Here is a 72,089-nt window from a genome sequence, read left to right as displayed (position 1 = left end):
TCTCGGCCATCAGGCAAGACTCAAGCAAGGGTACAGAACTCAGGAAATAGGAGGTAGTGGAGGCTGAGTGACAGAGAGACAAGGGTTCCTAGAGCCCAGAGGAGATAGAACACTGTGCCTGTCCCTGAGGGGGAGGGAGACACTGCTCCTGTTGAGGGTGGTGACTACCATCTTGGGTCAGAGGGACCCCAACCTATCTTGTTGGGGTCTATGACTTTGCTGCATCGAGATGTACCAGCTTGTTTGGGCTCTTTGAGCCTGAGGTCTACTGTTAGCCTCACATTTCTGTCCCCAAACTATATAATTGCCTGTCTTACCCAAGAACTAAAAAAAATAAATAATAAGTAAAGGAGTTGAAAATCAGGAATTTAAATCTACACAGTTATTCATTTGCATGAAGATGAGGGCTTTCCCAGGGCCAGCCCACTGCTGCGTACTGACCTCTGTCTTAGGCCTGTCTGCAGAGCATGTGAGAAATACTGTGTCCAGAAGGCTATCTCTTAGTATTCTGAAACCAGCAGGTGTCGGTTGGAGGCTGAATTTCCGCTTGTTTGATAAATCCCTAGGTTGTTACAACGTGCAGCCAGGTTTGGGAATTCTTGATAGAAAATGGTATAGCCTTTAAGTTGCTTAAAATCAACCATGAAAGATAAGCTGAAGTCAGACCTACATCCTCTCCCAAACGGAGCAACTTAATCCCCATTTGTAGTCTAATCTGGATGTTCTGACTGTGCCTGGATGGTGTGTGGTGCTGACCTTTTATTCTGATTTAGGGGAAAATTTCTAATAATTGTGGAGATGAAGGGAAAGAAAGGGCAGGATTTGCCTCTTGATGTCAGACCTTAAACAATATTAGAATAGCCAGATGGCTCCACTTTGTTTAACCACACCTTAACCACACAGGGAACTCTGGGCTGTACAAAGGGTTCTAACCTTGGGCATGCCTTTTACATCCTGGTCTCAGGTCCCAGGACTCAGGTTGTGATTCATTTGCTCTGGTTCTGTGGGCACAAAGACCAGCAGCCAGTTGTAGTGAAATCAGTACACACACCTGACGTAGCCACGCCTAATTGTAAATAACTTTAACGATGGTTATAGTTAAATAGCTATTTATTTATTTACTAATCATACAAAAATTTCTATTTATTTATTTATTTATTTACTTAATTATTAAGGATTTTATTTATTTGTCAGAGAGAGAGAGCACAAGCAGGCTGAGCAGGGAGCCTGACATGGGGATCGATCCCAGGACCCCAGGACCATGACCTGAGCCAAAGGCAGACGCTTAACCAACTGAGTCACCCAGGCATTCCTCAAATTTCTATTTAGACAATATTCTAAAAATAACTGGTCCCTGGTTCTTTGTCTAGAAGAGACAGTTTTAGAAGCGTTTCCAACATATACTGAACTGTTCATAATTCCTAGTCTTTATGATAGTTTCTGGTTAACTGAAGAATAATTGTATCTGTTAATGATTATCAGATCACACTCTGCTCCAAAAGGTGTGAAAATATCAGGTTGAGAAATGTACTCAATTGGAAAAAAAGAAACAGTGCTAAGTTTTACCTACGTCATAGACTGGGCAGTTCCATCTGCTCTTTCCCTCACCTTCTTTCTTAAGAAGAGAATTTCACAGAGAAAGGCAAGCAGGAATTCCTTCCTCGGCCCCTTAAAGGGCAGGCAGTATCCAAAGGCACTTCTTAAACTGGTGAGAAAGCCAACAACTGCGGGCTGTCGCAAGATGACTTCCATTCCCGGCAGTGCAAGAGTTGAGGGCGGCTCACTGGATTAAGTTTGGATTTTATTTTTTTTAATTATTTTTAAAAATTTTATTATTTTTTTGTTTTAAAGATTTTATTTATTTATTTGACAGAGAGAGAGAGAGAGATGAGAAGTAGGCAGAGAGGCAGGCAGAAAGAGAGCAAGCAGGCTCCCTGCTGAGCAGAGAGCCTGATACGGGGCTTGATCCCAGGACCTTGAGACCATGACCTGAGCTGAAGGCAGAGGCTTAACCCACTGAGCCACCCAGATGCCCCTCAAGTTTGGATTTTAATCTGATGTAAAGCCTTGGAAGGATCCCAGCCAAAGCTGTAGGATGATTCGAAGGACCAGCTTTCTCCTCTTTAAGGTTAAAGTAAGAATTCTGATGAAGTTATTGACAGCAGTTTATATGTTTTATTTAAACAGACGTACACTTTGGCCTTTCTGCTCTACCCTTTGATGAATGTCTATAAGCTGTTCTTTGAAGTCGTCTCAGAAGGAATTGCGGGTGGGTGGGAAAGAACGCTGATGTCTCTCCTGGCTCCTGCCGCAGAATGGGATGATAAACCAGTACCGATTAACCCGTCCTCGGTGAGGGTGAACCCCTCCAAAGGGAAGGCCAGCCTGTCGACGGCTGGACTTGCTGTCCCGTTCCTGTAAGTCCTCACAATAGAACGCTGGTCACACTGACAGCATGGGGAACAGGGGAGACAAAACCTCTTTTCACAAGGGGCTCCTCCTGGCTCCCAGTATAGACGCCATGGTGCTTTTTCATTTTCATCTTCTGAAACTCTTCCAGTGTATTTAGAGTCAGACTAACGCTTACTCCAGCGTCTGGTTTCACTTTCTGAGCAGAAGTGAGGTTGCCTTCTGCCTCTCTGCCACTCCTGCAGGGACCCCTCCCCTGCAACCACCTCTACTCACCTCCTACCCTCCCAGATCTTATTGAGATGCTGGTGTCATGGAGGAATGGTTAAAATCTCTCATGCCCAAGATGTGTGAAGACATCATTGCCCGCCGTACCTATGATAGTACACTTGCCCAAACCACTAGACTTCTTCGCTGTAATTATTCTTACTCAGTCTCTCCAGATTCATCTCAGAGGTCGCCATCATTCAGTGAACAAATATTTATTGAGTGCCTACTATATGGCAGGTGTTATATCAGGCTTGAAGAATGCAGCAATGAATATATCCGACAGACAAAACCCCCAGCCTCATGGGATGCAGCTTCAGTGAGGGGAGGAGTCACATCTTCTGGGACCTCCCTGTTTGAGTCAGACACTCCAACTCTGGTTTGCCCTAGCACTCCCTAGGCCTCCACTGGCCATTCTCACTTTATTGGGGGATATCTATGTCTGCAGCTCCATAAGTTGTGCAGCTTTTAGGAGGTGGAACTCGCCTTGTTTTTTTCTGCCTCTCTAATGTGTGGAATGCAGTAAATGTTCACCAAATGCTCATTGAATGTATGAATGCTAAAGAAAATGGTGTGGAATGCTACTGGCTGTCTCCCCAATACCCATTCTTTTTATTCTTCCTCCTTTCTAATGAAATAATGCAAAATTCCTATTGTTCGAGGGAAATCTGTCCTCTTTCATATAGTCATGAATCACTCCAAATCATCCAAATGATACAGAATTTGTACCAGGAGCTATGAGAAACAGACCCTATAGTCAGGTTGGCTAGAGGAAGGAAAGACAGAAAGTAGGGAGGACCCCAGCCCTCCTGGTGGGGAAGGTGGTGACTCTTGTTCAAGGATGGTAGATAGCCCGTCAAACTGTCACTGCCCAAGTCAGGACACCAACCATGTGCTTGTAGAGACTGCAGTATTTGGGGAAATGCTTGGGGGGAAGACAGAATATTGGCATCTCTTCTTTTTTTCTGCAGCCTTCAGTCAGGTTCTACATGAATGAGATCAGCTCAGACTAAAGGTGACCTATCTTAAAACAGAGAGAGGGGAAGAAAAGACAGCTTTGCTAAGAGACATGCTTTCTGTCTGTCTGCACTCTGAGATCTAAACTGATTGACTAGGAGTCCAATAACTTGAAGCCTTTCAGGGATGAAAAAGCAGAATTTTCTACTCTTAGATCAAGTCAGTGGGAGCAGAGGCAAAGAGGCAGGAGATGGAGCAAGAGATAAGATTGAACCAAACTACAATCCGGATCCCCAGCCTTCCCAGAACCTCCTGTTAAGCATTCTCCATCAGACAAAGAAGACACTCAGGCTTATTGTGGAGGTGCTGGCTGGGAAAAATCAGATTATGGGTGGTATCTCCCCACCAAGCTATTGTTTCAAATTGCCTCAAGGCAGAGGCCATTGAAGTGGGGGCCAGGGTGATGGACGGGTCCCAAAGGCAAGACCGGTTGGGGGAAAGGGGGTAGGAATTCTCAGACTCAAGGACCATGACTAGACAAAAATCTTTGCCCTATGGAATTGACTGGGCACTAACAGATTACAAATCAACTTAGTTTTTTGTTTTGTTTTGTTTTGTTTTGTTTTTTAAAGAAATATATTATTAGCTCTTTAACACATAAGGCAATACCCAGGCCCCAAACTCATGCCAACATGAAGTGGGTTGCTAAGTTTCTGTGCCCCCTCAAAAGGGTTTTCTCCCCCATGCCCTCCTCTGATTGGCTTCGAAGGATAATGGTGGTGATTGTGAGTCTCCAAAAAGCAGGACGAAGGGCTGCGTGACACCACCAGGTTTCTTCCTCAGCCGGAGCAGAATGGTCATGATCTCTGCTCCGTGGCCTGGTGACCGCTCGATGTTGACCGCTCAGTGTTGCTTACCAGTCTTCCGGGGTCTGAATGGGGAAGCAGACTATGGCTGGGAAGCAAGGTTGTCGCCATACTACACACACTGGGTGGCCCACAAGCTTGGCAGGAGAGGGGATCGGAAGGGGCTGGCAATCTGGCTTCTCCAAATAGCAAGCATCCAAAATTGAGATCTGAAGGATCGAATACAAATTAGTCCGAGTCAGGAGTGGGCTGGGACCCGGGAGGGTATGGCCAGAGCACACTCCTAGAAAGCCCTCTCTGGCCAAGGAGTATGGATTGGAGGAAGGCAAGAGGGGAGGCGAGCTAGAGGACAGTTGGGAGGCAGCTGACAAAATCCAGTCTTCAATGCCAGACTTTGGATGTTAGGCTTATCTGCCTTTGTTGGTGTATCCTGGTGTCCTTGCTAAGCCTTTCAGGGCAGCATTTTTTGGTCTGTACCAGGAACTAGAGCCTCAGGGAAAGTGAAAGCAGGTCTTCAGCAGATCCCCAGTCCCCTTCTGTGCCACTTGTCCTTGAGCCTTCCTGCCCCTCCAGGGAAGCTCTCCAGCCAGAAGGTCAGTGCCTCCTGCTTGCGGAAGATTCATTCTGATAAGGACTTGAGGCCCGATAAGCCTTTGTCCTCGCACCTCTGATGAACTAGCCCAGAGAAACTCCATCCGCGTGTGCTGTCTGGACCCAGCTACCTCCCAGGTTAATGTTGCTGTTAGCCAAAAACTATAAGAAAACAGTTTCCCTGGGGCCATTTTGTTCCTTGAATCTTTTCCATTATTAAAACAGAGAGTAATTTAATTTGGGTTCCTGGGTCAACCACACTGTTTAGAAGGTACTTTGGAGGCTGAGGCACTTCTCTGAGACTGTGATTTCAACTAAAAGGAAGTATATCCTTGAAAAACTGGCTATCCAGCTAGGAGCAGAAGTTTCTAAAAGATGGAATCTAATAGAAAATCCTGCTTGAAATATTTATAAAATCTGTTTTAAGGGCACTTACTAGTCCACTAAGGAGTCCCTTTGCACAAATTCGTAATGTACGATTGCAAAGAGGCCTCTTTACTGGGACCCCAAGGTCTCACAAGAGGAGTTTGCTTCAGACAGGAAAGAAAAGCCTGAGATAGGAGGACCGCACATCCGCTCAAGTATTTGCGTTTGGTGGTTTCCATTAAAAAGAGAATCTTTTTCTACTGTCCTGATTGGAGATTTTCAATTAAAAAGTGAGTTTTAATTTGGCTCTTTGGAATGAAGGACAGGATGAATCGGGGGTGGCCCTGAGCCCAAGAGGCTTCCAGTGGCCGAGATGACCACCGGAAGGGAAGGGGAGATGCCTGTTTCCTGGAGCTTGCAGGCTTGGCTTGTAAGGAAAGGCAGTGGGCAGCTCTTGGAGAGGGGCTGTGCCAGGGGGAGACAAGGGGTTCCCCCTCACACTCTCTCTTGCTCTTTGGATTATGTCCACCAACAGATGGGGGAGGGAGTAAAGCAGTCAGGGGGGAGTTGGTGAGATAAGAAAGCAGGCAGCTGTGGGGAGAGCCTTGGACATTCACACAAGTGGAAAGCCTTTCCTGTGTTCCTTCAATGACTGATAATTTTGGAGTGTCCACACTGCACAAGTCACTGGGTAAAGTGTCTTAATTGTGTGATTTCATGTATCTATTTACTCCTGGCTCCTACCCCCACCAACAAACTGTGATGCACACACTCTATTCTTATCCCCATTTTCCAGCTAAGAAAACTGAGAATTGTGGAGATTGAGAAGTTGACCAAAAGACAGCCGGCAACATGTAGAGCCAAAATTGGTATTGACATCTGCCTGACTTCAAAGCCCAGGCTCTAAGCCACTAGTGCGTACAGTCTACCCTTCAAAAGTGACTAAGATCGCTTTGTCTTATAGCTCAATCCACCCTACTTCCAGTGCTAGGAGATCAATGTGGAAATCCTTTGACTGGCCAATCAATAAACTTGGTGGCCATACACCTGGGAGAATTTCCCTAGACAAGTGTCTAGTGACTGACTGATGAGATGGGACATTCTCGAGGGAACTGGGAAGACATGAAGCATCTGGTTCTCTGCTCGTTCCCTCCCTCCCTTCCTTCCAGACGATCTACTCATTTACCCGCCATCAGGAAAATGGCGTCTTTGAGGTAAAAGTGGGGGTCATTAGCTAGCAGACTGACAAATAGAAAATATCTTCTCTGAGCACTGCACTGAAAACTGAGGGAAGGAACAAAAGGGAAGAAATAGAATCTTGCTGCATGGTTGGAGAGACAAGTTAATATACAGGGTGAACTACCAAAGGGACTTTTAAAGCAACAGACAAAAAATGTGCCACTCCAACCAGCACAAAAGAAACACAGGAAGAACATAGCACAAGAGAAAGTGGGTGTGTGCGTGTGCGTGTGTGTGTGGTGGTGGGAAAAAAAGTGAAAGGCCAGAGGGCATGCCTGGAGAAGATCCCCTGCAGGATAGCCGCTTAGAAATGATAACCTAGAGCAGAGGAAGGAGAACTTCAGGAAAGTCTAAAGGTAACTGCGCTCCATGAGACTGTTCTCCTATCCCTGGACCACACAACCACAAGGGGTGGGACTTAAAAGGCTCCAATTTAGAAACCTGAGGAGACTGCCTGCCGCCAGACTCAGCAAGCCCTCAGTCCTTGGCTGGCTTGACCCTTTGTTCTACATGTCGCTCGACATCACGGTCTTACAGACCGAAACCTGTGGCTCCCCTGAGTCCTGCACATTTTGCACAGAATAGGTATTGTCCATGTTCTCACTCCCCACCCCAGCCCCTCAAAAACGCATCTTTGGGCTTCTATCAGACTTGTTCAGCTACTGTTGGTTAATAACATATTCCAGGAGAAATGGAATTGGAACCTGAGGATTCTTGAAGCACTCAAAACTCAAGAGGTTTAATTTATAAACATATTTGAGGGAAGAGACTGGCTGTTATCGGCACACAGAACTTGTCACATGCTGGCGGCCACCTACTCTTTCTGTGCATGAAGTTCGTCCTCCACAAAACCCTAACCCCCTTTTCCTGTAGGGCTAATTCATAGTCAGGCTTCTGCCTTCTAGGGGGTTCTGCCCTGGTGGTCCTAAGAGGGGCTCCTGTAGGTTGATTAGTAGACACTGTGCTCGGAGACCACTTCACCCAGTGTTCCTCACAACACACTCTCCAGAAAATCTACACGCAAATGAGGTTTGTTTAGAGGACAAACTCCTGGATCCTGCGACCGAAATATGGCAGTAGCATGCCTGGGATCTGAGATGTGCAGCCGCTTTGGAAAAAGTCTCCAGCAATTCTCATATGCAGAGGAATTTGGGGACCTCCAATCTCATCTACAATTTGCAAGCGAGGAAACCAAAGCTCTGAGAAGTTGGGTTTTTGCCTTCCACAGCCCAGCCAATAAACGCAATCCCGACCTTCATAGGATGGAATTGCACTGAACCATGGAATCATGGCAGCCCGCTGTGAGAACCGAGACCTTCAAAGACCCTACAGGGAGGAGACCTAAAAGGCAGAAAACCACTTCATGGTAGCCCTGGGTATATGGTTGGAGCCTGCCCTTGCAGCCAGCAGGCAGGTCCTGTGAAAGCACCACCAGACTGAGTCCTGGGGCTGAGGGCACTGAGGAAGCACGGAACATGAAAGGGAGGCAGAAAAAAGGAAGGGACCTTGGGGGTACCCAGAGATTGATCATTCCTCCATTCTAACCTAGCTCCTAGCCACCCATGCAGGAGTGGGTTGACCCATCTCCACCTCTAAAATCCAGACAGAGGGAGGAAAGGAGCTTCAAGTTAGCAGGGGAGCCCTCGCCTGACTATTGCCAGGAGCCTAGAAGAGGAAGATGAACATTCAGTGAAGAGTCTTCAAGACACGGTGCTGCGTTTCTGTGAAATATCACTTAGATTCCACTGCAGGAGGTTGAAGCCCACTGTCATCCCTTTCTCTCCAGCATTTCTATTCTCTCTCTCTTCCCCCCAAAATGAAAAAAACCAACCAACCAAACAAACAAACCAAAAAACCAAACCAAAACAAAACAAAACCTCATACCCACCAAGGAACATTAGTTAGAGGGAAAATAAACCCCTAGTGTTAGAAAAATTCCCAGTTTTCTGAAAGTGTGTTTTCTCTAACAGGCTGGGGAGGCTCGCTACGGAGAAGGTGGTGATTGTGATGTGGCACCTGGATCACTGTGTGCGTGAAATGGGGAGGCAAGGGGCCGCCGAGACAACCCTACTCCCTTTGCAGCGATGCTGGGGCTGGATCCCGAATTGACACGTCATACACATATACCTTTGAAAAAGAGAGACAGGGACAGACACATGGTTTGGGGAATTCAGTCGAAGGAGTAGTTGAGATAGTTCTCTGAGAAGAAGGGTCACAACACAGTGAATCAATCATCACTCATCGGGTCTGGCAACTTCCCCATTTTCCAGAAAGTTTTGGGAACACAAGCAGCTAAGTGACTCCTTCCTGCTTGCTCCTTATCTGAGAGGGGTAAAAGCGAATCGCTTTACCTCTGGGCACGTTAGAAGTGCAACGCCAGAGGTTCCCAGCTGTGGGGACTGAAGGATCAGAGAGTCAGAGATAGTGCCAGGAGGGTGGGGACTGAGGAAGGAGAAGTTCAGTGAGGCCAATAAAATGAAAGAAGCGATATGAGTGATATTTATGACACCTGGGAGTTTGAGGACGGTCTCAGGTAGGATAGAGCCAAGACCACTGGACGTGCCTTTGAACGGAGATTGGGAGGGGGAAGTAGGAGGGAGCTGGGCAATCAGACTTAGGCGGAGGGAGGACTACTTCCTCTCGGACTGTGTCCTCCATAGTCCATGGGGTGTCTTCCAAAAGGGTGGGAACTGGCGAACTATTTCTTAGAAGCCATGAGAGCTTGCTTTTCCTGGGAGAAGCTGAAGAAGAAAGGCGGAAGCTAATTAAATGAAAATTGAGGAAGCTTAGGGCCTCATCTGGGCTGAGAGCAATCTGGGAGTGGTCATCAACCACCATGAATTAGCACTTACTCAGCATCTTCCCCTCAAGGGCCCGCTTTCCAGGAACTGGACGCAACCAAAGCCACTGCTTCCCAGAGACTCCCTGGGAGCCTGAGCAGAAGGAGCGAACCGGGGGGTCAGAACCCCAAAATGCAAACAACGATATTAGAGTGTGACCCAGCGCAGGACCCCTGTGTCTCTGTGACAATGAACACTTAATGAGTTAACCATTCACTTGTCAATTGTCCTGGCTATAGTAGGAACTTTCTTTTGAGGAATTTGAGTTTTTCAGGGCACCTGGGTGGCTCAGTCGGTTAAGTATCCGCCTTCGGTTCAGGTCACAATCTCAGGGTCCTGGGATGGAGTCCTGTGTCGGGCTACCTGCTCTGTGGGTTGCCTTCTCCGTCTTCCTTTGCCGCTCCTCCTGCTTATGCTTGCTCTCTCTCTCTGTCTCTGTCAAATAAACAAATAAAAGCTTTAAAAAATAAATAAAGTTTAGTTTTTCATAATGCTTTGTCTCTCATGCTAATTGTCAAGTCCTTGAGGCTAGAGACCCTCTAGTACCTTTCTCTCTATCCCCTTATGGCTCCATTCACCTGCCACCTACCACCGCGTGGCATGTTTCCCTGTGGTTCTCAACTGCAAGAAAAGCAAAGGATGGTAGCGTTCAGTCCCTAACCTCAGTGAGCTTATGGGATTATATAATCAACATGTACATATACAAGGTATCATAGATGTTGACATATGTGAACATATATTGGATCATACATGATTCAATCAAGTGCCAGGTGTTTAGAAAAAGGCACAGGCACCACAGATTCTCAGAAGAGATTGGGGAAGAGAGGGGCGGTAGCCAAGAAGAACTCAGACCCTACAATGAAATAAACTCGGGCTTAAGACCCAGCTTTACCACTTACTAGCAAGGAGAGCTTCTGTGAGTTATTTAAACCTCTCCCTAATAAGGGAATCATGGAAATTCTCTCAGAGAGGTAAGTTGAGAATTAAATGATACAGCACATGTTGTGTGCTCATTATGGGGTCTATCAGAGATAAGTGCTCAAAATTAGTAGCAAAAGAAGAAGAAGAAAAAAAAACAAGGAAGTTCATGACATGATGCGAAGTTCAGACATTCACTTCTGATTCTCCACACAAAATGATTTCACAAACAACTATTTCCTCAGGCATTTTCAAATTCTCTGGGTGAAGTTAACCTGGGTGAGTGGTCAGGAATCTAAAAAGGTCAAGTTTGCCAGGAGCTTGCTTTTGAACTACACTGACCTCAGTTTCCAACCCAAGAGTTCTCTCTCAGCTGGAACCAGCAAGGAGCTAAAGCTACTAGACAGTCTCTCAAATGAGTGTGCAAAAGCTTTGTGACCTCCAAAGAAGTCTGCAAAAAAGGGTGTTGAAACCTAGGGATGTCTTCCAGAGGGCTGTTTCCTAAGCTGATCTGCACTTTTTCTTGATGGAGAGAGCTGACAAATAGTTGAAACTCAGGGACTGGGCTGAGCCTCCACAGACTAAGATGGCAGACAAACCCTAGTCTCTCCTCCCCTCCAACATGGGCTCCTACTCCGACATGTGCTTGAGCCAGCCTTGTGTGTGGTCCCCATGCAAACGGAAGATGAACAAATGAAGAGATGCCTTCTTACCTCCCCCCAGGCGACACCCTCTCTCACCTGGTGACAGGTGCCCCCCACTGAGGACCTCTAGTGACAGATTTGCAAAAAAAAATTTAAAAATCACTGGAGCCTCCAAATGTTCTGTTCCCAATTTGCCATCCACCTGCTCATAAATCAAAGAATCTAAGCAGTGGATGGCAACACACAAAAGCTGTGTTCCGTCATTATTTTTATTTATTTTTTAATTCACCAGATGTTTTACGCTGTTTATCACATGCCAGACACTGTTCTGCAGCATTTAATTTTTTAAAAAGTTTGAGAAGAGGGGACCTGGGTAGCTCTGTGGGTTAAAGCCTCTGCCTTCGGCTCAGGTCATGATCTCAGGGTCCTGGGATCGAGCCCCGCATTGGGCTTTCTGCTCGGCGGGGAGCCTGCTCCCTTTTCTCTCTTTCTGCCTACTTGTGATCTCTATCAAATAAATAAAAAAAATCTTAAAAAAAAAAAAACTTTGAGAAGGACTTTTATACACATTACCTCATTTGATACTCATTATAAGCCTGAAAGGAGGGATGTTTGTTATTGTTGTTTTAACTCTTACAGATTTTTTTTTTAAAAAGTTCTAAGAAAATGAAGTTATCCATACAAGACCATTCAGCTTGTAGTAAAGGCAGGACTCACACCGGGTTTTCTGATTCTGAAGCCTGCGCTCTTTCCATTGCATGAGTAAAAGAGAGTTTCCTATCCTCCAACTACTTGCAATAAAGTGGAAGAAAGACTTAAACATATAATATAGACAACATTTTAACCCAGAGTAACAGATAAGCAGGGGGATGTAGAAACAAGAAATAAATGGAGGATTTCCCAAGAGGGTGGGTAAATTAGTCAAGGCCATTTTTTAATAGAGGCGAGAGAAACCCAACTAAAACCAGTTTCCAGCAACCAGCTCCAACCGGCTCCAGGCACACCAGAACCCAGCGACTCCAGCAATGTCTTCAGGCCTGGGCTCCCTCGGTCCCTGCCTTGCCTTGCATCCCTCTGGGTCGCCTTGATTCTCAGGCAAACATCTCCCAGCGGTGGCCCCACAACTCCAGGCTTCCATTCCACAGATTCAGAAATTTCGGCAGGAAGCGTCTTTTCTCAGACGACTCCAGCAGAGGACCTGGGACGGCATTTCACTGCGCTGCCGTTGGTCACATGCTCTTCTCTGAACCAGTTTCTGTGGTCAGGGGGACGCTCTGCTTGGATTGGCCAGTTCTGATCACGGTTCACCGACAGACCCAAGGGCTGAAGTCCCTTCCATCAAAATCACATGATCTGAGAGGGCTTGGGTATGCTAACTCAGGTGAAAGTTACCCCAGAGGCTGTGTTGGGGGCAGCTCTTGGAGGAGGCACCCCTAGGTAGGTGTTTTAGTGGTGAAAGGGACAGAGCATGGGACAGTGAAGAAGCCCCAGGAAGAGGGAGTCAGGAAGTCCTTGTTAATCCCAGCTCTTGATGTAACTGCTAATGTGACTTGAAACAAGTCATCGAGCCTCTCTGGGCTCAAATAGAACAAAGTTATATTTGTTCCTCAAATATAACAGAGAAAAATAATTCAAATAATAGTAATAACAAAACCCTCTGGGTTGCTGTGAGGATCATGATATGATCCTACTGGACGAGATCACAGACCTGGAAGCCTTTTGAAATGCTAAGTGTTTGAGGCAAGGGACTGTCATCCTCAGAGACAGGAGATAGGAAAAAGCAGGGTGTGTACAGAGAATGGTAACTCAATTGGACGGCCAGGTCCGAAAAGCCAGCGTGATGAATGCGGTCTTACAAAGAACGAGCCCGCACACATGAAGGCTGAAACTTAGTCTCCATAAGTGGATGTTTTCTTTGAATGGTATCGGGAAGAGGACTCTTTTTTATGGCTGTTAGTTAGTGCCTGGAAAGGAGCTCCAGGTAATTCCAGGTAGGGGAAGACTTGCCCACACAGGGCTAGCTTTCCCAGGTAGGGAAGGGAAGCTGGCTCTGCCCCTGGCCAGTGTTTAGTTTCTGGGAGGCCCTTTCCCCTGCCCACCCCCAAAGAAATCACAGCAACAGGTGGGGAACGGAGAGTTGGGGAGGGCAGGGCCAAGGTCCCTAAGAGGGTGGGAAGGAGGGGGGGCGGGGGGCGGAGGATTAGAAAGTAGCAGGTGGAACTCAGTACAGCTCCAGCTTTCGTGTGTGACCAGCCCTGATTAAGGTAAATCACTTTTGTTTACTCACCAGGTCTCTGGACCCTTCCAGGCAGGGCTCAATTGCCAGCTTATAACTGCAGAGTTTTTCTCAGGCGGGGAGGACCTGGTGAGGGTGCTGGGTGAGGTGGGAAGGATAGCACATTTTTCTCCTTGTGTCTATGGTGGAGGAAGCCCTAACCTAGGCCCCTCGAGATAGGGCTTTCTCAGCGCAGTTGGGGTTCTTCTGTTCCAACATCCAACATCCTTAGGATAAAGAAAGAGCAACAGAGAGCAGTGCTCGTCCAGGAAACATGGACGGTGGATGGGGGGCAAGGGACAGGAGACTGTGTCCCTGGCCTGGCTTGGAGACAAGCGGGAGAGACTCCTGACCCCAGGGATCCCAGACTGACTCAAATAAGATTCCAGAGAGAAATAAGAACCAAGATAAATGACTACCTACTTGCTTGGGACACTTAACAATTCGCAGAGGAATTTCAAAGAATTTACCTTATTCAATTTTCCCTCTGATGCAGGCAGACAGGTTTTATTACAGAAGCTGTTAGGAAAGGTTATGTCATTTGTTCCAGATCCCAACTGCTGGTCCCCGGGAGAGTCAGAGACAGCTTCTTCTAAGGACCAAGTTCAGTGTTCCCGTTGCTATCGGGTCTGTCACCTTATGGGGTTGGCGCTCTTCTCCAGCCCTGCTGTCCTTGCGGTTGGGGTCTTCGACTCTACCTACAGGACCCTTGGAATGGTGGCCAGGTAATGGGTAAGAAGTCTGAAGGTGTGTGTTTAAATCTCGGACCTGCCCAATCTGGAGTGGCTCAGGGGATGTGCTCCTGGTTTCAGCTTTGTCACCTGCACGGGGAGGGTGCCTTATGCCCCCAGCCCACCCCTGCAGAGGCTGCGATGCTCCCGTGGTGGGGGGTTGCTGCGAGAGCTTTGAAGAGCTCCCTGTGCTGTCCACAGGTGAGCAAGGCTTCCCAGTTTCTGTTATTCTGACTCTTCGGCCCTTAACTACGTTTGCTCCCAGAGCCCCAAGCCGAGGGAGGGGTCTGTGTCAATCTGTGATCTAGGCTGCGGCTAGCTCGTTCTTCACTCAGAAGCCCTCTTGGGCAGCCTGCTCTCACTGACTCTGTCCTGGGCAAGTTGCCCAGGGGCCCGTTTTGCTGGAAGGATGAGCTGTGGGGGGAAGAGCAGCTCCACAGGTGAGCCAGAGAGACAGCCAGCCCCGAGCCTTTAAAATGTAAAATGTTCTCTTGGGAGTGTGCAAAGACCTGATTTGTGAGAGATCAAAGTCAGAAGCACCGGCTCCTCCAGAATCAAAGCCTCCTTGCTCTCAGAAACAGACAGCAAAGATTCCCCTTGCTAGAAGAGCCAAGCATAACAATGGAGAATGAGCGGCTTCCCCCCTCCCCCAGGTTGGGATGGGGGCCTGGCTGTGTTTGCAAACATCTGCACCTGGGCTGCACCTGCCAGGCGAGGGCTGACCTGGAAGCAGTGGAGTGCACCTGCTCTTCTGATTTCCCCCTCTCGTTTGCGGTGGGGAGGGTCCCACTGAATCAGGCACATCCCTTCGTCCCTCCTGCTTGTCGGTTGGCTGAGGGACAGGGCAGGGACTGTGGCTTCCAGTCCCTGCACTTGCATTTTCTCCCTCTGTGACCTTGCGCAGGTCCCTAGCTTAGCCAGGTCTACTCAACAGGATCGTGGATTCTAACCTACTATTTGCTCTTGGGAAGCTACGGGGCTCAGTCTGGACAATGGATGGGGCCTTGCTCTGCAGTCAGAAATGAGCAAATCATGTGTAGCTGTTGGCAGCTTTGACTGAACAGCACAGAGCAGGAGGGTGAAAATCTGGGCCTTCCACAACACTCCATTCCAACCAGATTTTTTTTTTTTTAAATCCCTTAAGGAAGTTGAGGCTAGCAAGAGTGATGGTCCTCAACTTCCCATCCCAACCCCTACCCATACAGGTTATCTTTAAGCGCACGCATCCTAGTAGCAAAGGATGAGAGTCCCTGTTCTCTGTCAAGGCTTACCAGGATGCTCTCGACGCTATCCTGTCCCGCATCTTCAAGACTTTGCCGCACTGGCCGTTTCGACCTCTTCCTCTGTGGGCAAGCCTCCCTTTCACAATAGTGAATGAGAAAGACAAAATGTTCGAAAATACTAGTAGAAAACTTGAGTTATTTTGAAACACTTTTGTTTGTTGATTTTTTTTTTTTTTTTAACAGCAGTAGCCCAATGGGTCTAGACCATGTGGTTCATAGTTACGTAAAATTATAATCTGGGAAAATGTCATCTAGAATTCTGGACATGCATATCATATACATTTATAACATCTAAGGGGGGAGAAATCACCCTAAGAAATAATAGGTCAGAAGTGACTTTTATCTGGACTCTACAGATACTAGATTTCTTAGTAAGTCCTTTCATTTTAAAAGAGGATATTGATGGGGGCACCTGAATGGCTCAACGGGTTAAGTGTCTGACTCTTGACTTTGGCTCGGGTCATGTTCTCAGGGTTGTAAGATCAAGCCCCAAGTTGGGTTCCACACTCTCCACGGAGTCGTCTTGAGATTCTCTCCCTTTCCCCCTTCTCTCTCTCAAATAAGTAAATAAATCTTAAAAAAATAATAATAATAAGGAAGATATTGGTGTCAGGTATGCTTAGACCAGTTTCAGCCATTTTTCCCCACTCTGGTTGCCACTAGACCTGGTTCCTTGGACACTAGTCTGGGCAGCCAAGCATTCAGGCTGTGGAAATACTGGTGCAAACAAAACATACTATCTCCAATCAAATCCTAGAGAAATCTGCCAGAATGCAGTACTGGGACGGATGAGAGTTCCCTCCACAGAAAATACACAGGGATGAACAGACCGGGCCGAGAGAGACAGAGAGAGAGAGAGAGTTCTGCATGAGAGAGCCTGCAAGGTTTCACACTAAGAATTCTTCATGGGTCCAAAGCCATAAAAAACTGAAGTTTCCATGTGAGTCTGATTTAGAAGCTCTTGCACAGGGCTGACAGCAACCGGGATTCATATGCTAGATTCACAACCATGGATCAGTGGCCCAGTAAGGTGTCCTGGGCTCTTATTCCTGATTAGAAAAATTGCTTTGAATTCCCATCTGCCAGGGGACTGTAGAATAAGGCAGGAGTATGGAAGTCAAGTTCTCTCTGGAGAACACACAGTTAGACAATGTGTGTCTAGACCACGCTGGATTCTGAACAACTGGCTTCCATCACTTCCCTAGAACCCACTTAGATTTTCCCTGTTGGTAGATCTAATCAGTGCTGAAGAGAAAGGAGAGGTGAATCTGTCAGCAAGCTGAGAACAAGACAGACTAACAACGCTCAGACTGGAGAACCTGTAGTGGATGTTAGAAGCTGGAAGCGATTAGGGTTTGTGCAGTTTGAAGACATATCCCTGGTAGGTGTCATCCCTGAACATGAAATTGGCATGTCCCCAGTCAAGGTCAGGCACTCTCACAAACACCATCTATAGAAATTTTAACCAGAGTATCTCACTCCATGACCAGACCTAGAAGGTCAAGGGGAGGGAAAGATTCTTAGTACAAAGAGAAACTAGCTCCCTGTGCTCCCCGGTTTCAGAATGCCCTGGAAAAACATCTCCCTCTTTGGTCATTAAAGTAGCCCTCTACATTTAGTGTGAAATAGTCTTATTTTTCCTTTCAGCAACCTTCTCTCTTTCTAATGTATCTTGTTTATTGCTCCTGAAGTGATCATTCTAAAACATATGTTTAATTGTATATTCTTCTCTGAAGCCTTTCAATGGCTTCTTTTAGCTCTCAGATAAATTTCTCCCTCAACTAAACCTCCACCATCCTTTGTGACCTGGCTCCCATCTTCCTCTCTAGCTCCCCTTCCAATTCTCTCGCAGCCATATTGAAACACATACAATTCTCTAAATGGAACATGCAACACTGGGGCCTCCATACCCGTGGGCATGCTGTTCTCCTGTCTCCTCTCCTAAAGCAAAGGTCAGCTTAAGCACCCCTCTTCACTCTCCAGGTTGGTGAGTGCTCTAGGCCCCCAACACCCCAAGTTCCCTGCCCGTAGCACAGGTCACATGCAACTCTACATGTTGGTTACCATTCTGTCTCTTGCAGTCCTTAGAATCCTTGGGAGAGTACCAATCATTCATCTCTGTGTCCCCAGTGCTGAGGATGATGCCTGTCCCATAGCCGGCAGCCTGCAAATGTCTTACGGCAGTTTTGTCTCAAGAATGGAGAAGAAAGGAAGAAACTGCATCTATGGAAAGACTGCTCTTCATGTGTGAGAAGAAGGAGTGGGAAGATACTGAGAATACTTTGTTTTGAATTGTGTTGAGGGCTGGGCTCTGAATCAGCAGTGGACGGATGGCCACAGTTCATACCACCCAAAGTCACCTCCTCGTGGCTCAGTCTTCCATTTCACTTTGCCCTTTTGGAGGAGGGCATTGGGTTTGACCTGTTTGGAGCCACCTTCTAAACGAACAGTGGAGCCGTGCTACTTCTTCTCCAACTTTTCTGTACTTCCTACCCCTGCCCTGACCCTGCCTGTTCATTTCTCCGTGATCCAGTTTCTCTGTGATCAGTGCAATATCCTCCAACCTGAGCTGATCCTTCTGGTAATACAAAGTGGCAGCTTTTAAACAGGCTAGACTTCAATTGTCACTTTTAATCACAGGCTCTGCTGAGGGAGACTTAGAAAGACTTCATCGTCTTAAGAAAACAAACAGAGGCCCTCTGCCACGAAATAGCATGCCGACAGATAGACAGACAGGAGAGAGGACAGATGCTGGCAGGCTCAAGATCCTTCCTATGATCCACCAGTGTTGCTCCCGCACTCCCAGACCAGGTCCCCGCGAGTGAAACTGACAACTCGACATGTCCCTTATCCTTTCCAATTAGCATCCAGCTCCCGTTCTTTCCCCCTTGCTGTCTGCCTCCCTGTGTGCGTCTGGCCCTTATAAAGAAACAAGGTCTCTGCTGGTATTCCCTACCCAACCCTCCCTCTTCATCTGAGCTGACCCCAGACCATTAAAACTCAGAAAGCAATAGCTGAAAAGACAGAGACGAGTCCGTGAGAAATCTAATTCCACATCCTCCTTGCACAGGCCTTGGGGAGCTGAGCTCAGCCTGGGACAGCCGTGTGTAAATGGTCACAGGCCACAGGTGATGACAGATAGCCTCCCAGTTCCTAGTCCAGTTCTCCTCTGCTACATCAGTGCTTCTCAATGGTCTTAAAAAAAAAAAAAAAAAAAAACAAACGTAGGCATCCAACTCTGGATTCAGTTCAGGTCGTGATCCCAGAGTTGTGAGATCAAGCCCTGCATCAGGCTCTGCACTAGGAGTGGATCTGGTTTAAGAGTCTCTCTCTCCCTCTCCTTCTGCCCCTCCCGCTCAAATAAATAAATAAATAAATAACAAAAGACTTGCCCATATCCCACCTGCAGAGTTTTATTTCAGGGGGTTCGGGCATCACTATAATTTAGGACCCCCCTTCCCACTGATGCTAACACGGAGCTAGAGGTCAAAGTCACTGCAGCGTCACACTGCTTTCCCAGCCTCTGTCCAAATTCATGGGGTCTGCATATGGGATGGGTTTGGAGGGGATAATTAGGAAGAAGAAGGCGGGGTTGCTGTATATTAAGAGACAGGAAAACTCAGGTAAGAACCTCCATGGACCAGGTCAGAGATCCCCAAGCAGGGACTGCTTAACTCCTTCTGCACAAGGCATTTTTCTTTTTGTTCAAGCCCATGCTAACAACCGTTTTTACCAACCACAGGGTCAGGTACTAGGTATCATTAATTTGTATTGGGTGTTGTGAAAACACAGACAGAGGGGCCTGGTTCTTGAATTCTGGGACAACAGGTAGCACAAGAGTACGTGAAAAAAACTTAGAACCTTTACAAGGAAACATGCTTCCAGAAGCTTGCATACACACCCACCTCTGGGCTGCAAACACAGCTGTCCCAGGGGCCGTAAGTTATTGGTCTCTTAGAGCAAGTGTGTCCTGCTCACAGTAGGCATTCCATAAATATTTGATGCTTGGATTGAAACGCTGAGCCTGAAGGTGAAGAAGGCACTAGAAATAAAAATGGCTTCAAAGGACAAGGAAGGAATGAATTAAGCCATCTGCAAGGTCGGACACTGGAGGGCAGCTGAGCAGGTGACTTTCTCACACCTGGCTGGTTCCAAGGCTCAACTGAGGATTTAAAAATTACAGATTTTTGGTCTCCCCTAGACCTACTCAATCAGTCTCCAAGAATGGTACCTAGGAATCTGCATTATTTTATAAGCACCTTGGGCAATTCTGATGATCAGTCCTGTTTGGTTATTTCTGTGTGAGGGAACCTTAAACCTGAACTTGACTCACCACATGGTGAAGTGATTTAAAGTCCTACTTGGGGTCAGACTGACTTAACTAATTGATTTCAGTCATGATGTGACGACTTGCTGTCTTCCTTGAACGAGTCCCTCTACCTCTCTGAGCCTACTCTGTCATTTATAAAATCCACAGAGGTCAGTAGTCATGTGAGTAAAATGTTTAGCAAAATCCCAGGAAAAAGCAAGCCCTCAGTAACCAGAAACCGTTACCATTTCAGCATCCTGTCTGCGTTAAAGAAGAGAGAGGAGTAACCTAGTGCTCAGAGGCCTGACGTTTAGGGACACCCCAGACTGACATCTGCTTCCCCCTCCGGCCCCCGTGAGTTCAGGCCGAATAAGTGGGTGCAGGGGAAGGAAGGGAGTTCTTCCATTTTATGCCATGTTGCCCCATGTCTGAGGGATGAGGTAAAGCACTGCAATGTTTGAGTTCCTGGAACTCACTGGCCTTTATTCCTGTGTCCCTCACTAGATGATTGGCAAGGCCTCCTAGAATCTCCCTGGGTTCCAATGTTCTCTTTGCAAAATGGGGATGATAATGTCTTACGTCACCAAGAAGAGACTCACAGTCCTCCCTGATTAAGCTAATAGCTAAGTGGATGGTACGATGACTGGGCTCCAGGCCAAGTGGCTTATGTGCATTATTTTACCTCTGTAAGGGCATTATAGGTATTTTTTTTTAAATACCCATTTTACAGTTAGGAAAAGGAAGGCTTGGTGAAAACAGGCAGCTCAAAGTCCCACAGCTGGTAGAAGGTGAGGCAGACCATCAAACCCAGGCCAGAAGGGCTTCCCAGTCCGAAGTCACAGCCAAGATGATGTCTCCCATCACTATCCTCGGCCCTTCGCCTCTCTCCTCGAAGTCAGTCCTCTCATTGGCCGAAAGGGCTACATAACCTTTCCCTCGCAGTGTGTGCGTGTCATAGTTGAACTAAGTTTTTGACTCTGAGGCCTGAATCTTTCTGCCACCCTCCCTTTCCACTGCTTTCTCCCATGGCAGGACCTCAGAACCAAACATGGTAGGTAAAAGGAGAGCTTACGACATCCAACTGTACTTTTAAGAATCTGTTCATCATGAAAATCAAATTTGTGGGATTTAGCTTTGTACATTCATTTAAAAAAAAACAAAAACGAAACACAGCCAGCTGTTTTGACTTACTCAGGAACTCTATGGTAGATGGACCTCTAGTTAGGAAAACTTGGCATATAAAAATGCGCAGGGACAAAATAGATACATTAAGGGTGAATATTCAGCCATTGGAAAAGGATTTGTTTAAGGGTTCCTTTCAACTGCTCTTTTCTAGATGTGTTTCTTCATGTTACTTAAGTATTTGGCAAAGTGATTGGGGAGAGGGGACAGGGAAGCAGCAAAAAGTTCACATGTTAAAGAAAGAGTGACCTGGAATGTCTCTCCCTGAGTCCCTGGAAACACAGGACCACGATTACCCAAAGAAACGATTATCTACCACTTGTCAGGGACACGGCAGTTGCACGAAGAGTACACCTGAAGCTTCTTGATATTTCATCGAAGGTTACAGCTCAGACTCAAAGGGCTGGATTCGTGCCTAGTCAGTGAAAAACGGCACGAGATGTGAGTCAGCCGACATCCCTCTCGTGTTGAACGCTACCTTCAGAGTCCGGGTTTGGCTCTCCTGGTCCAGAGATCTGTTTCACGGGGACCTGAAAACCTGCCAAATCCATCACCCGTGATGAGCAGGTGAGCTGAGGAGCCCCTGATCTGTGTCAAACGATCCTAGGGGCAGAGCTGCCTGGCACAGGACTGTCAGAACCGATCAACGAATTAACAAAGTCACTGACCAGGGCGACAGCTCGCTCTCTTCATTTTTAGGAATTTTGTAATGAGAGAAATCACGAAGATTCATTTCAGGGCATAATAGTATTAGCATAAAACCCCTTTCCTGTACTTTTTCTTGGGGCTTGGGAGAAGAGAAAAGGGAACGGATGTAAGGCAAGGGCTTTTTTCCGAGGGAAAATCTATTCACCCAACTAAGGGGGGTGAGTTTGAGATGCCGCTCAGGGACTTTCTGAAGTTGGGAGGCCCTGATCTGCATGAGAGAAGACCAGACGTGTTGCACAGATACTCGTTTGTCAACTTCCTCTGTGACTGGGCTCAAAATGGCTGTGTAAATAACTCAGCCAGGGAGGACAGCCCCGCAAAGCTCTGGCAGTTCCTGTGCTATGAAATATGCATTAATTGCATTAAACATTCAGTCTGAAACTCAGCAGCGAGGCCCCTTTTGTCAGTTTTTATGGTGCACAGACAGAGAGACCAGGATGCGGATGGCAACGGCCTTCTGTGTAGACCCCGATGCAGAAACAGCCTCGCTCTCATCAGATGTTCCAGAAGTAGCGAGGGGGCTCCCCGCTCAGTAGCACGGCGTGGAGGAGGCCGGGGTCGCCAGCTCTCACTCCCCAGGAGCCCCCCACCTCTGCTCTGCTCTCCAGATGCTGCCCACCATGTCCTGAATCCCAGCCAGCGAGTGAGTCGTCTCCTACACGTCGCCAGTCACAGAGGGGCTGGGGGTGAAAACGGGCGGCTCAGAGGAGTCTGTCCCCACCAGCTGTGACGTGTCTTCCCTCTAGTGAGGGAAGGCCATTCTCACTGGCGTTGGATTACTACGTTTGAAAACTCGAGGTGTCCTTTAGAAGGGGAAAAAATCCATGTCAAGACAAAAGAGCCAAACGTGTAACAGATGCTTTTGAGGAGAGATTTTGGAAAGAAAAAGAGAGAGAGAGAGAGAGAGAGCAGTTTAATGTGTGCTGAAGGAGTCAAGCCTTGGGATTTAAAGTGTCTTTGGTCTTACTACTCACGCAAAAGGAAGTGTACACTCGCTCTGGCATTCCAGGGCCTCCTCCAGGAGGTAGGGTGGAGCCTTCCTGGCCTTGCTGTCCACAGTTTGCCTGTGCTGAAGCCACACTGGATTGCAGGTCTCTCCACTTGGCTTTTCTATTTTCCTGCCTTTGACTATACGGGTCCCCCGAGTAGCCAGTCAGTCTGCAGTCATTCCCGGTTTGCTGAGTGAGGGTTTCAACACTGAAAGGCCCAAGTCCAGGAAACCCCTCAGTGCAAAGCCCACCAGGTCAGCTGGCCCCCCTGTTGTTCGCCCTGCCGGAACTGGAATTGGTAACCTTCCCCTCTGTATTCTTGCCTGGAGACCTGCTTCCAAGTCATGTCCAATACCATCTTCTCCATAATCCATTCCACACTTTCCCCATTGATTTCTCTCCCTCCCTGAAACTCTAACAAACATACCTCAGTACCACCTGTCCGTCTGTCAGAGCATTCATTCCCCAACATGTATAGAGACCCCACTGGCTCCACGGCCGCCGGCAGGTGCCTGCCCACAAGGAACTCCCAGTCTCTGGGGGAGACAGAGAAGTCAGCTCTTATGACTCAGTGGAGTAAACCTTCAACAAGTGTGTGTGTACATGCCCTTGTCTAGAGATCAGAAAGAGAGCAAAACCTGTCAGAGACAGATCAGAGGTCCAGGACTCGGGAAACTGCTGAAAGTGATGCAAAGTTCCGAAAAGTCTGCAGATTCCCTTCCAGAACTGTTAGTTCCTGGGAGACTTAAGGTCTTTGTTAACGATCTCTCCTCAGCAGAGTTCTTGGTGCAGTGGGTAGAGATTCTTCTCTGTTTATATATTCGACCTTTATGGGGAAAAAAATAGAATCTCATAATTCCATATTTAAAGAAAAAAAATACATGTTTTCTTTTTCGTTCTTTTTCTTTTTATTTTCCGAGTGGGGGAGGGGCAGAGGGAGCGAGAGAATCTTAACCAGGCTCCACACCCAGCACAAAGCCCGATTCAGTCTCACAACCCTGAGAGCAGGACCTGAGCCGAAATCGAGAGTCAGAGTCAGACGCTTAACCGACTGAGCCACCCAGATGCCCCTACATGTTTCTTTCTTTTATTTTTTTAAAGAAATTATTCAAACTTTAAAAAAAATATTTTATTTATTTATTTGACACAGAGAGAGAGAGATCACAAGTAGGCAGAGAGAGAGGGGGAAGCAGGTTCCCTGTTGAGCAGAGAGCCCAATGTGGGGCTCAATCCCAGGACCCTGAAATCATGACCTGAGCTGAAGGCAGAGGCTTTAACCCACTGAGTCACCCAGGTGCCCCACCTACATGTTTATTTCTTAAGTGTGGTAGTAATATATGGTCATTTGGTAAAATTCAGGAGATAGATATAGATATATATATTTTTTTCTCCTGTGTGTGTATGTGTTTATCCTACATCATCATTCAGGGATAATCACTGTTCACATGTTGGTATATAATCTTCCAGACTTCATATAGAAATGAAGGGTAGAGATTTTAAAATGAAATGAGATTTTACTACACATATTGTTTGATAACCCGATTTTAACAACAAAATGCCTCTCTGTGTATTTGTGTATGTGCATGTGTGTGAATGAACACACATTTGACACATCATTTTTAACACTTGCATATATTTTATTGTGTAGATGTGCTTTCATTTCTCGAACCAATGCCCTATTATTGGACAATGAGATCGTTTCTTATTTTTACCATTATACATTACACTGTAATAAACCTCCTTAAAAATACATATTTTCGCAGTTTTACTCAATATTATCTGCCAGATAAACCCCTCACAATGGAATAACAGGGACAAAATATGGACATAATTTAAGGCATTTGATACATACTGATGTTTACCCATCTATTTATTTTTCATAAAAATCTGCTTCTCTGCGCATTTTGCCAGTCCACTTATATTTTTGTCAAGTGACAATAGCTAGAGTTCCCAAAGAGAGTTTTTCTAAGTAAACGCCAACTTACATGATGGCCAAATACACAAAAGCAGGGGAAATAAATCCAGGGGTGGCGTAAGCTAAGGAAAAACCAAAACAACCCTCCTCTCCCAGTAAAGTAGTTAAGCTGTCTTCCTAAGCTCCCTCTATCAGAGTTATTGCCACTTATTCATAAGGGCACCCAGCAACAGCTGTTCACCTGGCCAGGCAACCTCTCCAAAGAAAGATCCCCATATGTTGCAGGGAGAGGCACGTGAGCTGCTTCTTAGAGAGAAAATGACCTTGTTTCCAGAGTCTGTGTGATGATGCTTCAATCAGAGAGATGGAGGTAAAAAAAAAAAAAAAAAAAAAAAAAGAGCCCAGATTCAAGTCGTGTGGAGGAGCAACTTGTCATCGTCATTATTTTATTGGGTTCAGAGGGCTCACCCATACTTTGTTTCATCTGGAGGGACACAAAGCGGGTCTGTTAGGGATACTTTTATCACTGGGCATGCCCAGAGCACCAGGAGGAACAAGTGACCAAACGAGGCCTGGGATCCAGGACATCTCAAATAATCTTGTCGCTGTAAATATTGAGTGAAATATAAAACAACAACAACAAACTGTGAAGTTCCAACAGAGATAAAATAGAATTCTAACATTTTTGCAAATTTTTTTATATGTAATCAGAAAATGTTTAGGTTATTTTTATTTCACTGACTTACTTTTTTAATGTCAGAAGTGGGGATGGGCCTCTGCTGCAAGGAACAGGTGGGTGTGGACATTGTGAAATTCTGGTTGTCAAAGGACTGTAGGGAAATGATGGTCACGTACATCGCCCCACCTTGTGTGTCTAGGCAGTCTCAGGTAGGTCATCTGAGAAATGGGGATCTAATCTACTTCTCAAGGTTTCTAGGAACATGAAAATGCTTCAGAACAACAAGTACCCCACAACACTCTATGCTATATTTTTTATTCTTTGCAGCTAATTTCATCCCCTCTCCTGGACTGTGAGCTCTTTAAGAGCAGGAATAACATGCCTTTGCCCAGTGGGGCCACTGCAGAGAGAGGGTCTTGGATACCATTCCTTCTACATGCCCATAAACAGAGGCAGAATACAGACTATCTTCTAAAATTGTATTATATCATTATTTTATGTTATACACAATGTTTAATAGGTATTAAGTAACAAATATGTATAATGTTATATAGATGTTTTTACATAAAAGGATTCCTAATAAAGACTTTTTTTTTCCATTGAACAATATAACTTGGATATTTCTGTGTAGATCATATAGATCTTCCCTTATTCTTTGTATTGGCTACATAATATTTCATCTAATGGACTAAAATATCATAAATTTACTTAACTTTTCTTCTATTGGTTATTGGATATTTCAAATTTGTCACCTTTACAACTGATATTGTAATGGTACATTCTGTACATATTCCGTTGTCCACATATACAAGTGCCTTTTTGAGTCAAACCTGGAAGCAAAAATTTAGGGCTCAGAACTCTTGTTTCTTTCACTTTTTGATCAGTATCATCAAACTAACCTTCAAAAGGTTTTCTAAACTATCTTCCTAAACATATGAATGTTCCTGTTTCCCTGGGTTTTATCATTCTTTTGCATCTTTGCCAATCTGGAGAAAAACTGTCTCTGTTGTCATTGTAATTTCTTTTTTAATAGTGAAGCTGAACGTATTACTGGCAATTCCTACTCTTTTGTGTTGTCTACTCATGCCTGTTGTCAATTTTCCTATTGACTTTTTCCTTACCGATTTATTTGAGTGCTTTGTGTATTAATGATATCAAGTCTTTTATTTATGAGTTTTAGGTACTCTTGTTAGATTTTTAAATTCTCTTTAATTTTGACACAGCGATATGTGTGTAGTGGGTTTTTTTGGGGGGGTTGTTTTGTTTTGTTTGGGGAGTTTTATATAGGTTGTCTCTTTACTCTTTCTGGCTTTGGTATTATACTGTAATCGCCCTATTTTGTCCTAACCTAATTCATGCATTCTGCATTTATAAAATGATATGACTTGAACACGATAATTTCTAAAGTATGTTCTACAGAGCCATGATTGTACATGATCTATAACCCCATTGATTTAGACAGGTGTATGGCACCCAACTTCCATTTCTGAAAATCATGTATACAAAAGGATAGATGTTAACAAAACATTGAGTCCTTCCATATGTAAACTGTAACCATAACTTCAGCAAGAAAATATTTCTGACTAGAGGTTTCCATTGAAATTATTAACTTAAAACCTCAAATTATTTCACTCGAAATTCAGTATATTTGCTGAGCCCCAAACTGATGGCGTTCATCATTGCTTCCTTCCCACAGCGCCTCGAAACCATGTTTTCAGCGACACGACTTTGCCCCCCAGGCTCCAAATGCTTGGACCCTGAAGGGCCACTTGACCCTAAAGCAGTCCATTGGCTAGACAGCAACCAATGAATGAACTATGTGGATTGCTGTTTTTGTTTTTGTTTTTTAGAGAAAAGAGTGAGGCCAGTCAGATTTTTTTTTTTTTTTTTTGGGAAACTGAAATGATACACCCGTTAGCAGTAGAAGATACAACCCAGAAGAGTCGTACTCTAGAGCTATGCTGCTCAGTACGTGTGGACTCTGAAAGGGCCAGCTTTGTGGGCAGGCTGCCGGGGTCACCCAGGGCCACCTGCTTGGATTTAGGGCTGAACGTTATGTTTCAGTTTGGGTTTGGCTGGGAAGTGGATGGGACCCCGGGTCAGGTACCAGGCGCTCCCCTCTCTCTGGTCCAGTTCTGCTTCCCACGGCTGCCTCCGTGGCCTGAGTTCTCAGACCTGCTCCCTTCCGCGTCCCCCGCTCTCCTGCCTCCCTCCTCCCCACGCTGCCAGCAGAGAACTGAGCGTGGGCTGGGGAGGGCCAGGCACCTATGCTCTGCGGCATCTAGAAATTGGGTGTGGTGAGAGGTGTCCCTGCCCCAGGCGGGCACACCGTGACTCGTCCGGCTGTGATCCAGTGGAGCAAATCTCTCGGCCTCCCCTGACCCAGGTGCTTCGGGCATCATAGCAGGCAGAGGCTGCAGTACCCCTGGGCCTTGGGGATCGCCTCTATGCCTTGGGTTGGGGGCTGGCATGGGGGGAAGGGGTGACCCCTGGCTCAAGTTCACCCCTCCCTCGGTGGCAGTGTTCCCATCTGGTGGATGGCAGGGAAGGGGAGCCCAGCTCTGGGTGCAGGGTGCAGGCCTGGGTCCCTAGGCACCGGTAGTGTGTGCGCGGCCCTTCAAGTGTCTCCTTGCCTGAGCGAGGCCAGTGCCTAAACAGCAATAGGAAACCCCATGCTGGCGGAGACAGAAAGACACAGAGAAAGGAGAGAAAGGGCCTCCGAAGAAAGGGGAAGCTTTCTTGCTTAGTTCGCGTCTAACAACACCTTTTTTCTCCTTTTTGAACAAGGGACCCCCGCCCCGCATATATATTTCACAATGGACATAGAATATTCTGTAGTAGTTCCTGACTCTAAGTCAGCAGCAGAAGCCATTCGCGGGGAAGAGAGAAGAGAAGAGGTGTCGAGAGAGAAACTGGCGGACAGAGAGGAAGAACTCTACCAGGAATGCGAGGAGTCCTAGGTCCGGTCTGAACACTTCAAATCAACCCTCCTCCCATGAGGTAACAGAAGAGGCTCTCCGTGTCTTGCATCTAAACGAACCAGATCAGACGGTGAAAGCAAACTCTCCCTGAAAGGTTCTAGAGAGGATACAGAGGTTCCTAAGTCACAGCCCTTGTCTCAAAGAGAATGAAAGGTGGGGCGCCTGGGTGGCTCAGTGGGTTAAGCCTCTGCCTTTGGCTCAGGTCATGATCTCAGGGTCCTGGGATCAAGCCCCCCATTGGGCTCTCCGCTCAGCAGGGAGCCTGCTTCCCCACCCCCCATCCCCCCACCCCCCACCCCTGCCTGCCTTTCTGCCTACTTATGATCTCTGTCTGTCAAATAAATAAATAAATCTTTTAAAAAAAGAGAGAGAGAGAGAGAGAGAGAGATTGAAATGAGGTATAATAACACAGTAAAGAATAATGGTAAGGACCCTAACAGCTTACCCCAAGGGCACTGACACTATGCAGAGCATGGTGTTTTCATCATCATATTTAATCCCCACAACCCAGGTACCGCATGAGGGAGGCACTAGTAGTTCACAGATAGGGGAACGGAGGTGTAGCCCGTCCAGATGGCAGAGCCGGGACTTTCCTTGCAGCCCATGAGAAACCTTCTCCGAGTGGTATTGTGCACCGAAAGATCAGGGAGAGGAACCAGGCTATTTCCAGCTGGGGATATCAGGGCATGCTTTCCAGAGGCAGCACCCAGCGTTTGGTGGGTACTTGGTAAAGGTTTGCCAGATGAACACCGTTGAGTAAATGGGCAAGTGAATAAATGAATGTGGATTGGACTTAAAAGGAAGCTTTGGGGGCGGGGGCCGAACCCAGAGGCCGATCAGTACCAAAAGGGCTGCAGTGGAAAAAGGCACAATGAGCTTGCACACTGGCAAGGAGGCCAACTTGGCTGGAGTGGACGGCACTTAGAGGGAGCAGAAGGATGGCTGGACCGGACGCTGAGATCTCCGGGCTGAGAGGGTTGTGCTGTATTTGGTAGGTAATTGTGAGCCACTGAACATTTATAAGCAGAAGAGATATGATCGAAGTCACACTGTAGGGAAGTTAATTAGTTGATGGTGAGTAGAATGAAATCAGAGGAAGCAGAAGCAGAGAGCGAGGAGGTGTCAGTGAGCTGCTAAGACAGGCCAGGCAGAAGGTAAGGAAGGTTCCGAGAAGGTGGAGGGAACAGGTAAGACACATAGCAGAGGAACCAACAGGCGCTGTGGTGCAGGTGGGGGAATCATAAAGCGGGTTCTCGGGTGTCTGGCCTGTATGACTGGAAAAAGAGGGGGTCCTATCAGCGATACCAAAGTCAGATGGTGGCTCTATTTCTGACGTTGACAAGGAGAGAAGGGAATGAAAGGGGTTCTGGGAAAGGTCTCAAAACCACTGGGTTCCCCCTGCATTTCACGTTACTCTAGAAATGGGTTTGATAAATGTTTGCTTCAAAATGTCAGTCCAGTTCCCATCACACAAGTATCCATTCAGTAGGCTCTGTAGTTCAGAGTTGTATGAATCTAGTCAGAATTTTAACATGAAAACAAGGCTACCGCATTCATCCGAGCTCCCTAATTTAGAATTTGTGATTCTTCTAACCGGCTAGGCAAAACGTTTACCTTTATTTAAGCCAATTCATGCCTCATCAACTGGGACAAATTGCAAGTTTAAATATTTCAGGGGGCTATCTACCACATTCGAGGGAGTAAAATATCTTCACATTCTTCTCCCGTATCCTGACAAGCATCGTTTACATAAAATGGCTGATGAGATGTTCTTGATACATCCCTCTGGTTGTTTCATGAAGAGGGTCCTTTCACTACTGCATAAGACTCGGTCCGTGTGTTTGAGTCGTCATCTGCCCTCATAAGTAATAAAAGTGCATTTCTTAAACTCCTCCTCCATTCCAGACGCCTTCCTGGTTCAGACTGACCTTTACCATACATCACTGTAAAGAAATCCCCGTGGGGTTGGTTATCATGGTGAGCTGCTAGTCATCTGAAAGGCGAGGTCAGTGGCTCTTTGTAAGGTCTGCTCACACTCTGAAAAGGGCCACTGGAGGCATGACAAGGAGGCTCGCCCAGGCCGTTCCACCCCGCCGACTTCCAGATCGGCCCAGCACACGGCCTAGTCGATTGCTTTTCATTTCTCTGTACCTGAGATCCTGCCCTTGCCTTGGCCTCCCTGACACCAGCCCCGGGTTTCCATACGAGGCCGTGGCTCGTTCTCACCCGGTTCGCGCACCAGTAATTGGGTCAGTCCTGTAGTTATCGACTTATTTGTAATTTCAAAAAGGCTGCATGTCTGGGAAAGGATTCCCCATTTGCTAGGGTAAAGAAGCGGGTAGCCTAAGCTCTTGGATCTGGAAACAGGGGCAGAATTCACTGGTTGTCTGAGCGACTTCAACCATACATAAAGAATTTCCTTAAGATGAAAATGTTCCAGACGAGAATAGACTCCCAGGGAAAGCTGTGAAACTGCCCTCAAGGTTCAAAATATAGAACAGAGCCTCACGGCTCAGAGTTCGTTTCTAAAGGCAGAATGACCTCTGAGATCTTGCCGCAGGACTTAAAGGCTAATTTGCACAATGGGTAAATACACCGCATGACCATAATCAATAAGAATGATTTCTTCCAGCCCTCAAATAAAGCCAGTTGCATTCCCGCATCGCCCTACTGTGTACGTGGCGGTGGACGGGGCTGTTTGCCCTACACTGACTCCCTGATTTGGGGGTACAGCTATGGCACGAGAGAGGATAAATAAACCACAATCAGAGACATGATTTTTCATTCCATTTTTTTTTTATTCACGATTCTAGCCTTCTAAGCATTCGAGTTACTTGTCTACGCATCTGTCTTCCTAAGCACCTTAGTATGAACCATTCAGACTCTTCTACTGTGGTTTCTGGCTGGCTTTGCACGCAGTAGGTACTCGATAAACGTGTGATTAATTACATCGAGTCAGTGAGCAATGACTGGTTTTGTTTTGCTTTTGTTTTGTTTTGTTTTCTAAATGGACCTTATTTTTCTAAATGGAAATCCTGGGGCTACACTTGTAGGCGAAGATCACTTTTCTTCCCTTCCGCATTCCAGACCCGTGCCCAGGGGCCTTTGGTGAGCGAGGGAGGGTAGAGTCCTAAAGGAGCGCTCCGGCATCAAAATCCCCTAAGGCTTCTGACCATGGAACTTGACATTTTTCACATTCTCTAGAGACACCCGCTTTTCCTCCCTGTCACTCCAACTAAATGAACTATCTTACCATGCCCCTCACACATGCACCGATTCAACATAAACTCACCTTCTGAACAGAGGGTGGCTTTCAAGTCTTTTCTAGCCAGGCCGATGGACCCGGAGCCAATATATGGAACCAGTGAACCCGGATCTCCCACAGAGCACACGGGGGCCACCACACCTGAGACAGCTTGTTCTTTGAGCCAAGACACACACCCTCTGTAGGTACAAAGTGGATTTCCCATGTGAAATTGTCCCTGAGGCGCCAGTGTGAACTGACCCTTCTGCAACTTGACCTTAAAGAAGTAAGTTTAGTGCTGAATTGGTGGGTGTATTATTAGGTGTAAACAAGGGATGGAGGAGATAACTTTCTTGAAGCAGATAAACTACTTCCCTTTTCCCTATCATTTTCTTTTTTTTTTTTAAACTTGATTGACTCCCAGGTAACCAGAGGCTGTTATTTCTGAGTGATGTTGTGAACTGATATATCTTCACAGACCTGTATGTGTCTCTGGCATGTTTACTTATAACTGTTGTTTTGAGAATAAATGTTAAGAAAGCGTCATTGTAACGAATTGAAACTGGAACATTCGTGTCACTGAGACGTTAACCCCCCACGTCCCCCCTCAACAGAGGCAAGATTCTTCAGGCAATAAAGTGACTGGTTTGTGTTTGAATTTAAAGATCGCAGCAACTTTCCTTTGGACCACGAGTAATACAGTTGTACCTGACTATAACGAATTTCTTTCTGAGAAAATATTCTCTGGGAACTAGTAGTCATAGAAGACAGATTGAGAAGAAGAAATGAATAACTGGTTTTTTGAATCTATTTTATATTGTGGGAAAGGGAGCTAAGAGGAGGATTCTCAGACAGTGTGGGGCAACTCACTCCTGGCCAAGTGTATCAGAACCACAATGGTTGGAGGCGGATTAAAATGGTACAAGTTTCCCCACATCCCATTCTCACCCCAGCCCTGCCTGTCTGCGAGAAAGGGCTGGGGACAACATAGAGAAACACAGTCCAGGTGAAATGCAGCAAAGGCAACCAACCAGAAGACCTGGATGGGAACAGACAGGGACTGGAGAGACCTTAGCATCCATTTCCTCCGGTTTTCTTGGTCCAAGACCGACCATTCCCTTTTATAACCGAGTCAATCGCCTTTGACTCCTTCACAACCCTATTTATGCAATCCCGAATAACGTCCGGTTTCTTTTGTTTCTCCAGATTCTGGTGTATCTCTTGTCGCTGGTCTCATTACCATATGTGTCACTGCACTGAATTAGATAATCAAATTACCCGCCTCTCCTGGTCGAACACTTAAGTTTTACTATCCTTACTGACCACCTTTGTTCCTGCCTCAGACATCTCCGTGCTCTTCAGCTCAGACTACGGCTTCCCTCACTCTGTGTGGTGAAATGGAGGAGATCCCCTAAAGCAAGGATGCACAGCTCCGACCCTATACTTTCTCCCTGTGGGCTGATACTCACCCTTGTCCTAGAGCCCTGGGCTCATCACTCCCGGATCTCATCCATGAGCAGATTCCCCCAAGCTTTTGCAGACATGACCCCATAATAATAAGATAGAAGGGGCTTCTAGAATATCTCCCCCCAGTTAACCCATACCACTAACACCTGAATTTACGTGGACCTTTGAACATTCTACAAAACCAAAGAAGCCCCAAAACTCTGGGGCCATTGTTCTTTATTGGGATTCTAACAAGTATTAATGTTATTTGTTTCCTCCTAAAGGTGGAATTCGAGGGTCTCAACCAAAATGACCACCCAGGTCTCTTTTCCTTCCACGGCTTATGCCAGACCCAACAGCTGCTCACAGATCTGGTCCGCTCCACTGCAATACACACGTGCTGAGGCAGAACCACAGACATCATCTATTCACCTACGCACCTCCCCAAATATAACATAATGCTGAGCACATAGCAGATTTTCAAAATATAAGAAAGTTCCTTCCTTGTGGAAGGACCATGGGAAGGAACAAGAGAAAAAAAGCAAGAATGAGGTGAGTCTATCATCCCTAAGACAGCCAAGAGGTATCGCTAATCGCTTACTCCTGGGATTCCTCCCCGACCCCCCCCAAAAAACCTTTTGCTTTTCAACTGCTCACTTTTTATGTTCCTTTCGTTTATTATTCAAATGTGTTTCCACACGTCCTTCCTTGGAATGAAGTCTGTCCTGGTTTTTTTCTCTTTTCCGTGCTGAATTTCTGCACCTCTCCAAGGGGCATGTTTTTGCGAGTCTTCCATATTTCTTTGGTTTCCCCTAGGAAACGTATGTCTGTGTCTGGCATTTGTTCCCCATCTTCCTGAAAGTTCCAAGGCAAAAAAAAATTTTTTATTTAAACATTTTTAGCCATATCTACTTCTTTTTTCAATAAATTACCCTTCCCGTGTCTTCGCCATCCAGCTGTCTAGTTCAATGACCCCTGTGTTCCTTACGCACTCGGAAAATTTTCCCATGATTTCTCTTAACCTTCAGCGCAATCTCTTTTTCATTTGCTACCTTTGCCTTTCTTATCTTTTTTTACACTCTCTGGACTTTGTTCGGTAATCCTCCCCGACTGCCTCTGTACGGATGCTTAATGCCTCACACATGCCTCTCTTACCTTTGATTACTTTTTTTTAAACTTGTTCGTCCACATCGTGGATTCTCTTACCCAGGACTGCATGCAAGATGACCCCCGGGTTTATATTAATTTATGTTTGAATACTTTTCATTTCCAAGCACGTTCTCCATTTCTTCCCTCACCTCAGCCTCTCTGCTTTTTACCCGGCCCCTCCGATGCCCCTCAGAAATGCTTGGCATCTCTACGAAGTGGGATGGGGACAAGGAACTCTGCTTCTGGTCTCAGCCGCATCACCTGCTCCCGAAAAGTAATGCAGAGGAGAGAAGAGGGTGCTCCCAGGAAATGTGTCCCAGAGGAAATAATCCTTGTAAAGAGTAGGACAAAAGTTCTCCTCCGTGTATCATGGTCGACTTATAGGCCACTCAGGGAGCACACAGTCCACAAGGAGAACCAGAGACAGGAAGAGGTTCCTTAGTGCTGAACTCCCTCCTGTCCCCTCGGCGATTCAGAGCCCACAGGGTTGCCTTCAGAGGAGAGGCCCCGGATCTAGAAGGAGGGCAAGGTGCCCCAGTCCTGGCTTTGCTGCTAACCAGCTGGGAAGTCTCTTTCCCTTGTCCTCTGGCTGCCCTCCCAGCCTCTGTCTCCCGTGGCTGTACAATGAGGGCTTAAGTCCGTCATTAAGGGTCCTGCCTGCCGTTCCAAGGGTGGCCATTGTGACAACTTCCTCTCAGCTGCCGCCATTATTAAGACATAAGCAGACTTTGTCCTCCTTATTCACACCCTCCCTTTGTTTCTTTTGGCTCTTTCTGGCTTCTTTTCCTCCCCGGCCTACTTGATTCCCACCAGGGTCACCATGTTCTGTAAGACATAACTCCATTCACCGCCCCCAACTTTTCTGTAAGGAGGGAGGCTCCTCAGGTATGCAGACTCAGGGGCAGGGGAGGCGGTCTGGTGCGGAGAAAAGCCAGTCATGGAGTCAGACCTCCTGATTTCACACAGGGTTCTGGGATCTCTGATGTGTGACGCCACCTCTCCCTGCCTCTGGTCCTCATCTGCAAAATGGGGACAACCTCCGCACCTAGGTCAGAAGGTTCCAGAGAGGATGCAGTAAATTACTACTCATAAAGCTTTAGAAGAAAACCTCGCAGGAAGTAAGCACCCTATGGATGTTAGCCAAAGAGAAATGAAGCGTTTGTGTTGCAGAAGTCTCCAAATCTTAAAATAAAAGACTGACTTCTAAGGCACCGGTTTCCAGAGACAGTAAACCAAATGAGAGGTTTCGAGGCTAGACAGGACTATTGTGTTTCCCTAAAATCACAACACACAGGCTGGCGTCCCCAACAAGCCCACACGCAGGTTCTCTGGGGACCGATTTTAGAGCTCAGGTTTTAGACTTTAACCGAGCTGTATTATTTGATATCAAAACTCCAGTTTCCACAGAGATATTCAGTATATTTTTTTATTTTGAATGTAACAAACCAATTAAAGAATGTTTCACAGTAGGTCCCTTTTGGGCTCCCAACCAAAGAACGCCTATGATCTCTGAGACCTTTTAGTTTCTGTTACAGATACAACTTGTATCCACGAGGTGACCTAATTTTCAATTTCTCTCTGCCACTAGAACCTGAAATGTGTCTTCTCCAGCAGGTAAACTCAGTCAACTCATATAATCTAACACGTTTTAGAATATCCTTCTCTACAGGTAAGGGGATAATGGATGAGGGAGATGCCTTCAAATCATAAAAAGCTCATGACTCCCAGACACTTTATTGTTGGATGGCCGGACACAGGAGGGATACAACAGCCATTGGGGTCTCTGGAGCCATGCATCTAGATTTAAGGGGTACTTGGAAACATACCATAGTCTTCAAAAGCAAGTCAGACTTTTCTGCAAGTCTGCGAGACTCAAGCAGTTTGTGGGAGAGTCTGTCCCAGGAGAAGTGATTTTTTGTAGGATTTGGTTATAACTTAAGTGGGTAAAATTGTCTCTTGAAGTTGAGGTGAATATCAAAGTTATAGTGAAGGCGCCTCAATGACCTTGCTCTTCTCCTACCTAAATACTAACATGTGGAAACCTACAGGCTGTTAATTTGGAAGACTAGAGCCGTTACTTAAAGAAACAATAATGAGAAGGGTGGAAGAGGCAGCAACACTTTAAGGCTCATTGTTCTTAGACATATGACTTTTCTCAAATATTAAAAATAAATCTTTAATTCCCCTCACGCCATCCAGAGTCTTTTCAACAAACATCTGGATAAAGGAATCACAACAAATCCGCGGTGTTTTGAGACATTCCTGGAGCATAGATGTTCTTGAGATTATGCCTTTGGATTACTTGAATAGAAATAATAAATACTTTCAGCACTTAAAGCTGTAATGCTTTGGGTTGGATTTGGATTTTTATTTCATTTTAGTAAAAGGTGGAGATTCAAAGTCGGCTCCTTAACCAGAATGATATATTGGATGTGAATATAGTTTATTGCTTTCTGACCTACATTTCCCCCTTTTTTCATCATTTGAAAAGTTACTTGACAAGTTGAACGCCTGCAGCTCAGCATTTCCAAACATCTGCCTTGAAGGAAGCACTTTGCTTCGGATTTTCACATGATGATCAAAAGTGGGTTTAACTTTCTCAGGTTAAATGGGAACAAGGGGGATGGTCTGACGGCAATAGAAATATATTTGAGAGCAACATGAAAGAGGGGAAAAAAAACACTTGGAGCTGGCAGAAGCTTAACCCGAGAGTCAGCCTGGACTCATGAAGACAGATTTCAGCTAAGCGATGAGTCATCTGTGGTCTGGAGCTGGCCCTGCCCCAGTTTGCCCATCTGTACAATGGGGCCTCCAGAGTCTATCAACCCTTTGGAAGAAGGTAAAGTCAGTGGATGGTGAAGATGTGATCTAACATCCTGAGTCTGCTACAAAATAGCTGTGGGACAGTGGGACAACCTGCTCTCCTTTCAATGTCCTTTTCCTATAAAAGAGGTCCCTACCACCCCTGGCATTCTATAATTCAGAATTTGAAAACAAAACTCAAAAATGCAGATGGGACCTTAATACCAGCCTAAGGAAACTGGAGATTAAAATACATTAAAATTCACATTTGCAATTCAGACCATTTGGTGGTACATACTGAACTCCTGGTATGAGCCGGAACAGGGGCTACACCCAGAGTTAGGGGTCCCTGCCCTGTCTGAGTTCATAATCCGGAGGGGGAAGGGCCACATTCATCAAATAGTTATACAAACAAATATAAAACGATGCAAGATAAAGGTTGAAAAGCCTAAAAAAGAAGAGAAGAAGCAGTTAAAACGTCAGCCAATGACTTTATGATATATTCTGAAATTAGATCCATAAGAACTTGAAAGCAACTACAAACAATTAAAAGCACCAATTTTTTTTTTTTTTTTAAGTTATCTTCTGTTCTGGAATTCTGTAGTGTGTCCCACAGAGCAAATTCTGCTACATATTGTGGAACTAGCTACCATCTCCCAAGGGGGTCTTCCCCGTTCAAGCCCACTTCTGTTTCTTCACTCAGTCAAAACACTTTTACCATCAAAGTGCTATTGCCCCAGACATGTCACTGGGCCACTAGGCATATGACATGCCCAAGACAGTTCTTGCCAAGTTAGCCTTTGCTGGGCAACAGAACTTCTCAAAACTTAGTGGCTCAATACCACCATGATTTATTTATTTCTGTGATGGTGTGGGCTGGCTGGCTGGCTTCCCTGCTCATTGGGCTGGGCTCAACTGTGTGCCTCACACCAGTGACAAGTCCAGGGGTGGGTACAGGTTGGTTGGCTGGGGTGTCTCTGTCTTCCTCCAGTTCTCCTACATGGTGGTCCTAGGGCAGCATTCCGAGAGAGAGTCAGAGACAGAAAGAGCAGAAACTGCTGCGTCTCTTAAGCCCTAGTTTTGGAAGTCGTATAGCATCGCTTCTGTGGTATTTTGCTGGTCACAGAAAAATCACATGAGCTTCCCAGATTCAGGAGGTGGAGACAGACTCCAGCTTTAAGGAGGATTCCTACCAAGATGGGAGGAATCTGTGGCCATGTCTTCATGACTAAGAGCATTGGTTCTGGAACCAAAGGCCCCCTGAGTTCCTATCGTGCTCTGCTACCTTTTGCTAGCCAAGTAGCGTGGGGCAAGTTCCTTTCTGTCTGTGTGTCTCAGTTACCTGTAAAATGGGAACGCTGATGGATTGATGGATCGCAAGGTCCTGGAGAGGATTCAATGGGTTAACAGAGGTAAAGCCCTGAAGATAGTGCCAGGCTGGTAGTAAACACTGAGGAGAGGTTAGCTATGAGCGCGGGTATGCGTACTAGTATTAAATCAGTCTCTGTGGGAGACAGAGGTTCACCCACACATGGAATCCAGAGATTAGCGGCTGTGCAACTGCTCCAGGGAAGACGGAAAATGACAGGAACAAATAGCACAGGGCGAGTTGAGCAGTTTCCCTGCGAAGTGGCGGCCATCTGAGGCCTGAACGGTGTGCACACGAGTCCAGATGAAGGCGGGAAGGGGTCTTCAGGGACCAGGAGCCAGGTCTACACAAGCTACGGAGGGACGGAGGAGCCCAGGACACAAGGCACTTAAAAGCCAGTCTTTTCATTTTTCTCTTCCCTCAGCACTTAAAGGAGCCCAACATCAGAAATTCCACGTTTTGCCAACCTTCCCTTTGAATCATTCTTTAGTTTTTGAAAAATTTATTTATTTATTTTGGAGGGGATTGGGCAGAGGGAGACAGAGAATCCCAAGTGTCTCCATACTCTACGCGGAGCCCCATGCAGGGCTCCATCCCAGAACCCTGAGATCACAGCCTGAGCTGAAATCGAGAGCCGGACGCTTAACTGACTGAGCCACCCAGCACCCCAACCTTTAAAATCTTCTGAAAGCTCTTACTGAACCCGTGGAAACAAGCCAAAAACTGTCTTTGGGATCAGATAGGCCTCATTCCCAATTCTGCCCCTACCATTTACCAGCTGTGCCAACTTGAACAACTTGCTTAACCTCTCTGAATCTCAAGCTCTTCATCTATACATTAAAACTAAAGTACTTTACTTTTAGGGTTGTCTTGGGTAGAGCATGATATTCAAAATACGGAGCTGCCGGCACAAACCCCAGTGGGCGTGTGTACCAGTGTTTCCTGCAGCTTGGGCCTGGTCCTGAGGATTAATTAATGGATATGGGGAGTGGGGGGAGCCTTCAAGAGTGCCTCCAACTTAGCAGAAGCCAGTAAACCATTGCTCTTCTTATTATTATATGTAGTGTTCCCTTTGCCCCCCAGCTCCCCAGTGGCGGTCCCTAAGAGCCCTGTCCCCTCCCCTCTCCCAGCCCGCTCAGTGCGACCAGCCCAGGGCTCTCTCTGCAGCCAGCTGCCAATGGCCCGACTGGGTTTGTATCCAGGAGACCTAAGCAGGTTCTAGCACCCTGGAGACGGCTAAAGATGCCTCACCCAGGCCAGGCCGCAAGGAGAGGAAGGTTTGAAGTTAAAAGGTTTTAAGGGGCTAGGGCTCCCCTTCCTGGGGGCTCCTCTCTGTTTTCCCAGGCTTCTCCCCACTCTGAGCCCCTCACTCCCAGAAGCAGCCCCTCCCGGGACAGCTCAGCTTCAAGGATCCAGCCAGCCTTTTCCTTTAACCAACCCCCCCAACCCCTCCCCCCGACCATTCTCTCTCTGTGTCTCCCTCCCCCGTCTTTTTTTTTTTTTTTTAACATGCAAGTTGCCATGAAAAATTTGTTAATGAAATATTTGCTCAGAAGTCTGCTCTGGACTAGACTGATAACCTATCTGTGTTTGAGTTTGGCTTCCCATATTCTAAATACTCATCTTCTGTCTGTTTAGCTTATTGATTGGTTTGGCAGGAAAAGGAGCCTTGTCATCAGTGACCAAGGTCAAACTAAACAAAAAGGGGAGGGTGGGGAGGAGGACAGGGATCGAGGGGCTCAGGAGGCCAGAGACTTCTCCAAGTTTCCTCCAAGCGGCAGCCCCTCCCGTGACTCTTCCCTCAGCCCCAGGTGATGGCTGGGGCTGAGCTGGTAACAGAGAAGCTGTGGGCTGAGCAGGGCAGAGGCTGAGCAGACTTGTCCAGACTTGTCCAGATGCTATAAGGTGGGGGGGATGGGTTGGCGTCTGGAGTCAACTTAAGGGACTTCTTGGCCAGTCCCTGGGCAGGTGTGGTAGGAGCAACGGCGGAGGGCATGTGTACCTTGGTGAACTGTGTTGAAGGACCGCTCAGACTGCCCTTGCTGACCGTTATGGTAAAGTCGGATTTCTCAGTAACGTTGACTTGTTAATGAAAGGAACGAAGTTGTTCAAGCTCACAAAGAGAAAGCACAAAGTCAAGGCCTCAAACGCTGATTACCTTCAAGCATTTGTGACCCTATAGGGGTCTGGATGTACTACTTCGAGTTTTTGCTTCTGACCTGCCATCTTAATTATGCCTCCCAAGGCTGCCAATTAAAGAAGTGGCCGTCACTGAGCACCCACCGGTTGGGCAACGTAGGGGTGCGTGGGTGTGTAAAAGGGGCCGGGGCTGGGCTGCAATCCTGCTTCCACCACTATCAGCTGTGTGACCGGGACCAGCTCACTTAGGCCCTCTGAGTCTCAGTTTCCTCATCTGTCAAACATACCTCCCTCAGAGTTGCCATGAGGAGGAACGAAATAGCTTCTAGAAAGTACCATGCATGCTCAGAGATCTACAAGAAACTTTTTGGGATCATGTGTCTGCTACAGGGACATCCCAAGGTGGATCGTCCACCCCCATCACTGCCTTGTGGGGAGACTTATTTATCGCCGGATAAACTTCATTCACTCACTCACCGAGGCATTCTGGGCGCTAGGAATGTGGGTGCAGGGAAGACACAGTCCTGGCTCTCCGGGAGCTTGTATTACTTGCTGGGGAAAAAAAAGCGCAAAAACATGGAAAGTCAATGGTCCCAGACACTGAGACTTGAGGGACAGCTGAGAACATAATGGAGGAGTGACCATTTCTCCCTGGTGGGCGGAGGAGGGAGGGTCCAGAAAGGCTTCTCAGAGGACTTTTTGAAATCAGTGTGGCTTGCCAGGTGGACAAGGGAGAAAGTGAGCGTGGGGAACAATGACATCAAAGAGTGGCCTGCACAGCCCGTTCTGAGAATTGCAGGTGGCTCCTGCGGCTGGAGGGCCAGGTGGGGACACGGGAAGTGAGAGGCTGAGGCCAGAGCTGGGGGTGGGGGGCTGGGGCTGTCTGCAGGGAGGGCAGGAGCCTGAGCCAGTGTGGGTCAAGTAATAGACGTATGGAGTGTGGAATCCTCCCCAGAAATTTGTCTGCTCATGGGAGGAAGACGATCACACACCAGTTATTGAAAGGACGTGGTTAGAGACCCTTTTAAAAAAAAGTGTGAGACTTAGCTTTATAGAAGGAACCAGTAAAGAAGGACACATTGAAAGTATGAGAGGGAAGGGAACAACTCAGTGGAAACACATGCTGGTCCAGGAGTCATGGGAAGGAGAGGATCAAGGGCCCAGAGCCAGAGTGACCCTCCAGCATGGGGACGGCGCCTCTTTCTCCAGCCTGGAGGGACAAACTGAGAGGTAGGTGTGGAAAGGAATGACCCTGGGACAGGCCGGAGCTTTAGAATTTGTTTCTGTGAGCTTTGCTTCGCTCTGGGAGCTAGAAGGTGGATTTTCTGCTGAGCAAGAGAGGGCAGGATGAAGGAAGAGCGTAGAGAAACCATGCCATGTTTGCTGGGAGCTGGGAGGGCTCGCTTGGCTCCAGTAAAGTGTGCTCAGGAACCCAAAGGCCCAGTCGAGGCCACAGATCATCCACTGTAGGGGCCCCAAGGCACACATTTGAGGGGCACGACATTACTTCATCTGAACTCAGTTGAGAGAGGGCATGAGGCAAATGTTTAGCTGCGTTGAAGCAAGGATGAGCTTTTGTAGAATTGTAGGACACTGAGGGCACTGGGGAGAAGAAGATGGTAGAGATATGTCCCAGCGTTTGCAAGAGAAACAAAGCCCCCTGGGGAGATGACCAAGAAAAAGTCAAGAGCAGGAGATGGCTGGTCTCCATGACTTTGAACAGCAAGCGGGCTGGGAGCAGGGGACTGGGCCTGGGAGTAGAAGGATGTGACCACAAAGTTATATCCTGGGGTTTGAGAGGAGGGTAGTGAGTTTCAAGGGCTGAAAAAGCCCAGTGTGTGGCCTAGGAGCAGTGGCCACAGTGGAGTAAGGATGAAACTTGCCTGTCTCTAGAACCCCATCAACAGACTTAAGGCTAGGGCACTGGGAAGATCATCACCGGGCTGATTCTTCATTAACAGGGCAGGATTCATGGAGACACTGCACTCAGTTTTTGAAAAATGTCTTGTTCTGTGCTTAGCCCGCAGGTTTCAGAAATGTCTGCAACAGGGAGCTGCATAGGGTTCCATTAAAAATGGGAGGGAGACCATATATACTGATAGAAGCCATGGTTCCCAAACTGTGCACCTAGGCACCCTGGGGCAGTGCGGCATAATCCCAAGGGATCCTGGGAGAGTTCTAATTTTCAGGGAACCACAGCAACATCTGTCAGGCATTAACAAACGACGAGTTTGAGGTTGTTCACAGTTTCAAGATAGATGGTGCTACGCTCTTTTCGATGACATCATAACTTTGATGAACTAGGTTTTCGTGGTTGTTGTGATAAAAATCAAGTACTGGCACGGGAAACGGCAGGGCTGTGGTCCGGTCTGATTCAGAGACCTGAGAAGTCGTGAGGTGCTCCAAGGCTACAAGCACCTCTGGGTGAGGAAGTGTAATTACGTCGGAATCAGTTTTCAATTCATTTCAATTCAATCCATGTGCATTATTTTCCCAAACAGCTACTAAATTATTAGGACCTAAGTACTTGTTGTTTGGACCTAACTGTTGAACACATGGAACTCTGGGGTATTCAGTCTGGCCTGGGACATGACAAATAAAATCGCTAAGGCACAAGAAGGATGCTATTGAACAGAGAAAGTTTTGGGAACCTTTGGGTTACTGGATGACCCACACTTGGGTTTCTGGTACAACTTTCTTAAATCCTAGAGTTAGGAGCTGGAACAAACCTGACAGATAATTGAAAACAACCTCTCATTTTGCCGAGGACACAGTGCGCAAGGGTATGGAGTGTTGTCAAAGGTAACTGGTTGTCAGTAGAGTAAGAGGGAGCACTCGGTGCTCATCCTTCCCTGTCTACGTGCTCTCAGCTGAACAAAAGTAGTTTAATGCACCCATATCATTTGTGCAATAATAATAATTCAAATGTTCACTCATTTTCCCTCAGAACCCTATTTATAGGAATGAAAAATTCAGGCACCTGGGTGGCCCAGTTGGTTGAGGGTCTGCCTTTGACTCAGGGCATGGCCCCGGAGTCCTGGGATTCAGTCCTGCATTGGGCTCCCCGTCCAGTGAGGAGCGTGCTTCTCCCACTCCCTCAACCACTCCCCCTGCTGTGCTTGCTCTCTCTTAAATAAATAAATAAATAAAATCTTTAAAAAAAGAAATGAAAATGAAAAAAATTCCAACTCGGGAATGTGCGGGTCATTCCTCCTTGCTGTGAGCCTGTCTTGATAACCTATTTGTTTTAGCAGCGACACATCTTCATGTCCTGACTCTCTTCCAGGACCCTGTAAGTAAGTGAAAGCAACCTCTTTTGATGGAGTGAAACTGAATTCTGGAAATGAAATCAGTAGACTGTATATTCTGGAGAGCTACTTGCCTCAAACTTTTCTAATCCTCCCAGTTTGGGATTTTGCTAAAAATAAAACATGCCCAAGCAAACAGAGAACCATGAAACTGCATGGGACCCAGAGGTGGGCGGCCAGCAGGCTCGCTCACTAGCTACTTCTCAGCAGTTTCTAAAGCTCTCCGATTATAACTGTGATTCAGAAATAGTATGACTGTGAACATATTCGTCTGAGCCATGTTTGAGAAGCAGGTGAACTCGTTTAAGATCCTGTCCCATGTCCTGAGGGAGATTCAGTGCTTTCTCCACAGTCCCTGATGATTCCTGGGAGAGTTTAGGGAGGCCCAGGGGGCGGGCTCTGTTTCTGACCTCTCCTTCCTTCCTCCTGCTTGGGGGAAGGGGTGCGTGTCCACCACATCTTGCCTCCCGCAGTGGTTCTCTCTGCTGTGCCATCTGCCTGACGGTCCCAAGTATGGAAGACAACTTTTCTTCTCTCCAAGGCAACACCTGTGTGAGGGTCCTGGGTTAGTCAGGGGTTAGGAGCACATGCAGAACAGGAACCACCTGAAATGCACCTGTTCAGAATCACAGTCTGGAAAAGCCACCAGCCGTTCCTCCCCCCAAGGCTTTCTCCCTGACCTGCTTCTCAGCCTCCAGCTTCCTACCATCTTCCATACCTTCCTTTTGTCTGTAGACCATTTCTTCTACCTTCTCTTCCCCAGTCCAGTCCCTAACCCCAGGCAGAAAATTCCATCTTGCCCTCGCTTTGAGAATTCGAGACTGTGTTCCTTTCGTCACTGCAACAGGCCTGATGCCTGCGTTCTCACAGCAAAGTAGGTCTATCCAAACCAACGGAGGCGTCGACACGCACGTCACGGAGCTGCTCGTCTTTAGTCCTTACCACCAATCGTGAAACAAGGCTGCTTTACAATATTTAAAATGACCCCAAATGGACGATAGACCCTACAAGCTAAAAGCAGCTGTAGGAGAAACAAAGGGATCCCCGCCCCCAAACTCCAGCTTCAGATGTAGTTGCCTTTGTTTCTGTCTGAAGCTACGGGAGCCCCTGTCTCCTAAGAGGGACTGGGCTGTCGATGACAGTCTCAGACCCAGAAAGGACACCCAGAAGCGTGTGCTAATTTCCTTGCAGCTCGAGATCGTGGGAGGTGTGAACCAGACGCTGGAGCAGCGGGTCAGGCATCCGAGAGCTTTCCGACGATAAGTCGGTGCTGCTGTTGACACAGGAAGCTTCAGTGGCCCAGCCAAATTGATCAAATATAAACCCAATTTCCGATTTGCAGGGTTGGGTGGGCTAACAAATTCTATCAGAGGCTTTGCACCGAAGCCTTTAAGAAAACGGAGCTACTGGCCACGAACCCATGACGCCCCTGCCCCTCCCTCTGCCTCTACCACTTCGGTGCCACTATTAATACACAATCTGGGCCAGCTGCGAACCTCACCCCGGGCGAGCAGATGACACAGAGGTGGGCCTGTCACCCCGGGGACCGTAGCTAATGAGAGGAATACAGGATACATTTCGAGGACCCTCTCTTGAGTCCAGGCCCCTTTCTGCCACACTCTCATTGAATTCTCTCAACAGGCCTAAAAGGTAACTACCGTTATTATCCCTGTGTGTCAGAATAATTTTGCAAAATACCATTTACCAATGGACTTTTCACCTGTAGTGGCTTTTGGTTAGCTGGTCAGCTTCCACGAGCTTCTAAAATGCACCTTGCCACGCAGAGCAAAGGTATAGGACAAACAACAACAACAACAACTAAACAACAAAAACAGTAACAATAACACCCCCCCCCAAAATCCTCACATAAAACAAAACAAAAGCAAAAGCAAACAAAAAATGTTCTTAGCATGTGAACTTTATATCTCATATTTACTCCTAACCAGACTTGGGACGTCAATATAGATATTTTCCCCAGTAGTCGAGAGGAGCTTTGGACAGAGAAAGGGCTAAGGGGCCTGAAGCGGGCTCGTAGCTGGGATGGGAAAGATGCAGAATGACGGGTGTAGACAGTCTGCCAGAAACCAGTGAGGACGGTGGCGGTCTCTGCAGCAACCAGTAGGATGGATGCTAATTTGTCGGCCCCAGGTATCTTCCTGGCTTACTACTCACTATGTAAAAGTTCAGTTTCTTTTACATATTTGAAAATTTCCGTCCCGAGCAAGCTCCTCTGTAGCTCGCTACTCCAAGTCTGGTGTGTGGAGCGGCCACACGAGCCTCACCTTGTGATTTGTTAGAAAGTCCAAGTCGTGGCTCAACCCTGGACCTACAGGATCAGAGTCTGCACTTCAACAGGTTCCTCAGGTGATTTGCAGAGCACATGCCAGGTGCTGAGGCCCGTGGCCAGTTCTCAAGTCTCTGCCACTAACAAAACCTGGTGTCCCAGGCTCCGCCCCAGAGAGTCTGATCAGTTAGTGGAAGATGGGGCTGGAGAGTTCTAGCGTGCAGAGCTGAAAGCCACCTCTCATTCTCTCTTTACCATTGGTCCGCTTAGTTCTTATTCTCTGTGTTAAGGTGGTTAAGGGCAGAAAATTCAACAGAATACGGTTGAGGATGAATGGTGGCTGACGTGGAGTTTCTGGTTCTGATACCTTCTCTCCTTGTGTGCTTAGCACCCACCCTCTTCCTTTAGGGAGCTGCTCCCGACCCCACTCAACTACATAGTTGTAGTGGAAACTGCTGATCACAGCGCCATTCAAAGAAGATGGCATGGATTCCTCCCTGAGAGCAAGGCTATGAGAGGTAAGACCCAAGCAACTGGCTGCCCTGAGTCCTGAGGAAGAGAGAAAGCTGGTCTGAGAAATGAGGCTAAGCCCCAGGAGAAGCAAGGAAGCCTCCAAAGCCGCTTCCACTTGTTCAACACCAAGGTCATTGTTAAAATTTGTGAAAATGATGTAATATTTCTGAAAGGATAAAGGAATAGTTCAGTGGAACTGAATATAATTCCAAAACAAAGCATTGTGTACGTGGGAACTTAGTGTTTCATGACATCAGCAGATAAAATGATGTATAATGAACAGTGTTGGAAAAATAACAACAAATTTTGGGGAAAAAAACCCCTAAGAGATCACTCAGAAAAATGAACTCTAATAAATAAAAGATCTAAATATAAGAAAGCAAACTTATGAGTGTTACAAATAATAGGGGAATATATTTGTGACCTTGGTGTTAAAAAGACCATCCTAAAAATAAAGTTACCAAAAGCAGAAGTCGATTTAAAAGGCTGTTAAATTTGACTAATTTATCAAATTCATATTCTTGGTTATAGTGAAGAACATTAGCCAAGAACAATTTAAAACCAAAAAGGAGGACCTCAGGGATAAAAACTATTTGTCACATTAAAAAATAATCAAAGCTTTATTATTCATGATAAAAAAAAAATTCCTACAATTAATAAGAAAAAAAACCCAGGAATTAAGATGGCCATAGACATGAAGATTTTTCACAGACAAAAATATGTGATATGAAATAATAATATGAAAAAAAAACTCAACCTCACAAATAATCAGAGAAATGTGTATTCAAACAACAGTGAAAAAGCTAGTTTCAGGTAAAATGAAGTAAGCACACAGCATACTCTCACGTCCATTGAATGCAACTAAAAACCTGGACCAAATGCATGGTCCAAGTACTAGAGGACTCTAAAAAGTAAATAGCAGAAGGCAGTCAAGGTAGAACACCAAAATAAAATATCTTCCAACTAACCGTATACTTAATTTTTTCCCTTCTGTGTCCTTCTAGCCTAAACTCATTGGAAAACCCATAGTGAGCTCTGTGTTAGACAAAGAACTCTTGGAGAAACTCTCTAGTCTGGCTTGAGGAGTGAATTTCTAAAGCTCGGAGAGAGGAAGGGGAAATTCTTCAGCTTTGTCCGTCCTTCTCCTTTGTTCTTCCGCATCCTCCCAGGCAATCCTGTGCTTCAAGACTTCAGAAGCCAAAATTCTAAGGGAGGAGAACTTTCCTCACCATTCAGTGGAACAGGGGCTTCATGAAGGTAAGGCTAAATCTTACTGCTTTTTTGGCTTTCCTTCTGTCCTCCTACCACTTGATCTTGGACACACCGCAATTGTATGGAAGACCAAAAAAGTAAGCCCTAGGGAACTGAGAAGTACTAGGGAGATCCCAGAGAGGGCAGAGGTGATGACAGTAACCAAGTAAATTTCTGGGCTCGCCCGCAACCTGCACATGTGTACACATGTGTAGACCTAATCCTAGTAAGCATATCAAAGGCCTGGAGAACTGCACAAATGAATAGATTTCCACCCAGACCCTGGAATGACTACTTCGTGGTACACTTATGGGACAGATCTGGATAGTACAAGACAGAAGTGACCTCATAACCACAGCCTACCGAAGGTAGGTAGAAACTTGAAACAAAAATATCAACAATATTCACACGATTCAAGCAAGACCCAGAGTCTCATTACCTAATAATCAAAGTGTCAAGAATATAATCCAAAATTACTTCCTATGAAGAATCGTAAAATTCTCAAGTGGAAAAAAACAATTAACAGATACCGATGAGGAGATGACAGAGATACCTGACAAAGATCTTAAAGCAGTTATAAAAATATTTGAAAGGGCTATACACAAGCTTTCAAAACAAATGCTAAAAGAGAAAGAATCAGCAAAGAAATAAAAGAAAAAAAGAAGAACCAAATGGAAATTTGGGAACTGAAAAATACCATAACTGAGATTTAAAAACTAAGCAAATGGGATTATTAACAGATTGGAGATGACAGAAGAGTCAGTGAACTTGAAGAGAGATCAGTAGAAATATTCCATCATGAACAACAGAAAGAAAAAAGATTGAAAACAACAGCAACAACAACAGAGCCACAGAGACCCATGGGACAGCAACAAAAGGTCTACTATTAGAGTCGTTAGACTTCTTTAAGGGGATAAGAAGGGAAGTTTTGAAAAACATACTCGAAGAAATAATGGCTGGACACCTCTCAACTGTGGCCAAAGACAGAAACCTATAGTAGTAAGAAGATAAATGTATCCCAAACGAGGTCAGCCTAAAGAAATCCACACCCAGGCAAATCATATTCAAATTGCATGAGCCAATTCCTATAATAAATCTCCTCTTCTATACCTGTTTATATCTTATCAGGTCTATTTCTCTGGAGAGTCCTGACTAATATAGTTGTTGTCAGAATGCAAATCTTTGATGGTGGCTGAACCAATGGCCTCATATCCTTAGGGACTGTTGGCTCAAGGACATCCAAGTTGTTTGTAATAAAGCCTCTCCAACATACCAACTTGCTTTATCAAAGTCAGAAAGTGAGAGATACACTCTGCTAGCAAGCAAGGCTAAAGTCACAATCTTTGGTAATCTACTCATGAATATGACATCCCATCATCTTTGCTATGTTTTCTGTTGGTTTGGAGCAAGAAACTAGGGTCAGCTTACACTCAAGAGGAAGGAATTACATAAGGGCATGAACACCAGAAAATGAACTTCACTGGGGGGCCATTTTAGAGTCTGCTTGCCACAAATGGTTATATTAATATCAAAGTAGGATTCAAAGCAAAGAAATTTCCCCCAGGTAAAGAGAGATTTTCATATTTCTAAAAGTGTCAGTTAACCTAAAACACATAGAAATCTTAAATACATACGCCTAACAACAGACTTTCAAAATATATGAAACAAAAGTTGACAGAAATGAAGGAATAAGTAGACAAACACATAATTATAGTTGCAAACTTCACCTTGCCTCTCTCAGTAATAGATCTAATAGAAAAAATCAGCAAGAATATAGAAGAGTTGATTGACATTATCAACGACTGCACCTAATTATTAACCAAAAACAGTAGAATACACATTTTTTCCAAGTGAAAATGGACTGTCCCACATCATAAAATAAACATGAACAAATATTAAATGGTTGAAGTCATACAAAGTGTATTTTTTGACCATAGTGAAATTCTACTAGAAATCAGCAATAGAAACTTAGCAGGAAAGTCTCCAAACATTTGGAAATTTAAAACACTTAAAAATAACCCATGGGCCAAAGAGAAAGTTTCAATGGTACCACATAAAAAAGAAAATGCAACATACGAAAATCTGTGGGACACAGCTAAAGCAGTGCTTGGAGGGAAATTTATAGCACTACAATGCCTATATTAGAAAGAGAACAGGTATTGAATAAATAATATAAGCTTCTACAATAGGAAACTAGAAAAAGAAGAGAAAAATAAACACGAGTAAAGCAGAAGAAAGTAAATAATACAGATATGTGCAGAAATCAATGAAATTCTAGAAAGACGTACAATAGAGACAAATCACTAAAACTAAAAACTGGTTTTCAGAGAAAAAAATCAATATACTTGATACCTCTCTAGCAAAACTGAAAAATAAGAAAGAAGACACCAGTTACTAATATCAGGAATGCAAGAAGCAGCACCATTGCAGAAGCAGTTAGTCTTGGGGCACCTGCATGGCTCAGTTGGTTAAGCATCCGACCCTTGATTTCAGCTCAGATCATGATCTTGGGGTCTGGGATTGAGCTCCAAGCTGGTCTGGGGGAGAGTCTCCATGGGGTTCTCTCCCCCCCCCCACCCCTCCTCTTGCTCTCTCTCACTTTCTAATAAATAAATAAACGTTTTTTGAAAATGGGATAGGGAGCATCTAAAGAGATCTTGGGGTTTTTCTTTTCTTCTTACATTGAAATTACGTTAATGTGTATGTGTTAATGTTAATTTGTGTGTAATATATATATTAAATATATTATATATAAATATATGTTTATATATATATATATATTTTTTTTTTTAAATAGGGAAAACACACTAAAACAAAGAAAGAAAACAGTGGACAGTGGGACAAGGGAGAGGTCTTCTATCACCAAAGGAGCAGGTGGTCCCAGGTACCAGGAAAGCTTAGTTACTGTGGGTCGGAGAAATCAGGCTGGGCTGGGGAAGTCTTGGATGAACAGGATCTGCCCACAGCTGCAGTAAGCAGGGGAACCCCAACTTCTCTCCCAGCCTCAGAAGCCCTAGCAAGACGCTATGAAAGGGCTTCACAGAAGCCAGGGGAAACAGACTGGGCACAGTTAGCTGCCGACTGCACTGGTCCTTGCAGCTTCCCTGCACCCTACTCCCTGGCCCACCTTCACCTTTAGGACCATGTTCAAATGCTCTTACCACCCTCGGAGCCCCCGACTACCTGCCCAGCATCCCCTTGTGGCAACTCTTATGTTTCAGCCATACAAAAGACAGTGCGCAGAGCAGAAAGCCCTCAAGTGTCCCTTAGTTTTTGCATGTTTTCCCACCTGGGATTCTCTTTCTGGAATCAGGACAAGGGATGCTTTCTCTGGAGAGCCCTTCCTGATTCTCTGTCCACTGCCGTCCCTCCTGTATCCCACAGCACCCTACAAGTGCCTCCCTCGAAGCTCTCACTGGTCTACTTTGCCATTGGTGTATGGGTCCCTAGTCTTCACCACTGTGTCCTGGTGCCAGCACAATGCCGCTAGGTAGTAGGTCCTGAAAAGTGCATGGTTTTTTTTGAAATGAACTCTTGAACTATTTACTTAAAATTTAAATAAAAATCCAATCTCAATTAGATCCAGGTTGGTAATTTCCTGGAAGGGGTGATTTAATTCTGTCCTTCCCTGACAGGGGAAAATGGGTCAGGGACATAGTGTGCTGATACTTCAGCAATCCAGGGAGGTAAAAATCCCTGACATGAAGTGTTTGCTGTTGCCTGTGGTGTAAACAGTCCCCTCTGGGCTGACTTCAAGCCACCCACATGACGTCACGTGAAAGTGAGTTGAGAAGAGATACACAAATCGGCTCTCCCAAGCCTGGGCCACCTGGCTGCAGAAGACACCTGTTCCAGGGACAGCAGGTGGTGAAGGTGACGAGCAGCTTGTAGGCTGAGGCAGGGGTCCCCCGCCTGACCACAGCCGAGTGGCCACTCATGAGAGTCTTGTTCAAAACTCACTTCCTGGGCGCCTGGGTGGCTCCGTCGTTAAGCGTTTGCCTTCGGCTCAGGTCATGATCCCAGGGTCCTGGAATCGAGTCCCGTATCCAGCTCCTTGCTCGGCGGGAAACCTGCTTCTCCCTCTCCCACTCCTACTTCTTGTGCACCCTCTCTCGCCGTGTCTCTCTCTGTCAAATAAATAAATAAAATCTTAAAAAAAGAAACAAAACAGAACCCACTTCCTCCACCACACTTCCAGTGCTGGCCTCGAGCTACAAACACTCTAGCAGTCGCACTCCTACTACGCTCCACTTGTTTCTGGTCCATTTTTCCTACTTTGCTCAGCTGGATTATATGCTCTGTCAGGACAAAGACCATTTCATATACTTCTCTGGCATCATTTTCTCACCCGGCATGAGGCTGAGCACAGAGGGGGCTCACTGGAGAATTAGCGCCGGGCCTACATGCCCACGCGGGGGTCAAGTCACAGGGACTCAGTGACGGCGTCCCGGGTGTCTGTGGCCAGTCACCTCATGGGCTTGCCCAGTCTCTGGCTGCTGGTCCGGGTTTGGGGCTCTGCCTCTGGCTCCTTCCCCGTCTGCCATCAAACATGAGCCCTCCGTTTCTGCCGGCCGCACCTGTGATCCTGCTTCCCACTTGGCAAATACTCTGTAGCTCCTGCTGATGGTGTGCCCCTCGCTGCCAGGGTGACGTCACGGAGAGACAACTGCGATGGAAGGAATGAGGAAGGAAGAATAAGCAGAAGAGCTTGCTGCTAGCGGTGGGGACCACAAACGTGCCTTCGCCTCACAGTTGCTGCTTCTTTTTTTCTTTTAAGACTTCATTTGTCAGAGAGAAAGAGAGCGCACAAGCAGGGGGAGCAGCTGGCTGAGGGAGACGCAGGCACCCCACTGAGCCAAGAGCTCCATGCGGGACTCGATCCCAGGACCCCGGGATCATGACCTGAGTCGGAGGCAGACGCTTCACAGACTGAGCCACCCGGGCAGCCCTGCCTCATTGTTGCTTCCTACCAGTTGCTTCTTCCCACGGTTCTCCGTGCCCACCTTAGGTCTCAGCTTCCAACACGCACACATCGCATACCTCATGTGTCTAGTAATGAGATCCGAAGAAGAAACTGCGTTTTGTGATTTTTTCCAGCTCAGTGTGACAGATGCCTTCTCTGTGTCTCCAGCACGCCTCCGGTCAGCTTCTCTTGCTGTATTTCTCACAGCTCCCCTGGCCGCATCTATCCGTGTCTTTGCCTTGGCCACCCCCTCCGTTCGATGGGAGGCTTTAACCAGTGACTTTGTGCATTCATACCTCAGTATTTCCGGCATCCCTCAAAGGCAGGGTTGGTGGCTAGTAAAGCTCGGTGGGTATTTCTGATTTGGTTTGATTCACTAAATTGAATTAAATAGCCAGAGAAAGATGGATGAATGGGCTATGAATACGAGTTCCGCAAATTTCCCCACAGTGCCCTGTCCATGCTTCTTCACAGAATAGACCTTCCGGCAATGCTGTTGACACACCCTTTGATGTGTTTGAAAACGAAGAGTGAAGCTTCCTGGGGAGCCAGAGGTTTTCATTTGCTCGATATATTTTGGCTTCAAACCCTAAAACAGTCCTAGCCCCCGAGGTTTCAAAACCAGAAGTGCAATCATCTTCCTTCTAGAACCAGGTTGCCACAGAGAAGGGCCTAGAGAATAAAGTGCTTCTGAGTGGCTCCATCTGAGGCATATCTGAAGACAGAAAATTCCAAAGGCTTTCCCGGACAGCCTCTAGGACGGGCTCTATTATTAACCTCCTGCGCGAGGCCAAGCTTCTCTCTGGCCTTGTGTGACTGAAATGACTTTCTCCCGGGCTCATGCCGTGGCTTTGTGGGCCACAACCACTTCCTAGAAGCCAAGTTCATCTGAGAAATGAGGGAGGCCCTGGTGGTTTGTGGTTATAGAAGGCGTTTCCTTTGACACTAAACGCAGGGGAAGGACAAGTGATCCACAGCAGGCCCAAGAGAAGGGGAGCAGAGCCTGGTTTGAGATGTCCAAATGGCATCCAACCTTTCTCGCAGGACGACCCCCTTGGATAAAACGCTTGGTGGGGGTGAGGGGAAGAGTGCTCTGAGACATACGCAGCCAGCTGTGGGGTGGGGGGCGGTGTTCCTGGGATTCAGGGGGTATCAAAAAAAAGGGAAGTTCAGGCCTGCTAAGTCATAAGCGGTGTCCCCTGAAAGAGTGGTTGGGGGCATGGAGGGTCCGGGGCGGGGATGGATGAGAGACAGACTACAGGTGTGCAAGCAAATGCAGCTTAGTCTGTAGACATCGCCCGTGGATGGTGTTCAAGCATGGCCCACTGTCCAGCCTTGGGACTGGTGAGAAAGGTCCATCAGCTCCATTCGCGAAAGATGAAGCGACCCCCTGCACCGTCCAGGATAAATGCTCCTGACAGCAGAGAGCCACGAGCCCCCACGACTGCCAGAGTAAGTGGGTGCCTCTCACAGTGCGATCTCAAGGGTTCTGGGCAAAACTCCCAGCTTAAAAAAAATAATAATAATTTTCCCATGAATCAGATAATACCTGATATTCCATCATTGCTTTGCCTGAGGCTTAAATGTCTGGAAAAATACAAACACGTAGGGGGAGTACTCCAGATAAGAGCAGTCATGTACACCTCGATGTCTGGAACCTTTCTGGATCCTTTGCGGCAGACAGGTTTCCTGAGGGGCGGGGATGGAGCCGAGAGAGAGCCAGAGAGCTCGGGGTGATGGAGGGCGGGGGGCAGGGAGGGCGGGTCAAAGTCAGTTCCTACACAAACTGGCCCCACACAGGGTTGTCTGGGGTCACCCCAGAAATCCCAGTCAGATTCACCCACTGCCGCTCCATGTGAGAAAAATCGGGCACCGGCTTCTCCTCACAGGGCCGGCTTCGTGGGCAAAGACCTGTATCTTGGCTCAGGGCCTCTGCACTCAGAAGGGCCCACACGTGTGCTGTTGAATACTACATTGTCCTTCTCTTGAAATCTTAAATTAAAATTTTTTCAACAACAGGCCCCGCCTTTGCATTCTGTTCTGCGCCCCACAAACCGTGCAGCTGGTCCTGCTTAGGACCTCCCCTCTGAAGGGAGGTCAGCCTAACCTCGCCATCCTGTCTTCACCACACATGTTATTTCCTTGGGTCTATTTTTACACATCGGGGGATATTTGAAGAAATGTCCTTAATTCCAAGCACTTTAATTCACCTCCACCAACTAAGCCTCTTTCGAGGTGACTTAGGCATCATGTGATCCGTCCTATTATTAGCACATGCCTAGCCATTCCCAACCCCCCAAACTCCTGTTTCCCTTGCCCTTATATATATCTCTCTCTCTTAGCAGGAAAGTGGCACATGACCTCCTAGCCTCAAGAATACTTGGCACAGGTCCCTGTTTCTCAGCCGTATCTATTGTCCTCGTCCAGAATGACTCTGGCTTCTAAGAGTCTCGCTGACATTTCTGACTTTTAGTGTGGAATGCCATTAATCAATCGGCTGCATCTGTTTGGGAAAAATTAAATAGCTCAAGTCAAGGCAAACACAGTAAATAATCCGTCACCAATCCAGGGGAGTGGAGGGGCAGCGAAGGCAGGGGTTTGTCTTCTCATTATTTGAAATGCATTTAATCTGCTGCTGCGTGCTCCACACCCAGGCTAGGGTTACTAGACACAGAAGGAAGAGATGAAAAGCGTTTTAAAAATGCGGGGCCCAAAGCGGGGTATTAGAAGTGTAAGTGGGCTATTCAGCACGTGTGTCATGGAGAATGAATTAGCCAACAGGCGGGCCATGAAATGGTTCTTCAGAGAAAGGAGTAATGACTGTCCTTGTGGTTTAAAAATGTAACAACGTATTCTACTCTAATTCTTGGTAAGCGTGGCCTTCCTTGGGAGAAGCAGTAATGGTACAGTGGTTGAGTATGGTTGCTAGAACCAGAGTGACTGAGTTCTAGTCTTGACACTTTCCCTTACTGAGCATTGACCTTGGGCAAGTTACTAAACCACATTGTGCCTCCATTTCCTTACCTGTAAACTGATATTAACAACCTCAGTGTTACTGGGGGAATAAATGAATTAGGGTCTGGTGGATTAAAGATTGCTGTCAATTCTTTGATATTCATCCCATTAAAATGTGGGATCTTATTTCCCTTCTCCTGGATTCCAGGCTGGTCTATTATGACTTCAGCTAATAGCACAGGACAGAAGTGAAATTTGCCAGTTCTGGGCCTAACCTTTACAAGAACTGGTAGTTTCCATCTTTGTCCCTCAGGAATGACCTCCAGGGAGAAGGCACGTGAAGAGGCAATGAGACTACAAGGAAAGGAAGAGGGGTACTGCTGAGCCGAGACCTCTAGGCACCCCGCCAAGGTATCAAGCATGTGTGTTAAGCCATCTTGGACAAGACCAGCCCAACCAGCAGTTGAACACCATCGTGCTGATGCAATGTGGAGCAGAAGAATCTCCCAGCAGATCCCTGCCCAAATTTCTGACCCGTAAAACTGGGAGCTACAATAACAGGATTGTTATTTCAATCTTCTAAGATTTAAAGTAGTCTGTTAAGAAGCCATACAAATTTGGAAAAACCTATACAGTACTATACAGGACAACTGATACAGAAGAACAGGACAGCACCTGCCACACCACCTGTTAGCTCTTCCAGATTCTTCAGGGACATCCTTGTGTTAGTAATATTGACGACATCAGGTAGATCACATTTCTGAGTATTTTAAAATACTGAAAGCTATATCTAAAAATACACAGCCCTGAGCTCATGGCAATCAACCTAATGCACACAATCACTTTTCCTCTGCTACCCTTGTTCATGAGGTTACCTCTCCTGGTTCCTTGCCCCATTCCATATTTGTACACTTTTCCTCCTCCACCGCCTATTCGTGCTTCATATCCAGGCTTCTCCAACCTCCGTGTGTACACTGTTTAGCTGGGCATTACATAAAAAGGCAGTTTCTGATTCAGTAGGTCTGGGGCAGACCTGAAATTCTGTATCTCTAACAAGCCTCAGGTGATGCTCATGCTGCTTGTTCATGGTCCTCACTTGGAATAGCTCAGTAGGAATTGCCTCCTCCAGAAAGCCCTTCTGACTCCCACTCTCTCACCCGAAGGCTATTAGATGCTGTTGAAGACAACTTTTGGCTGCCTAGCTAAAGACCAATTTTTGTTCATTCATTTTGTTTTGTTTTTCTTTGAGAGAGAGAGAGAGAGAGAGCATGCAAGCAGAGTGGGGAGAGGAGAGGCTGAGGAAGAGGGAGAGATAGAGAGAGAGAATCCCAAAGCAGGCGCCATGCCCGGCACAGAGCCTGACGTGGAACTTGATCTCAAGACCCCGAGATCATGACCTGAGCCGAAAGCAAGAATCGGACTCTTAACTGACTGAGTTACCCAGGTGCCCCAAGACCAACTTTTCTTTAGTGCTAGTAAAGCCTGTTTTATTTCCAGGTCTCTTCTTTCCCCGATGCCCCCACGACTTGGGTAAAGTTTGACAGATCTAAATGTTTACTCTCCTTCTCTTTACTGTGATTTTTTTATAGGTGTCCAGGTGACTTGGTTAGGCAATGTTAGGAGAACTCAGCTGGGGTGTAGTAGGTGCTTTTCAGAATGCATTCCTCATTCTTAAAAAGAGACACCTGGGGAAGAAACAGGCCCCTATTTGTCCCCAGGGGTTAGTCTGTAGATACATGGCTTCTGCGGCTACTGCAGCCATCTTGTGATCATGAGGGTATCTCAACGGCAGAAAGAGTGGAGAAAGATGAGAAGAAGCTGGGTCTATGTCCAGTCACTAAATTAACCAACCTTGGACTCTCCTCCACTAGGGCTTCTTTTCATGGAAGCTAACGCATCTCTTTATTGTTTAAGCTATTTGGAGCCAAGCTGTCTGCTGCTGGTGCCCAAGCGCATCCTATTGTGGATTCATATGGCCCACTCTACTCTCCCTGTAAGCCATGTACGTGTCCTTATTGTTGTGCTCCCCCCATCGTCCTGTGATTACACACCTGCCTCCCCTGGTCAGATGCCTGTCGAACTTTATTCTTTGCATTCCCATGACCTGGTATGGAGTAAGTGATATGAACTTCTATGAACTAGAGTGAACTCACCTAAGGGTTTTCAATTAGAGAAAAAGCAAGCGGTCGCCGCTTCAGGTATTCTCCACTGTCAAGGTTTAACCTTGAAGAACTGCCTCTTGAGGCTCTGCAAGCCTTGGCCTCACCTCCCGCTAACATGGGTAGTCCCGGAACACAATCTCATTTTGACATTAACCCCAATGAAATATCATTAAGAAGGTGGCAGAGAGGCCACATGACTCATGCTAAGGCTGAAAATAATAAAAAGAATCATTATAATGATTATAGTAATGCCTTGCTTTTGCATAATAATAATGGTTACCATTAGCTGAATCCGCCATATCCCAAACACTCCTCGCTATGCATAACCTCCAGCTAACAGGGATAAATAACTCGCTAATGCTCATGGGGCCAGTATATAATGAACTCAGGATTTGAACCCAGGTGTCTGACCCCTGAGCCTGGACTCTTCCCATTTTGCTCCCAGAAAATCCTCTCTGAGCAAGGCCGACTCGTCAAAGTGTTTCCAGGCACATGATCTCACCCAGTGTTCTCAAAGGAGTTGTGGGTGTGATCAGCCACGTTGTTTTGATGTTATTCAGGCTGCTAACCAACTAGAAGTTACAGTGGGATCATTAAAGGGCTTCCCAGCTCCCCCTGCCCCATTCTCCAGTGTATTGTTTTAAAAATCCATGTCAAATCAGGAACCACTTTTTAGAACAGAGAGTGACCTAATGTGACCGAATTGGGAGAACTTTTTTTAGTGCTAAAGCAAAAAAATTAAGTCAGCCCAGTTTGTCATAGTGGCGTGTTGATGAAATGCCATGAATGAATTGTGGGATGAATGAATGAAATATTTCAAAGTGGAAAAATAAATCACGAGGAAGGAAACCAATCCCCCAAAGAAACAAGGCTGCAGAGAGCAATTCCCTAATTTCCAGCCCCTTTCACATTTTTCATTCTCAGAAGACCCCTCTGTCAAAACCTCTTTGATGGAGACACGGAGCCAGAGCAGTAAGAGAACTCTCACGCTGGAGCTCATCTCTGTGCTTCCATCCCAGGCTTTCGGGCGCTGGAATGCCTTTGTCACAGTGAACCAAGCGGTCAGCACGTGTCACCAGCCACTCAACAGGTCCCTTGGAGGTGCGGCCCAGGGCTTCCTGTAAAGGAATCGCAGGGACATGCTTTCATCTCTCGCAAGAGCACGTGAGTTTTCCTACTCAACACTCCCGTTAAAAACAAAAGGTTCCTTGAATGGATTATCTAGAGTATAATACTCATGCTTCCTTAACTCATAACAAACTTCCAATATTTCATTATTGGAGTCAGTTTTCGGGTGGCTCTTTCCCCAGTACAAGAGCGCATGGCCATAGCACTGTGCTCCGCACAGAGAAGGCACTCGAGTTTTTTTTTTTTCTTTTTAATTAAACATAATGAGATCAGATTGTTGTTCTTCCTTCCATCTCCATGTCCAGGTCAATGCCTTGCCCTGTCCCCTCTTATCCTCTGGTATCCATTCATATACATTTGGTTGGCACAGATTCCATTTATTTTAGGGGGGCCCATGGGTAATGCCTGGTAGTGACACCCAGCAAATCACCATGGTCATTCTTATTAGATGTGTGACCTTCCTGCCCACCCCCCACCCCCCACCCCCGCCACAGAAGGGGAATGGTGCCAGGCCGCCACCGTGTAGTGATGAGTTCCTGTGACACATGTCTGGGTGACCCCTGGAAGTAGGGTGAACTTCGCAGGAGGCTGCCATTTTGCATTAAGAAATCAGGGGGCCAACCTAAAAAAACAGAGATAGAGTAATAAATAATAATAATAATAATAATAATAATAATAGTAATAATAGTAACTATCTTTATTGACGGCTATCTTAGTCCACTGGGTTGCTAAAACAAAATGCACACATGGTGGCTTGTGAACAACAGAAATTTACTTCTCACAGCACTGGAGGTGGGAAGTCCAAGCTCAGGTTGCCAGCACGGTCTAGTTCTGGTGACAGCCCACTTGTGGACTGCAGGCCGCCTGACGTCTCCCTGTGAACTCACGCAGTGGAAGGAGCAAGGGGGCTCTGTGCGGCCACTTTTCTAAGGGCACTAATCCCATTCAGGAGGGCCCCAACCTCATGACCCAATCATCCCCCAAAAGCCCCACCTTCAAATCCTGTCACATTAGGATTTCAACATAAGAATGTTGGGGGGTCACAAACATTCAGACCCATCAAATATCGATGTGACCCACAGGGATTACTGTGCTGTCCCCTTTGTTGGCAACAAGGACACTGAGGCCCACAGAAGATGCCAACATCTCATGGTGCAAAGTGGGCAGAGGGAGGGTCTGAACGCAGGCCTGTCTGCTTCCAGAAACATACGTACTCATGATTTCCTGCCACTACTCACACATCTGTCCCTGAGGGTCAGGGACTCTCAGTAGCCCAACCCCTGTAAGTTTAGCCCAGTGCCATCAGATGTCCTCCCAATAGCCCCATTTCCTGCCCTTGGGTCCCCCTCACAGTATGTGTCCCTGCTGCATGTGTCACATACGCCATCAAAGGACTAAGAATCGAGATTTTAAATTCCCTCAGGACATTTATTAGCTAAACATCAAGGATCTGCATAGACGGCCTCACCCTCCAACTTGACCCCTCTCTCCTCCTTCCCATGCAACAGCAGGGACCATCACCCTCGTCTCCCTTCTCCCCGCCCCCAGGCCTTTCCCCGGCTGCCCCCCCCCCCATTGCCTCCTTCCCTCCTCCTTCCCACCCAGGCCTCGGAGAGGACGGCCGGGCTGCTCAACCCGCTCCTGCCACACGCCTCCCCTTGCCCGAGCCCCGGCAGCATGTACGTTCTGCCCCACTTAGCATTTGCGCTCATTCGCTCATGTCCTGTGCATTAATAGCTTTCTGTTTTTAATATCCTCTTTCTGATTGGAGTGTAAGCTCCTTAGAAGCCGGGACCATGCTGGCCCTTTGCTTACACTGCTTTTCCAGTCCTGTCCTGACCAATCTCCAGCCCGCTGCAGTGGGGGGGGGGGGGGGGGGGGAGGACACTTTGTGTCTCAGGATTCCTTTAAGCACCTGACCCAAGAGGTACTTTGCTCATTTTGGGTGTGGAACTAAAGTCAGTCCACTAACCAGACAACACTTCTTAATTGTCGGACTCCCCCCACCCCCGATACCAGAATAGTCTCTGAGGCAGCATCCCGCAACCCCCCCCCCCATCCAAATTGCCCCTTGCAGAGAATGGCTCTCCCTCTCCACAGTCCCCATGGAGATTGGCAGAGCCAGGCTCAAAGGGAGGCAGGCTGGATGCCTCCCCTGGACGTGGTGTACGTTCCCGCAGGGACACATTCTGTCTTAGCAGCAGCTCAGCCGCCTCCCAAAGTCCCAGCCATCTCCGGCATCAAGGCCCCAGATGGCACGTTCTGTGAAGCATGCGGTGATGGAGGGAGGCACCAGTTAGAGAGAAGAACAGCCTGGGGGCCGAGTGCCATCAAATCCTTTGTCCCTTCATCCTGGCCTTTCTACAAGACGTCTTGCTCTTAACAGGCATCCCGATGGTGAAAGTAAGCCTTGGCCACAGCCAGCCTGCGAGCGCTAGAGGCGTTCTGGGCAGAGGAGGTGGCTTGCTTCTTTCTAATCAAGCCTTCCTTCCTTCCTCTCTCAGGCTGAGTTGGAAAGCTCTTGAAAGGTAGCAGATTGCAGGCACTGAAGGCTCGTGTCTTCTGTTTATCCACAGAATGAGGACATTGGCCAATGCAAGAGCCCCAGTACTGTTCCTTCCATGTGCTCCTGGCTCCAGAGCCCCCAAGAGCAGCCCGCCTGGGCTGCATAAAGCTCCAGCCCCCCCTACCCCCAGCCTCCCACTCCCCCATGCTGTTTCAGAGGGAGCCGAAGGTGCGTTCTCCAAGGCAGTGGTTTTCAGATTGCGGGGTCTTGACCCATCGGTGGAACAAAGAATCAGTTTACCAGGTCACGATGAGTAGTTGTTTTAACAAAATAGAAAGGAATGGAACATATCAGTGCATCACACATAAGAATGGTATTGATTCACTAAACTTTTTAAAACGCATCCTCAATATAAAAGACATTTCCTCCTGTGGGTCACAGTCCCAAAGGTTTGTAAGCCCTTGGTCCTCAGGCTGGATGATCCAACCATAACCCTAACCCCGGGTCCCATATGGTGAATTTTCTGGGGGAGAGTGGGATGCTTCTCCCAAGCTGACCAGTGTTCTCCCCTCACCAACCAAAAGGAAACATCCACTAACTGAGAAATGATTAAGGAGTGATGTCTTCCCTCCTAGAGTATGAATTGGGAATGAGGTTGACACCAAAGACATACAACACATCTGATAATATGGTGGAGGGAAACATTAATTCCCACTGCCAAAGAGACGCTCAGAGTTCTAGTTGGACCAAAAGCAGTAAAGAAGAACCACAGGAGAGGAGCAGTGTTATCCAGTGCTCAGAATTAGGGATGTGCTGCTAACTTGCCTCTAACTGCATAAACTTCCTCAAGCTGGGTTATTATCCTCTCATGGCTCCCCCACTGGAAAACCCAAATGGGTGCACGGGGCTCTCAAAGGATACCCCTTGGGCCTAAGGGAGTCTTTTCCGCTCTAGGGATCCTCATGTCCATGTAATTCCTAGAAAAATTAGAACGCTCAGGAGACCAGAATTTATTCCTGGGACTGACATATTTTGCTCTGTGATCTTGGGTAAGCCTTTTCACTTTTCCAGGAGGCAGATCTTCAGCTGCTATAATGGAACAAAAGTGGCTAGACCCAATCAATGATTCTGTAACCTGGTGAACTTGGCCGAGAACAGACACGTGTCCAGAAAGAATGAAAATTAGACAGACCCTCGCTGGTCTTTGCCATAAGCTAGGAAGCTCTCCCCTCCACCCAGCCCTGGGAACAGCCAATGCCATGCTGTCTTGGACCTTTATGTCCTGAAGCTGTGAAAAATGCCCTCTTATCTGGCGAAACCCAAAGGATTATGGAGAACAACTGCTCACATATGAACCAACGTTCACAAGTGAACCAACCACACTGGCCTTAGGAATGGCTTTGCTGGGTGACAGCAGTCCCATCTGGGCCAGAGCAGTGGGTGTGTACCTTCTGGCACCAGGTCTTCTTGTACTTTGCCTAGAAATGTGGTTCCAATACAGAGACCCCGAGGCACTGTGGCTTCTCATGTAGCAAGCTTAGAGTTACCCCTAAAGCTCCTGTCTGCAAGTTGACCTTCCCTGCCTTTATGGTCACCACTAGGGAATCCATACAAAAGCAAGAGGAACCCAACAGACACATTTATTTTTTTTTAAAACCACAACCCTGGCCTGCTGCTGCCATATTAGTTCTAAAGCTAGAGATAGTCTTTCATGAAGCTGACAATCTAAAGCTCACTATTTCCCTTTTATGGACTTTTCCTCATATTTTTGTCCCAATTAGTCTTCACTAGAGCTTGCACCCTGCTCCTGGTCTCTTAGTCAGACCCCTCCTGTCACTCCAAGCTTACTCTAGCCCAAAGCCCAACCCCCTCAAGGAGGTGAGTTGTGACTGTGCTAACTTTTCATAGTGGACATGAAGGAGTGGCCAAGATGAGTCTGTGGGAGGAGGGTCTGGTCATGGAGAGCCCAGCACGGTGAAGCCAGCTGGTGCAACATGGGACAGAGAGAATTATCTCAAAAGTTATTCATCTAGGGACTTCCAAGTCCTCTTACTCATAAAGACCACTTCGCTAATTTCTGCCATTCATAATAAGGACTACCTGAATGAAAGGATGCTGACGTCTTGATGAAGTTTACCCAACAGATGCCTTCTTGGGTGGTTGGGGAGGTGGGTTGGGAGAGAATGACTTAGAATTGTTGATGACACGGGCAATCGAGGCAATGGCAGGCAATGCAGAAGTGATGACAGTCACCGCCCCTGGAGGAAAGATATGATGATTTCCTCAACCTTCACCGCGGAGGGCTCAGTTTGGAAAATGGCATTAAATGGTGGGGAAAAAAAAAAAAAAACCAAACTTTTTTTCTTGTTCTCTCGAGGAGAAGCTAAGATTACATCAGGAATAATTTGATCAAAAATCTTGTACACCTTTCCTTGCCAAAGCAAACAGACTTCATGACGTTATGTTGGAGGGGAAGGATCTCCCCATAGCCCCCCTGAAACTCAAGTGGTTATCTGAAGGTGAAGTCTTGGTATAAAAGCAATGCCTGGGGCACCTGGGTGGCTCAGTGGGTCAAAGCCTCTGCCTTCAGCTCAGGTCATGATCCCAGGATCCTGGGATTGAGCCCCACATCGGGTTCTCTGCTCAGTGGGGAGCCTGCTTCCCTTCCTCTCTCTCTGCCTGCCTCTCTGCCTGCTTGTGATCTCTGTCTGTCAAATAAATAAATAAAACCTTTAAAAAAAAAAAAAAAAGGAATGCCTGACTCCAAAACAATTTTGGATTTGTACTGAGACTATAGTTGTTGCCAAAACAAGACTCAAAGAATGCTGACCCAGGACCAGTCCCTACACATGTGAAAAGCCTTGCCTCTATCTGTTCAGCTACATGTTCCAGTTAGTGTCTATACAGTACCAGGAGCCACGCAGGGCAGCACTTAGTCCCTCTACTTCACTGATGAGGAAAACAAAAGGAATTTTTGGAGGATCTTCAGCCCTTGCCACTGGGCCACGTCCCTTCCTCAGTTTCCAAGGCGCTTCTATTCACACCATTTATCTTGAAACTGGTAGCAAACAGAGTAACTGATTGTAGGAATGTGGGATACAGAGGCTCTTCCTGAATGAGAATGCAGACTTGGGTACCATACAAACCAAGGCGTTCTGAAATTGGCTCAAGTGTCAGAATCCCCATCACTAGTCCGCAGCCCCAGTGTCTGGTTCAGTCGGTCTCGGGTGGGCCTGGGGATCTGCATTTCCTACAGGTTCCCAGGTGATGCCGATGCTTGTGGCTCAGGCCTACTCCTGGAGAACTACAGATGCAGGGACTTTCTCACTTGGCTGAAAGCATCTTGAAGGAAGAGGTGAGTCTCTCCCCCACCCCGCCCCTGCATTTGTCTGTGGTCTGGTCCATCCACTCGGCCTCAGCAGAAATTCATCACGGGATTGTTGCCTCATCTCCCAGTCCCTGCACTGCTCAGGCTTCTCCAGGAAGGAGCCTGAACTGTGAATGCGTGAGGCCTCCTTCCCTCCACACATTTCATATCTATACCGGTGACATTTTCCCATCGTGCTGAGACTCCAGCTTGATGGCTACGTTATAAACCCTTCCTCTCACTGTGTGTTCTGAGAAACATCAAAGACTTTAAGATAGAAATGAGCAACTTTGATCCAGGGGCTAAATACCATCCCCATATCCTGGTCTCCCTGCACTCCCACAAGATCCAAAACGCCCAATAGGACACTCAACGCTCTGAGAAGTCCTGCAGGATGTAAACCAGTTTAACCTCGTTTCACATGGTTCTTCCCTGTCCCACATGACTACAGGTCTCTTTACTTTCCCTGACAACACTCATTATTTCATGGATGAAATCATTCTGATAGATGCTCATTGGGAAATATTCCACTAAGGTATGAGTTGCAGGTCCTAGGAGTTGGCTGGATAATTCCCCAGTTTCAAATTTAATCTTCTACCACCTCTTCCCCCCTGGGCACATGTAGGGGGCCTGTCCTCTGAAGCCCAAAGCCGGAAGGGGCAGAGCAAAAAACCTGTGCTTCGTCTGGGCAGCTCGACCCCGACAAGAAGGAAGGAATTCTTTGTTTGACCGGGTAGATGGGTCATGCCTCCTCTTCTGGAAGGGAGTGAGGCCAGGAGTATTACACAAATGGAACGTCCCCTGAATGAAAGAAAACAAGGCAAGGAAGGAGCATGCCCTCTGGCTCCACCACCACCAGCACGGAGTAAGAATCAAGGAGCCAAAGGCCAGCCCCCCGCCTAGGAGCCTTGTGTATTGTCAGAGAACTTTCACGCAGAAAGCAATAGAAGATATGACATGAGCATATCTGGGGTCAACCCCCGTAGGCAACCCAAGAAGAGTGTTGTCGTTCATAGGACATGCTGTAGACTCTGGGACAACCCTTGTGTCCGCGCACCCGGCAGATGGGCCCTGAACAGGAAAGGGGGCACGTTGCTGCCACTGGCCACTGCAGGTGACTCCAGCTGACTCGATCTGTTGAGTCCTTGCACAAACAAGTCTGTCCCATGGAAGCAGGTTAACTGTCCTGGACTGTCCGCACGTGTTCGTCATCCGACAACTGTCCTGTATTGTTTTCCTGCAATCCAGGATGTGAGGGGGGGCCCTGGGGAGCCTGTTCCAGCCCATAATCATCTTCCACGATCCGAATAAACTTCAAGGTCACAAGCCAAATTATATTTTCCTGAGGGAGAAGGACTGAATCATTATATAGGAAGCCCTAAGATGGCCAGGGGTCAGGAAACGAGTCCACGGCGTTTCCTCCGTGGAGGCAGATCTGGTATCGCTGACGGTAGGCGCTTCCTCCCCACATCCTCCCAGCTCCTGCAGAGACGCCTGGTTCCTCTGGACCCCCTCTGGGGGCTCCTCTGTGTCTCAGTGCTTGCGGGCAAAGCAATGGTTCGTGACCAGCAGCGGGGATAGGGTCCCCTCGACTCTTCATCCATCACCAGGACCGCCACCACCCCATCTCTCCTTTGGGCCTCGAAAAGCACTTATGATGTGCTGAAGATATGATGCCTTCCAGTAAACAGTCCAGAGACGTGAAGGGATGATGGATCCAAGGGAAAAGAAGCCGGCGCGTGAATGTACGGGGACACGTCCAACCTCACTAACAATCAACAGGAAATGTCATTTTTTGCTTATCACATCAATAATGAAATAAACATTAAAATGCTCACCGTGAACAGGGTCTGGTTTTAAAATGAGGTACTGCCGGTGGGAATAGAAAACCTTACTGGAAGACACTTCACAAAACCCTAATGAAAGTGTTCGTGTATGGATGTTTAGTAACCTGGAAATAAGTGCACAACATCTCCGGTTTTTAAAGATGATTATAAAACAGCTCACGCAGAATAATCCTATTTGTGGTTGTGGGTGTAGAAAAGTGTCTAAAAGATAAATACTCAACTTTTATTTCTGATTTTCTTTAGAGCTATAAACCACACATAGACCTGGGCTTTCCTAGAGCCCTGGAATCTAGAAGGTTCACTCTGGCCCTTCTCCCAAACTGCTCCTCTCCATGGGGTAAGGACTCCCAAGGCCAAAGGGATGAACCCACCTGAAGGCCTGGCCCATCCTCCTTCTAGTACATACTCCAGGACCCAGGGCACTGGAATTCCCATTTCCAGGACCCCGTAAGCTTCTTCCTGGTTCCCTTTCCCTGAGGGTAGATTGTGTGGCTGGTGCGCAGGCCCAGGACCCAAGGAGGCAGCCAGGAGGAAGCTGTTTGCAGGGGTGGATGGAGCTTGAGCACGGGACTGGAGTGTCCCCAGGTGTGCACAAGGGCCCTCAAGATGAAGGCTAGCGTCGTAGCTGCGACAAGAAAGGAGCCGGCCAGGCCTGAGGTCCTTCTCCTCATGCTACCACGCTCTGGCACAACACTTCAAGGAGTCCCAGAATTCTGAATTTGGATCTGAACGTTCAGATTGTCCCAGAAATGAGGATAGAACATATTTCTTTTAACAGCTGGCTGGATTTACAACTTCTACATATTTAGATAAATAGTATGTGGGCCTTCCCTCATGGTCTTGCCACAGACCACAAAAAATGGTAGGGATGGACCTGCTTTGGATAGAATTAAGGATAATTTTATTTTCTCTCTCTCTGTCCCCCTTTCTCTGTCCCTCTTCCTCTCCGTCCTCTTTCTCTCCTGAATCACTTTTAATCTCTCCCCATGTTCTTATTTTTTTACCATCTACTAACCATTAATTGTCCTCTGTTTTAATAGTTCCAGCCTTCTGAATCTAATCTTAAAAAGAGAAATTAGAAATGTTGACAAACATGTGCGCACCTGGAAATGAAGAGAACCTAAATGCTAAACTATGGGGAAACAGTCAAATAAATTATGGTATACCCATACCATGTGCATAAACATTTTAAAATTATATTAGTTAAACCATTTTATGTTAATAAAAGAATTAATGAAAAGTGTTCAATACAATATTAATTGAAAAGCAAGGTACAAGATTACATAATGTATTATAAATATAAATTTTAAAATATAAGTATATGAGATTATATATATATAGTAGAAAACAATGAAGATATTAACTGTGTGTATGTTTGATGAAACTTTAAGAAATATTTTTGGCCTTTTTCTCTAACAATTAGGGATTACATTTATAACCAGGAAAAACATGTTTAAAAGTCTAAACACGTCTGTGCTCTTGTCCAGGTTTGTGTTTCCATGAGGAAGCCATACCCTCGTGGCCTTTGACGTAATCCACACGGGGACCCTCCGTCCTGTCGCCACTGTGGAAGCCTGATTTCCAACTGTTATTTCCCTTCGGGACCTTCTGACATCTGGGTTCCTAGCGCCGTGGTGGAGGCCTCGTGCTAACCATGAAGTTGCCTCCTCACTGGGCCACCAGGAGGGCCTTCTACAGGGAAGCAACACAGATGCTCTTACAAAAGCCACAGACACCCACCTGCCTTCTCCCTGAGGGGCCCTGACCTCTGCAATTGGTAAGGACCTCTCTGCGTTAACCCCAGGTCCCCACACACGGTCATCAGCTCCCCTGCCCACGCTCGCTGCTGCAGGGCCTTTCATTATGTCTCGCTTCCCATGAGTAGACCTGCTCAACTACAACCCACAAACACTTACCCTTCTAAAGGTCTTCATTTTTAACAGGGAGATGACAAACACAGCCCAGGGAGGAATCCGCAAACGCAGCACGTCTGGCACATGACTTCTGAGGCATAGAAGACATTTGGGGACAGCAGCAGGAAGCAAGCTTTCTGGGGTCCTTGTCAATTACCTCCCTCCAGCAAAGCCCACCAAGACCAGAGCATGGAAGGACTGAGAAAACCCTCCATAAGCATCAGAAAATACAAACAGGAAGGAAAGCCAGACGTGTCCAGACATGTCTTACTCACAGGAGACATAAAGCATGCAGATTCTAAGTGGACATGACCTGCCAACACTCTACGTGCAACCACCATTTCTACAAGCTGAGAGAAGAAAGCTAGTTGTTATTGCTATGGCATTATTCTCAAACGCATCCAAGTAACAGATTGCCACCTTGAACGTTTTCCTCTGATGTGGGCTCTCTCCTGCCTGTTGCCCCCCTGTCCTGCACAGAGCCTTGGCTAAGGCTGGTGGGAGGGGGCCTCTGTTGGTCCTGAACCCTCCAGCGCTGGGCAAGCAGGCGGGGAGTCACAAATTAGTTAGGAAATTCTTTGTAAATGTGGGACTATGAAAAAGCGAGGCTCTGCAAACAAGCCTGCCCTGCCTCCTTGCCTGAACGCGGGGTCACGGCAGCCTCCCGCACTGTGCATTTGTGAGCTTTAAATGAGATGATACACGAAGTGTTTATGGCAATGCCTGGCACGGAATCAAGGCTCAGTAACATCAGCTCTTCTGTTGTATCCTCCTTGTGAGAATTTCTTGCCTCTCCTGGAGGCACAGAGTTGAAAACCATCACCCCCAGGATCAGAAAAACAGTCGGTGTCCAGTACACGTCTGACAGTCCGGGCGTCTCTGGGAGGCCCCCCTTCTTGGTTCGGATTTCCCCTTCAGCGCGCCAGCCGGGGCTCCTTCAGCGTCGGAACAGCTTGGCTTGTTGCCTCGAAACTTATTGGCACAATAAGAGATAATGATTTCCCTGTACACACTCCCTCAGAGCGTTATTGTTCAAGTATTTCCCTTATTCCTCCTTTGCCGGAAAACAATACCTTATAGAAATCAGCTGAGGAAGACACTATTAACGACTTCAAAAAGTGCAGCTTTCTCACTGCCCTGACTTGGCAAGGAAGCCTGTTTGGAGCCGTTCACCTCAGACCCAGGAACAGAATGTGACAAAATGAGTCCCTGAGGACTGATGTGGGCACCGAACCCTTGGCAGCTTTGGGGCCAGCAAGGCCAGTGATAAGAGATTGGTTTCCTCAATTGATGGCCCATTTGGACCGTTCGCCAGCCCCAGAAGGTCAGAGCCATGCTATGAAAATAAGGGTTTTTTTCTCGCTTCCACTCACGCTCCATACCTTCCACGATATTTCTTCTCCGTCCCTTGGGAAATTTGTGTCTTTGTGGGATCTGTCCTCTGCCCTTCTTTTGTGAACGTACCAAGGCAAAGATCCATTTAATTTTCAGAAACTGTGTCTGTCAATAAATTGCTTTTGCTCTGTCTTGGAGGGGCTGCCGCCACCGTCCTCCCTGAGCGGACATTTCTTATGTACGGGAAGCATTTCTCATTATCTGTCTTGACCCCTCTGCAATCTCCTTTTCAGCCTCTCCTTGAGCTTTTCTTATCGTGGCTCGCACTCCGTCAACCTCATTCTGTAATCAGCAGCATCCTTCTTAGCACCTGGCGCCGTATCCCTTGCCTCCGTCCTCCGGCATAACCTTGATCACTTCCCCTCTCCAACTGGGAGCGCCGTCCTTGATCTCACCAAACCCAGCACTTCAGCTCCGTGGCTTCCGAATCCTCCAGCCTTGCCTCGTGAAGGAGATCGGGCACGGGATGCTGGTGGACTCGGTTTTTCCACTCCGCCCCGCTCTGATTCAGAGCCTCGTCAGTGCCGAGCCCTGTTCTCTAAGAACAAGGCAGTTACATTCCCGTCTACCGAGCTGGATTTTCTGCACTTGCTGTGTGAAAAAGGACTGTGTAAAAATCAATGCAGTGTCCTATCTCAGTGTAAAGTGTAAGAAAGCGGACAGTGTCTCACAGCTCTGTGCACCCGAAGAGGAAGTAACCGAGGTATTTAAGAACGAATTTCAAATTCTGTATTTCCTTCATGAGGGTTGTTCTTCAAGTGGCTACTAAGTTCTTAGGGCATAAATACTAAATCGTTCAGACCTAACTACTTGATCAAGTAGCCTTTTGGGGGTTTCCCTGGGCCTCAATGTTCCATGAAAAGTTAGAGACACTAAGAACAGCATGTGAAAGTTTGAAAATCTTGGATCTAAGCTGAGACTCAAAGGACGAAGGTTAGGTGGGCTGAAAGGGAGGGAAAGAACTTTCCTGGACAAGTAACACGGTATCTGAGGCCCAACAGGGTGAGCTGGGGCACTGTAAATTATTCTGTAAATGTAAATGTGCTGGCTTCCTGCTCCCTGGAGATGAGCCACGCCGACCCCCAGCTCCTGCTTCACACATGCCCACTCCCCCACACTCCTGCACACCCTTCCCCTTCTCCAAGCCTCTGCCCCCCATCTTCCCTCCTATTCCTGGGCCTCCAAGGTCTGGGCTCACACCCGAGCACAGAGAATCAAGACCTCAAACTTGAAAAGCTTGCTGGGGGTGGGGCCAGGTGCACGGTCACCCAGCAGTCCGGTAGCGGGCGACGGGGTTGGCGTCAGCCGCCCGCATGGGGACCTGGCAGCAGGTGAGAGAGAGCCAGCCAGGGAGAGACTTGGATTTCAGAGACCGGACTCCAGTCCCTGGAAGGAACTGAGGCCCTGAGCAGGAAACCAAGCAGGGACACAGTTCCCAGAAATGGGGCACAGGGCGGAGGTTCGATGACAAAGAACAAAGTAGGAACCCAGTTACAAAAACAGGCCCCAGAACGGAGAGGGACCAGCAGAGAGGAAGTGGTCTATTTATAACAGGGGAAAATCAGAAACAGCTTTAATGTCCGACGTAGGGGATTATTAAATAAATTATGGTAAAACTACACTGTGGACTAATACTGTGTGGCATGGAAAAAAACGTTTTCTATAAGGACCAAGGACAACAGGGGGGAAATCAGGTAGATGAAGCTGGGACCTTCAGTTGTCACCTAATTTGTAAAACAAAATGGTGTATACAGTTGGAAACAGTAGGGAGGAGAGAAAAAATGGAACAATGGCTAGAAGGAGATACAGCCGAACGGGCAGAGTGTAGCCGACTCCAGTTTTTCTCTTTTCTACCTCTCTGTCCTTTGTGAAAAACCAAAACCATCACCTTGATTTCTTCTAAAGGAAAAGAAAAAGAGAAAGCTGCTTGGGGTAATGACCTTTCCCAGCGCAGACAAAGCCATTGGAAAGCTGGTGTCCCCCAAATGGGTCGGTTCTCCACACAAACAAGGGAAGTCAATAATTAGAAGGTTCAAGTGGGGCTACCAGATGTTTGATACGACACCCAGGCCAGCTTTGGAATTAGGAAGGAGAAAAAGTAGAAAATCAGCAGACTGGTAATTCATCTGCTTCTACCTCTTTGCATAAGTTCCCTTTCCTTCCCTTCTGCTCATGGCCTTGGTATTGTAACCGTTCCCA

This window comes from Mustela erminea, chromosome 17 (genome assembly GCF_009829155.1).
Source record: "Mustela erminea isolate mMusErm1 chromosome 17, mMusErm1.Pri, whole genome shotgun sequence".
In the NCBI taxonomy this organism is placed as follows: Eukaryota; Metazoa; Chordata; class Mammalia; order Carnivora; family Mustelidae; genus Mustela; species Mustela erminea.
The sequence above is the reverse complement of the archived record's forward strand: the minus strand, read 5'-3'. Positions refer to the sequence as shown.